This window comes from Rhipicephalus sanguineus, chromosome 6 (genome assembly GCF_013339695.2).
Source record: "Rhipicephalus sanguineus isolate Rsan-2018 chromosome 6, BIME_Rsan_1.4, whole genome shotgun sequence".
Classification (NCBI taxonomy): Eukaryota; Metazoa; Arthropoda; class Arachnida; order Ixodida; family Ixodidae; genus Rhipicephalus; species Rhipicephalus sanguineus.
In genome coordinates, this window is record NC_051181.1 from 39,960,576 (window position 1) to 40,032,664 (window position 72,089).

At 44.7% G+C, this 72,089-nt stretch overlaps 2 protein-coding genes across 2 annotated transcripts; one reads left to right on the top strand and one right to left on the bottom strand.

Annotated features, from left to right (window-relative positions):
* Positions 1-14,797: 14,797 nt before the first annotated feature.
* LOC119395720 (39S ribosomal protein L21, mitochondrial) lies at positions 14,798-20,846 on the bottom strand. Its single transcript, XM_037662730.2, has 2 exons — positions 20,458-20,846; positions 14,798-17,843 (listed from the first exon to the last, which is right to left on the bottom strand). Exons 1-2 carry the CDS (start codon positions 20,827-20,829, stop codon positions 17,577-17,579), a joined length of 639 nt encoding a protein of 212 aa, XP_037518658.1. The 5' UTR covers positions 20,830-20,846; the 3' UTR covers positions 14,798-17,576.
* A 1,702-nt stretch (positions 20,847-22,548) lies between these two features.
* On the top strand, positions 22,549-55,233 carry LOC119395721 (derlin-1). The gene is made up of 8 exons (XM_037662731.2): positions 22,549-22,854; positions 31,263-31,362; positions 35,911-35,975; positions 37,217-37,243; positions 38,219-38,314; positions 39,999-40,051; positions 42,768-42,878; positions 54,148-55,233. The coding sequence occupies exons 1-8, from the start codon at positions 22,702-22,704 to the stop codon at positions 54,332-54,334; spliced, it is 792 nt and encodes a 263-aa protein (XP_037518659.1). The 5' UTR covers positions 22,549-22,701; the 3' UTR covers positions 54,335-55,233.
* The last annotated feature ends 16,856 nt before the right edge of the window (positions 55,234-72,089 follow it).

The following is a 72,089-nucleotide window of genomic DNA, read 5'->3' on the forward strand; positions in this document are numbered from 1 at the left end:
TACGGCGTCTCTCATAATCATATCTTGGTTTTGGGACGTCAAACCCCAGATATTATTATTATTATTATTATTATTATTATTATTATTTACTGCTTATAACCCGCCATGGTGGTCTAGTGGTTATGGTGTTCGACTGCTGACCCGAAGGTGCTCAATCGAAGGCGCATCTTTAAGTGAAGTGTAATGCCCTCTGAGACGAATATTATTGTTCGTCTCGTAGAGCATTGTAGTTCACTTAAAGGGACACAAGAGAAACAATGAATTGGTTCAGATTGATAAAGTGTGCTCGGAGAACTCTTGTGTAGTTTATTTCACCACCATAGGTTTATTATTAGAGGAGAAAACCAAGTTCAAAGTTTCATTTTCAAATTTCGCGCCGAACTTTGTAATTCGTGACGTAAAAGGTTTCAAAGAGCATTTAACGTATTTTGGCGCCACTGGCTCGACGAAATTTCCACAAACTCGTTATGTCAAGTCTCTGGCCCCCTCAGAGGACAATGTACTTCGATTTAACCGATTAGGAACTACGTAGGCCCAAGCAGGCACCGCCAAAAATATGTGACGTCACGGCAAATGGTGCGGGAATTCCAAGGTGGCCTCGCCACCTGTATTTTCTTTTTGCGCGTTTTCTCGCTTATTAAGCGTCTTCTCGCAGCAAGCGTGGTGTTTTTGGTATCGTGGAAGACTACTTTACTAATGCGAGAAAAATCGTTTTGCTCTTTAGTGTCCCTTTAAAACCTTCCATGGTGGTTATGGCGCTCGAATGCTGACCCGAAGATCGCGGGATCGAATTCCGGTCGCGGTGGCCGCATTTTCGATGGAGGCGAAAATGCTTGAGGCCCGTGTACTTAGATTAAGGTGCATGTTAAAGAGACACTAAAGGTAAATATTAAGTCGACGTTGATTGTTCAAATACCGGTCCAGAAACCTCGTAGTGCTACTTTTGTGCCAAGTAAGTGCTTATTTTGAAATAAAATCGCGTTTTAATGGTCCGCATCGCACTTCAAGTCAACCGCCTGAAAGCGGTATTTCCCACGTCACTGTTGCCGTTCCCAACGTTGTCCGCCTTTACTGCGCGGCGGCGTGCACTGGCGGCGTGCACCATTCGGGCACCCGGCAACGTCCCATGCATGCGGCATTTTGTCGAACTTTATGTCAGAGCGACTTTCACGAGCGAAACTACCACTGAGACGCGACCGCGTGAGCAAAGCAGGGCGCCGGGCGAAGCGCAGTTCGGCGAAAACGGAACCTTTGAACCAAGCGCGCCGTTCCCCATGGCAACGCCAAAGAGGTTCTTTTTTCCATGAATCAAACAGAAACAAACAAGCAGCATTTTATTACGTCTCTTGATGCACGGAAGGTTATTTTTTTATTGCAGCTAGTTTGATTACGAGTGATTAATTGTTGTCGGACTCTCTCACGTCATCGGGATCATTTCCTAAGTGTCCCGCTCGTGGCGCTCATCATGTGATACATTTAGCTTAATTTCTCGGTAAGTAGGGCGCTGCTGTTGATAATATTGCCGTTTTAGACGCTGTAATACATTGAGCTTTCACTCTGACATACATTGTTACCGTATTTACTCGAATCTAGGCCGGCCCCGATTCTAAGCCGACCCTCGAAATTCGCAAGGCCAGCAAAAAAAAAACTTACTCCTTGTACTCGAATCTATACTGCAATCTAAGCCGAGCCCCCCCTTTCACGCATCGTTTTTTAGAAAAAAAAAATCGGCTTAGATTCGAATAAATACAGTATTTGCCTTTAGTGTCCCTTTGAAGAACCCCCGGTGGTCGAAATTTCCGTAGCCCTCCACTGTACGGCGTCCCTCATAATCATTTCGTGGTTTTGGGGCGTTTAACTCCAACAAGTAAAAAAAAGAGATTATTGCTTATACGTACGTCATTCGTTTTGTTTAGCATGTTCATTAAAATTCCACATGTATATTCTTTTCGTTGCAGACGCTGATGCGAAGGAAGTAGCGCAGTTCCTGTACTCGAACTACGAGACATGTTCTATCCTTAAGGGCGATTACGAAGGCGACAGTAAGAAAACCACTTTTTTTTATTATGTGCCATATAGTTGAAGTTGCTCAGAGGTGGGGCATAAATATAACCAGTTATAATGTAACAGGCGTGGTTTCGCGCTAGTTTACTACATGCACTACTGCTTGCACAAAGATTTTTTAGACGAAACACGGAAAAGACACTTATAATATATATATATATATATATATATATATATATATATATATATATATATATATATATATATATATATATATATATATATATATATATATATATATATATATATATATATTCAGTTCTTTCACACATATCATATACATGTGCATCGCCTTGATGATAAATTCTGTTAAAAGATTGTGCATGGCTGTGTCTTTCTCGTCCTTCGTCTAAAACATTCTTGCGCAAGAAGTACTAGCGTTTTAACGCGATGCGTGTGCACACTCTTAATCATAGGCGTGCGCAGAGGAGGGGGGGGGGGCAGGGGCGCCCCCCCCCCTGAAGGGGAACCCTGCGCGCGCCCATGCTCTTAATTCTATTTAACCACCACCAGACGGTCGTTTCAGTGAGGTTGCCTAAATTATGAAAAGTCATTTGTACCTTCCCCAAAACCCACTGTAACAAATCTTAGCTGCACGACATTTTTATGTAAAACGCAGTAACATATAAAGTCAGAACAAGCCCTTTCTTCGTATACAGCCAAAAACACGCCAACCTGTAGAGACAAAACTAAGGAATATGATTTTAGAAGCAAGTAAAAGCTACGAAGGTTGGCATATGCGCTGTAAATCATTTTGCATCCTTAGAGAAGTTTAATCCACCCGAAACACCTTTTCGCCAAATAGGAATTTGCAGAAATGAAGGTGTAAGGCTGTTTTGCTTCCCCATGTAGCCTTTTGGTTTGCGTAGCGGTTAATGTTATACCTAAAAGACACCCTTGAGAACTAAGGGTGTTTGGAGTTGCCAAACACTTGGAGCGACATACGACGGAGTGCCGGCTGATAATTCATAATGATAAATAATAAAGTGTTCAATGCTCGGCGATTTCATATTAACTGATCTGTCTGTTTAGGACTACCTACAAGCCCACCATAAATTTACACGAATTCTGGGAATATTTCTTGTTTAGTCATGCAGAAAAGGAACATTCCCACAGGCGCGGAAAGGCAGGTCAAGAGTTCTTGGTTATATTTACCAGACGGTCGGTGAACGGCTATGTATAGTGAGCGCTCTATGTGGTGTTTCACTTTGCTAGATTGTGTGTATGGTTGTGTGCGTATGTGCGGCATTCTATCCTTCAGTCAATAAATTTTTACAGCGAAGGTGTATGTAACTAGGTCATTCGTAACTCCACGAACAGTAACCTAGTCGCAACTGGACGAACAATTACCTACTGAACAGAAAACTGTCATGACCATGAGCAAGGTTTACCTTCAAATGAAAGAAAAAGTGGCCGTGGCTATTAAGACCGAGCTCAAACGGCATGCTGGCAAACTGGACGAATCGGCTGACGCGAGTGCAAACCTGAGATTGATGAGACGTATGAGCGTCGCGCAACTCCGCGAACAGTCACGTAGTCAACAACTACTTGCCCTCAACAGAGGACCCCTATGTGCCACGGAAATTGGGCGAACACCACTGATCACCACCGGTCCGCTAGAAATAAACAGAAAATTTTATACGAATAAATGAATAAATGAAATCAGTTATTTATTCAATTAGCAAATCAATAAGTAAATATATAAACTATACCTTCACGCTGCACTTCTGGCGCACAGAGATCGAGGTTCAAGTGCTTTATGGGAGCATACGATTATGGGAGCATATGGGTTGAGTTGACTGAGAATTGACTGCGAAGAAGCAGATGGCCTTCGACGTCGAGTTGTCTTAGGCGAATGCGTTAAGCACAGCTCTCACTGGAGCATAGAGGACCCTGTGAGAACACCAGATGGACACAATTATTTCGAAGTGCCTTACGGAGTGTTGTTTCGCATAACCCAACCGCAGTTCTAGTAAGTAATGCTACAGAATTCAAAGTTTTCACAACTTTCCCGTCCATTTAAAATATCTTAGCTGCACGAATGATTCGACTTCGTTCAGTGTGGTACTGGGCACTCGACTCTCCGACACACAGAATTTACATTAAAGTTAAAACGTAATTTAAAGGTCATCAGATGCCTGCGAAGGAGTGCTTTCAACAATATATTTCAACAATATTTTATTAAGAGCGATGTATGTATTAAGGCAGAACGCTTAATGTCACACTGTTACAATGCTGTTCGCTATTTCACTTGAGTATATGCGTCAGAGTTGCTATTTTCTTTACTCTTTTACAGGGTGCCTACTTTTTGTCAAGAAAGAACTCAAGGACGACGTGCCTCAAGACTGTGTAGAGAAATTCGGCGAACTCTGTGGCGTCGCTGTTTCCATGTATGACCGAGATTTGTGTTCGGACGACTAGAACAACTTAATATCGTCAATGCGGTCGCGTGTAAGCTAAGTGCGAACGCGCAGAAATTTTCGTTTTCCAAGCTCCGCGCAACGTATTGCCTTTCTATGTAAAAGCTGCTTGTTCATCGAGAATCTTTAGCTTAGAATCGAAGTACCAGTTTCTGCACGCAAAGTTGAGATAAAGCTATACAAACTTAAAAATATATAAAACGCCATACAGTGCAGCTTCGAGTCATACAATGCTTATTTGCACTTTACAGAAAAATATTGTCGCGCGTGTAACCTTTCTTGTGTATCCTCGATGAGAGTGTTCTTGTAGATGTTGCATTCTCATGAATAAAACGTCTTATTGGAAAAGCTCTATCTAGTTCTTGCAAAACTGAGCTAGTGTAAACAAAAAATGATGGCTGATCCCTCCGTCATAGGAATCGGTATAACACGAAAGTGAAACGTGTCGTCAGAGAAGCAGAGTGTCAGAACGGAACGAAAACCGAAAACGAAAAACGAAAAAAACGATATTTTTGACCGGAACGAAAACGTAACCGAAACGTTATTTATTATTTCGTTCCGGAGTGAAACCGAAATTTTTTCAATCGTTTTTCGGTTCACGAGAAAATTTCGCAATCCGGAACAACTGAGGGTACAGTATTAGCGGGGTATAGTATTAGCGCACACCACAGACAGGAAATCCAAAGCAAAGATATGTTGAAATTGTGCGAAAAACGAGACCAGTGGCAACCAGAGATGTTCATATTAACGCAAGCGGACTTCTGCGCGCCTGTCAAGCAGGCCAAAGTGGAGAGGGCATTGTCGGCGCTGAAGTTTGTTACAGCGAAAGCTGTTATGAGATCACAACAGCCGATTTTGTCTCCATAGTTGTCCACAGCCGCCGGTGTACGTGACCGCTATCGCGTGGTATAAGAAAAAATTAAATGAGAAACAAATTTCTAGGATCCGCGCCCTCTGCGTGGCAGTCGGGTCTTCCACCACAGTGTCACGCTGATGCTTATAACTCCATCGCAAAAATACTCTACACAGGCGTCATGTCGGGCAAGGAATCGCGTTAACATATGTAATATAGCGTGGCAGAAGAGCAAAATAACAACCAGTCATCACACAATGCTAATAGCGCAAAGAATGTGTGGTTTAATGCTTCCCACCAGTGTTGCGGAGTTACCACTCCGGAATTGGAATGACTCCGGAATCTTCAACATTTTCGCGACCCCGCAATGGAATGGGGACAACGCTCGGAAGAATGGAATGGGAATGGAATTACGTATTTTTCCGAAAATAGAGGACGTTTTCGTCTACGTGCTGTTTTTCAAGCTTCAAACGTTAGTAAGTCAGAGCCTCGCAAGTTAACACTAAAGTAGTATTTTTAAAATGGCTTAGCTGATTACAAGCACGCTACATTTATAAGCAACGCGCCTACTAGAAACCGAGGCGTAAGTTAGTGTACAAACAAATGCATTATCCCAGCAGATACCGAATGGAGAAACAAATTACCCCTGCGCGTTGGTTCCCATTGATACACCCGAAAGTGGCGAATACTCTATGCACAGCCTGATCTTTATCTCACGGGCAGTTTAGTACCTGACACACGTAAATAACCTTTGCGACAAGAAAGACATTGCATACCTGCGCACAGGCGAACACAGAAAGTTCTCCTCACCCCATCCATGCTTGCGAGGCGCGCTTGACAAGCGTGAGTGCTGACGGGCAGTGCGGCCCAGTGTTCCGTATTCGATGCAAAGGCGCTTTTGTCAGCATAAAAATACGCTATGTCGTCATTTTAGCATTAACAGATTTAAGCTTAAACAATACTGAAACACCACCATTCGTTCAAACATGTTGACCACGCAAATACTATTGGTAGCGGGAGAACTGCCCCTATGGGAATTGGTTGTACTGCACGATATATGTCACCAAGCTACTATTCCTCGACCTTGGCAACGTGTTTTGCGTACTTTTGCAGTTCTTAATGCATTTAATGACATCAGCTTTATGGGCCGTTCATTCTTAACTCGATAAAACTATCAAGATGCCTTTCCTACGTTGAGGAATTACAGGAATGGAATCGGACTGCCAGACCATTCCCTGAGTGCCAATGGGCTAAGTTTTTTTCATTCCGAGGAATTGAAAGGAATGGAAGTGCGGCAAGTTCTAATTCCCCGGAATGGAATTGGAATCGAATGGAGGCGCCCATTCCGCAACATTCCTTCCCACCCACTGCAAAGTGCCCAGCCATAATCCTTCATTATCAGCCACAGCACAAAGTGCAGATAATGCCTTACAGATGTGCAGCTGGTACCGCGATTCTCCGAAGAATGAAGAAAAATGGCATAGTGGGAACTTCGCTACTTCAGAAAAATTGCGACGATTTATGACGTAGTGGGTACGTTGCATGTTTACTTGCATTAGTTGCCCCAAGAGATTACAACGGGCTCTACCAAGTCCGCTCTTCTAGCTTTTGCTGTGACTTGCTGCGTGTTTCACGCAGGCCTGGCGATCTTTTTACCAGAACAGCGGTCTCGCACTTCAGAGAGTACACTCAATGACGTGCCGATTCTGAGATCGTGCTCACTCCCTTGACACAAAGAATTGAGCCAACTAAAAAAATCGTATTTTTCTTGTGATAAAATAAATACTATGACTTTGAAATGAATACTGGTTTGTGCTAGTTGGTAGGGATACGTGGTACAGTTACTTCCGCTCCTCTGAAGAACGTGTTTTACCCTTGTCCCACTTTCTTAAAGGTACACTAAAGAGAAAGAATGAATTGGTTTAGATTGATAAAGTGTGCTCGGAGAACTCTTGTGTTGTTTATTTCACCACCATAGGTTTATTATTAGAGGAGAAAACCAAGTTCAATGTTTCATTTTTAAATTTCGCGCCGAACTTTGTAATTCGTGACGTAAAACATTTCAACGAGCATTTAACGTATTTTGGCGCCACTAGCCCGACGAAATTTCCACAAAATCGTTATGTCAAGTCTCTGGCTCCCTCAGAGGACAATGTACTTCGATTTAACCGGTTCGGAACTACGTGGGCCCAAGCAGGCGCCGTCAAAAATACGTGACGTCACGGCAAATGGTGCGGGAATGCGAAGGTGGCGTCGCCACCTGTATTTTCTTTTTGCGAGTTTTCTCGCTTATTAAGCGTCTTCTCGCAGCAAGCGTGGTGTTTTTGGTATCGTGGAAGACTATTTACAAATGCGAGAAAAATCGTTTTGCTCTTTAGTGTCCCTTTAAGAGGAGCGCAAGTAACTACATCACAAATCCAATGTTTTTTTTTTAAATGATTGCTTTACCTTTTTCATACTTTCTTTTGTTATACAAAGAAAAAAGAACCGTTACGAACCGTTACGGAACGTTTTATTTTTTCGTTCCGGAACAGAAACGAGACGGAACTTTTTGCGGTGAAACGAAACTAAAACCGAAACGAAAGACATTTCGTTCCGACACCCTGCACAGAAGTAGTTGATTGTTTATGGTGCATTGGTACATGAGAGCTTGTATAATTTCTATTGTTGTTTGGCAGATATAGCACCGCTTATAGGCAGATATAGCACCGCTTATAGGCAGATATAGCACCGCTTATAGGCAAGGGGGGCGCTAGCCCCCCCCTGAGAAATGTTAGGGAAGCGGAGCCCCCCCACTCTCGACAGTGGTTATTATCGGCTGCAGACTGGGAAACTAGCAAGTGAGGCAAAGTTTTACTTGAACGCAGCAATAACGTAATTATGTATTAAAATTTGTCCTACGATTCTGCTGTGACGACTGTCTTCCGTGTGCAGGCACGTAGCCAGGATTTTTTTTCGGGGGGGGGGGGGGGGGGGGGGCAAGGCCCCATTGTTCGAAAGAAAGTCTTTCCATGGCAAAAATAAAACAAAAGTTGCCCGGGAATATAGAAGGCCGGACGAATTTCGGGGGGGGGGGGGGGGGGGGAGGCCTTGCCTACGTGCCTGTCCGTGTGTCATCACCACGCACTGTAGGCTACCTGCGCGGTGCGGGCTGCCTATTCCACGCTTGTGCGTCTTGCGCTCGAGCATTGCAGAGGAGGCTATCGCTCAGGAGGGGTTCTATAACATTACAGCAATCTGTCATGATTTTATTTTGTCCTACCTGGCCTGAAATTTAAGTAATCGGTGACGCAAATATGGGCGGGAGCCAGTAAACGTTTTATAGCCCGATCAAACGCTCTCCTTTTTAGGAAATTTAGTTTCTTTCTTTGAAAACGAATAGCATCGCCACTACTCCATATCCATGCTGCTGTTAGTTGATGAGTGTGCAGAAGTGTCCAGTATTTTAGTTGTGCCTAGCCAGGACAGCTAAAATAGATTCCCAGTTGAGTCTCCGATTAGCCTGCTTCTCTTTGCTTAACATATGGCAGCCTGCGGTGATTGCGGCGGCTTGTAACAAGGCAGTGGACTCGAGCACATTAAGAAGCCCAGCTTTCTAGTTTGCCCCGTTACTTGATCTACCTCACCAGGGAGATGATCAGCGTCCACGGTTTTCTGGACTAAGAAGGCTGCCCAACTGCAAAGGATTGTGTCTGTTCCTAATAATGTTTTTTCTCTCCCTACCTCTTTGTCAGCAACGATGAGTTCACCGAGAGTTGTACACGCGCAAAAACAGCTCAACATCGTTATACTGTAACCAGGGGCGTAGCCAAGGGGGGGGGGGGGTTCAACCCCCCCCCCCTGAAATTTTTCAGTTTTGCTTGCGTATATAGGCACGCACACATACAAACGCACGCACGAACATACATAAAGTATGGTTGAACCCCCCCCCCCCCGAAAAAAATTTCTGGCTACGCCCCTGACTACAACTGAAAGTATCTACTATACACATATGAATCCATCTCGCCCGCTGCTATAAGTAGCTGCTGCCAATGTGATTGGCGGGCAGCCTTCTTGAATTACGTTCAGAAAGAGGCACTGTCTGGCTATTCCGAAAAAAATGTGTTATTGTTCAGCACAGTAATGCGCTGCTTATTGTGCACACTTCATTTTAACGCCGCGAGTTTTCGCAAACTTGTGTGACGTCGCGTAACAAGGAGGCGATTTTATGACACATCGACAATTTTTGACGAATAGCGAGGAACCAATGAGAAACAATACGCCGTATTGAAAATAGTTCATTATTATTAATATTTTACGCAGTCATGCGTAAGTGGTAATTACACGGTGGATCACTTACGCGCCATTTGTTGCGTCGTTTTACGAGCAGTTGCTGTGACAGTACCCACAAAATTTCGACCAATCATTAACAGCTAACGACCTATACGGAAGGAAAAAATGCGGGGTAGCTTAACGTTGTAATCGCCCACATTTTTTCAAAGAAGTTTGAGCTTACACAGTTTACGTAGGTGTATTTACTTGGAGGCGCCGCAGGGGACGAGTAAAGGGCCACTTAACCAGCTGAAAGAAGTAAGAGGGCAAGAAATGGCACATAGTATATAAATTCGTAGTCATTCATAATCTTATATACGCAACCAGCTTAGTGTGGTTTCCACAAAAATTTATAAACTGAACTTGGTATTTTTCTTCAGGCTTGATATTATAGGGATCTTATATACTGTAAAAAAATTCGCACTCGGCTTATCTTTAAGACTTCTGCGAAGTACCTTGCTTTGTCAGCCACATGTTTTGTTTAATAGGTGAGAATTTAAGGTACTAGGATCATAGCAGGTGCTTCATACCCACCGTATCTACAACGCCAAACTGACTGGAAAGCTTGCTGATGCAATGCTCAGATGATCAGGTTAAACGCTTGTTTTTATTCCACTACCAATACACTATAGTGCACACGCTTGTTTTTATTCCACTACCAATACACTATAGTGTATTGGTGCGTGTTAAACGTCTCCGTAGCGCTAAAGCGCGGTCAGCCACGTAGCTTTCCTCAGTAAACCTACTAACTGACCTACATGTCATGGAGAAGTGAATAAGGAATGCGGATGAATATTTTAATACGCAGGGCATGCACAAAGTGCTATTTGAACTCATCGTGCAGGAATACGGGCTTTCTTTTTGTTGTGGGGTATCCAGATGAACAAGAAGTAAATACTTAATTCAATCGCGCTACAACAGTGCGTATGGTGGAACAGAAAGAAGCTAAACACGTAAAAATAAAATAACAAGAAAACGTCCTCCATTGCGAAAACGCTGACTGTTGCCGAAGGCGAGCAACCCGTTCGTTGGCAGGATTCTTTCACAAGTAATAGTAACGTTCGGCGCGCTTCGTGCATTCATTCGGGAATGAAGAGCGCACATATTACCAGAAAGCTGCAGTCAACGCATTTTGTTCGCCGGAAATTGGGTCAAATCGCTCTCAACGAAGCGCTGTTGTGTACGTTTGTATACGCGCCGACAACCGCCTATACACACTAGCGCGGCGGCGGTGCTGCCACCTGAAGCCCGATCTCGCGGCGAACAGACATATCTATACTGGTGAAAAACAAAATAGAACTTCAACTGTTTTTTATATTTTCTTTGCTAAGCTCTATAAAAAACAGTTGAAGTTCTATTTTGTTTTTCACCAGTATAGATATGTCTGTTCGCCGCGAGATTTTATATTTTCTTTGCTAAGCTCTATGCGGTCGCGGATAAATACCTCCCCATAGGGCCGACGCAGGACGAGGATTATCCGCAGATCGAGTGCGCGACGGTGGAGGATCTGGACGCGCCCTTCACCGAATCGGAGATAAGGGTGGTGCTGCACAATTTAAATAGCAGATCGGCTCCGGGGCCGGATAAGGTTTCTAACAGACTATTACGGAACTTGGACGATAAGGCAGTGGAACTACTAACTGAGGAGATCAACAGAGTATGGGAGGAAGGAGATGTGCCTGACGAATGGAAAGCGGCCTCGGTGATACTGATTCCAAAACCTGGAAAACCCCTTGATTTGGACAACATGAGACCGATATCGTTAACTTCGTGCATAGGCAAGGTAGCAGAACACGCGATTTTGAACAGGGTTTCCGGGTATATAGAGCGTATGGGCCTCTTTCCACATAATATGATGAGTTTCCGGCACGGGCTATCTACGCAAGATGTTATGCTAATGCTGAAGAAGCAAATCTTTGATAGCGGCACTCGGGACGTAAGGGGGATTCTAGCCCTGGATCTCACTAAGGCGTTTGACACAGTGTTCCATCGATACATACTGCAGGCCACGGCGGGCATGGGCCTGGGAGTCAAATTCCAGGCCTTTGTCAGGTCGTTCCTCATGAACAGAACTGCTACTATTCAAGCGGAGCAGATTCGGTCGAGCGAATACAAATTGGGACCTCGGGGTACCCCCCAGGGTTCAGTTATCTCACCGTTGCTCTTCAACATAGTCATGAAGGGTCTTTCAGACAGGCTGGGTGGCCTCCGGGGCATAGGTCACGCACTTTACGCGGATGACATCACGATTTGGTGCCCAGGGGGTTCCCTAGCGGACATCGAGCAAGCTTTACAAGCGGCCTTGGACGAGACGGAGACCTACCTCGCGGACACGGGTCTCAAGCTGTCTCCGAGTAAGTCGGAGCTGTTACTTTACAGACCGGCAAGGCAAGGAGTTAGAGGTCTAACACCTTTAAACCAGCTCCCCGTGGCATTATATGCGAGTGGACAGAAAATTCCTAGAGTCGACTCAGTCAAAATCCTAGGGCTGCTCATAGACGCGAGGGGCTGTAATGCCAAAACAATTACCCACTTACAGCCAAGACAGAGAATATGCTAAGGTTAATCGCTAGGGTGTCCAACCGCAAGAAGGGGTTAAGTGAGGACAACCTCCTTAGGATGTACCACGCGTTTCTTATGAGCCATATTAATTATGTGGCGTCAGCTCTAATATGGACTAAAACAGAGAAAAGGAAGTTAAATACGCTCATGCGCAAGAGCATCAAGAAAGTCCTAGGCTTGCCTATTTTCACGAGCTCCGACAGGCTAGATCAACTCGGGATGCACAATAACATAGACGAGATCATAGAGGCGCAGGTCACTGCCCAGGTAATTAGGCTATCGTCAACAAAGGCTGGCAGGAGAATCCTTGACCAGGTTGGCATGGCTTCTAGGATCATGGAGGAACGGCGGACAACACTGAGTAGGGAAACGAGGGCGACCTACATGGTGGGGCCCTTCCCGCGAAACGTACATCCGCAGTATAACGAGGGTAGACGTAAAGCCCGTGCACGAGCCATCTTGAGGAGAGTTAAAGATGACATGGACTCCGCCGTCTTTGTCGATGCAGCGCAGTACGGGAGCAGGAGAATGTTCGCGTTGTCGGTTATAGACGGGCGGGGGGAGCTTCGCTCCTCCGCCTCAGTAAGGGCGGCCACCCCGGGTATAGCGGAGCAAATTGCGGTAGCGTTGGCCTTTTCTGACCCAGAGCGTTCCTACATTTACACCGACTCGAGGGCCTCAGTAAGGGCGGCCACCCCGGGTATAGCGGAGCAAATTGCGGCAGCGTTGGCCTTGTCTGACCCAGAACGTTCCTACATTTACACCGACTCGAGGGCCTCAGTAAGGGCGGCCACCCCGGGTATAGCGGAGCAAATTGCGGTAGCGTTGGCCTTGTCTGACCCAGAGCGTTCCTACATTTACACCGACTCGAGGGAGGCAATCAGAGCTTTCGAATCGGGCAACCTCGCTCGAGAGGCGGCCTCCATTCTAGAGAAGAGGGCTTGTCCCGGCTCTCATTTTATCACTTGGTTTCCTGTACACATGGGGAAGAACGTTCTCGAGGGCTTCCCAAACCTCAACGAGCTGGCCCACGATCGTGCGCGAGAACTCACGCGCCGCGGCGGTCTGGAGGCTCCGGAGGGGCAGGAAGAGACTCAGCAGAATGATCCACTTCTGACATTTAATGAGGTAACAAAGCATTACCAACTTGGCAGGAGAGTCTATCCTCTTCCTCACCCGAAGCTCAGCAGAGCTCAGTCAGCTACTCTGAGAATGTTGCAGACGGGGTCTTTCCCGTCGCGGGGCATTCTCAGTAAGATGTACTCGGACGTTGACCCCGGTTGCCCCGACTGCAGTGAAACCTTTTGCTCCATGGCTCACATGCTCTGGCGATGTCCCGCGTTGCCTCAAACCCTTCTCTCCAGCGAAGCCGAATGGGAGGAGGCCATCAGAAGCACGGCACTCCGACAGCAAGCCCAGGCTATCCAGAGGGCCCAGGAAAGGGCGGAGCGTCACGGCGTTCTGTCCTCTACGTGGGCGCGGCCAGCAGTTACAACGGCCTCCCGTTAGGGGGTCGTAACTCCTCAGGATCCAATAAAGTTCGTTGTCTGTCTGTCTGTTTGCTAAGCTCTACTAAGAGCCAGCTGTTTGCACGTGTCACTTCATGCAATGCATAACGTTCGCGTGTGCGCGAAGGCCCGACTTAGGCCTTTTAAAGGGGTCATGAACCACTTTTCCAAGTAATGATCTAATGGCCTCAGTATCGGAGTGTACTGCCTCCCGAATCGATTGCCGCAAAAATTTCTCGAATCCGTCAAGAATCAGCGGAGTTACGGGGGTTTGGCGCACGCTCCCAGCGCTTTCTCTCTTTTCTCGTGCCGGCGAGCGCACTGGAAGCTAGACAGGGAGGGATGGCATGGGGGAAAGAAGTTACGCCAGCGCGCGTCATGAAACGCGATCGCTCTCCCGCTCGCTTGCGCGAGTGCGGCTACCGTGTACTGAGGAATGCGGCGCTATGCGGCGCCGGCAAGTGGCGGCACCCCGCGGCAAGAAGCGCATCTGATCCGAACGCCGCTCTCGATTTACGTCGGCTATCGGCCAATAAGCATGCTATGTCTCTTGCGACGTACAGCGGACAGACGCCCCGCCCACCGACGAGAGTGAGAACCGGCCTCTGTTTGAAAAGAGGGTGCCTGGGGAAACGGCAACTTCGCGCTCCGCTTGTGGCTATTACGCGGCGCGCACGACTGTAATATTTGGCAGAGCAGTTCATAGCCGTGTCAGCTTTCCGCAGGATGTGTTTTTTCAATCAGCCCAAGGGGTGCTTCATGACACCTTTAAAAAATGAGTGAGCCTGAGTCCGGCCCGGCCCGCAGCCTCAAGCCCAGGCCCGCGGCTTCAAGCCCGAGCCCGGCCCAGGCCCGCACTTTCAAGCCCGAGCCCAGCCCGGGCCCGCCGGAAAAAGCTTCGGACGGCCCGGCCCGCGGGCCGGGCCCGGGCAGTGCTCTAGATGACGATGTCAGTGGCCGTGCATCATGATGACAACGATGACAGCAAGATGACAGTTGCATCGCCACTCCAACGCCAATGCTGAAAATATGACAAGTGATTATGCTGGATGAAAAGAACTAGAACTAAACATAGTTGAGTTTATATCACTTTAATCAAACTCAAATATTTACATCATCTACAGCTACAATGCACCATACAAACATGCTAACACAGTCCAATAAGTGGTTTCTGATGCTTTTATGATGCGTCCAGAACTTCATGTGTCTTGCTTGCATAGTATCAATGACACAGTGCACATACACATTCAGTAGTATTAAGATGCCTGCCAGTAAAATGCAAAGGCAGAAAGCTTTTTGAAGTAATAGAACAACATTTTCGAGGCGCAGGAGAGAATTCATCTATACACACAAGATAAGCACAAAACTAAGTGGGAAGGACCATGTAGTGGCACGTTGAAATTATCAATGCAAACACCTACCACAATTATTGTCAAGCATTATTTGGGAGAAAGGGTTTTAGGAGCAGTTTGTATTAGCATAAAGAGGAATGACATTTTCCATGACCGAATTTGGAAAAAATATTCTAGGAATTTAATGTAAGACAAACAATCTTCTAAGATTATAACCAAAAGACAAAATATGCATCAGTAAATTGTTATCTTTTAACTAAGCGTATAGGTTCAGTGAAGTTTATTGTGCTTACTCCCACACTTACTCAAAATAAAAATTGTGTGTCAGAGCTCACTATTAGGAAGCCAGCTAGTTGCATCCGTTGAGAGCAAACATATTGCTTTGATAGCGAAGTGTAATATGAAACACACTGTAACATTACACATGGGTCAGTATAAACAAAGCAGATTAGTATGTTTGGACTATGGTTTATACATTGGTGTACAGTACTCACGGATTGTAACAGGACGATGTAGGACTAAGTAACACACACACACTTTTGTTTCCACCGTCTTCAGTTCAGGTCATATCGGCGTAATTTCAACTCGAACGCACAGATCAGAGCCAACAGTATCTTTAGAGACCAGATTCCTCGCAACACGACGTGGTTATCTCGGGCACTTGCACATACCAGTCGTTATACTAAAAAATTCACCGATGATTACGATACTGCCTAATGCAAATTCTGAGCGCAGCTTTGTGTTGAGGCAAGGCTAACTGTGTTTGAAGTTTTGGCTTTCCGCAAAGTACCGACTACGCCATAAATCATAATTTTTGTGAAGTAGGACAGCACCCATTATGCCTTAATTCATGTAAACTGCGGATAAGTGAGCTACCCGCTACACAACTGTAAGGTACTACGTATGAACACTTTTTTCATGCTTCATGTGGCTGATGACTATGAAGACATATAGCTGAGCACTTTGCAGGGGGTGGGAAGCATTAAACCACACACTCGTTACACAATTAGCATTGTGTGATGACTGGTTGTTATTTTACTCTTCTGCCATGCTATATAACATAGGTTAATGAGATTCCTTGAATGACATGACGCCTGTATAGGGTATTTTCACAAATGAGCTTCAAGCACGAGCGTTGCTCCGTGGTAAAATACTTGACTGCCACGCAGAGGACCCGGGTTCAAATTCTATTCGATCTGGGTATTTTTTTTCTCCTCTTATTTTTTCATGTCTATCAGTTACACCACCGACGGCAAAAGTGCTGGCGATGCCACTCAACGCAGGAACTGGCACCTAAGAGCTGCGCTCTAAAAATTTCATGTCACGTTTGAATCCGTGAGTACTGTACATGTAAAATGAGGCATAATAAAGGCAACATATTACCGTCTCCATTAATTTTCTTGCCATTACAGTGCTGTTGTTGGCCTAAGCACTGTACTATTGGCCTAGGTTTAGTTGTAATTACAACTAAACCTAGGCCAATAGTACAGATTTATTGTTTGTACAGCAGCATGCCTCTCACTAGACCTTCCCACTGCATTAATAATTAAAACATTTGAGAACCTCGTGTTATGGACCAACAGAAAAATATTAGAGGCCCACAGTAACAGGATACTCCTGACTAATTATAGTGACCTGGGTTTCTGTAACATGCACCTAAATTTGTTTGCACAAGCTTGTACTTTACACCTACTGAAATGCCAAGACCAAACCTATGACCTCGGCTGAGCAGCGTCATAGCCACCAAGCTGCTGCCATGACTGGAAAACTTGAACTGTGCTAAAGATTGCTTGCTTACATGCACGAGATGATTTCACGACTTGCTACTCGGAAACAGAGAGAGGCGCACCACCCCAAATAATGATCTGACATCGCCTAGTTCCTGTGTTGGTCTGTTTGTGTATGCACCAAAGCTAAAAACCTCACACAAGAAGGCTGGAAAAACTGCTGGTATTGTAGACGAGAATTTTGCAGTTCACACTCCTGTATAGATGCCTTGTGAAACTCCAAACAAGAAGGCTAACTTTACAATTCAGAGTGAGAGTGGCACACTGGTTTGCAGCAGCCCGATAACTGCACACATTGAGAGAATTTGATTGCCAGTTGATAACTTCCCTCTATTTTAAGAGAATAGAATCAGTAGCATGAAAAATAAAGACACTGCGATTGAAGGGCTTAAGCAAACAGAGAACTTAAATAGGTGATAAGCTGTTGTATGTTTCATTGTCATAGTATATGCTGAATTTGTAGTGTTATCATACTCTTTTTGTTTATTCTCTGTCACCCCGTTTCCCCTTCCCCAAGTACAAGGCAGCCAACAGGAGATATCTGGCTAACCTCCCTGTCTTCCTTTTGCCTTCCTCTCTTTATCTCTCTGATCTTGTTTAGCACCCTGGCATGCACAGGGAAGAAACCTCACTAGCTGTTCTGTATCACCAATGCATTTTATCAAGCGATGCTTCAACACATTCAGTGCACAGGTGCCAGTACAAGGAGGCGTAACTGTTCAGTATGACGAGCGTGAGCGGGAACTGTCCTGGCCGTCTGCTGGTGCGTTGACATCTCGAAGCAGCTGAATGGAATTGATGCGCAGTATGGTCTGCGGGTACCGGTAGAAATGGTGCCTCTCGTAACGGCTCCGCTTAACGTAGACGAAGTTTCGCTTCGTTTGGGAGAGCGACTTCTCTACAACGGTGGCGTCGACACGAACGAGGCTGCGGTCAAGCAGAGGCCGTCCTAGGAGTGTGAAGTCACGAGCACCGACCAACAGCACCTAGAAAGGTGTGAAGTTGTAGCAGTAAATGGGTGTACCGAAAAATGGCGTCTGCAGCTCACAGGTGCCTCCATACTGGACAGTGCAAAATTTCTCTTAAATAAGGGCAAATAAAGTTTTAGAAATATAGAATGACAGCCAGACCGATCAGTGAAATGTATTAATGCTGATTTAACGAGTAGCACCGTAATTCTTTTTACATGCATTTAATTTTGCAGCATTACACCATACAAGTGAAGGCAGTCACTTCAAATTCATTATGTAGTTATAGAGTAGTTAGCAAGAACGCTATCTGGACAGTACAGTGACACATGGCTGAACTCCTACAGAAAAAAAACTGTCTCATGACCGAGAACAAAATTAAACAGCCTTTCAGACATAAATGAAGTGAGAATGACAAACACAGCGCTCATTTGTAATTCTCGCTTCACCCTGTCAGAAGCACTGCTCGATTTCACTCCAATAATGTGCCAACCAGCCCACTCTGGCACACTACTGTTGGATGACTTCATTAGGCACTGTTTTCTGGATTGCCTGCCATTCACTTCTCAATGACACAACAAGCAACATGTACAGGCAGAATGGCTGACTGGGCAAGTTGGTGATTCATGATACTTGAAACTTGGATGCCGTTTCGGAAAACTTATCTGTGGGTATTATATGTCATTGCTTTCCAAATAAACTTTCAGTTGGTAGTGTGCGCTTGTCCCTGTCTTCCTTGAGTCCCTGTGTAGTTACACACTCGTATTTCAAATCTTGTGTACAGGCAACCACAGAGTTATTCGAAATGCGGGACAGATGGCCACTCGCCAGCAGGAAAAACTTGGATGACACTTGAGCTTCACACCTTCGAGAGCAGAATGTGATAGCATAATCGCACGTTGCCTTCTCATTCGCTAGACACGCTTGTTAACCTTTTCTTTGGCAGCATGGAAATGATGGGCTGGGGGCAGTCGGAGACAGCTGACAGTAACTACACACAAGCTTTCCCTCCTATATTTGAGGGGCGAAGCACCTTAGGGTCTCGGCGTGTTGGCGTGCGTCGTCTGCTGTCGTGACGGTCCATTTGCTTGAGCACAAGAGACGGCACCACCACCTCGGCACTCGCCGTGTGGCGAGAGAGAGCGAACGGCGCACATTGACTCTGGAAACGCTTTTTGTGATGAACGCTTAACTACCAGCTTGCAAGGAATGAGAACGTGCCCTCGCCCGCGAGAGACAACGCCAACTCAGGTAGTGTCTGCTAGCGAGTTTCTTGATTGAAAAAACCGACTGCTCGTGCTGCACAACCGTTCAGTGGCCACCCCGTATATAAAGGCACTGGATCTTGACCTGCAATGTAGTGCCGGTGGAAGATTTCTCTTGTGCGTAGTTGAATAAAGATTTGCAGCGTGCACATTAACTAAAAGTGGACTGCGGGTCTCTGTGTCTAATCTTACTTCTGTCTCTCATTGCCCATTAGCAGTGATTTTGATGTGGAAAACACCGGTGCACACTGCATGATTTGCTCCTCCACAGGTTTCACGTTAGTGGAGCTGAACCACCCTTCCCTACATGCTTTGCCCCTCCCAGATTTTTTAATTTTTATCAGTTTTTTCTTTTGTTGTGCTTATACCACGAATTTATACCGATGGCAGTTTTTTTTTTTTTTCAAATGGTGCAATTTGCTTTTCGTGTTCCGAATGCATCATGCATCCAGCATCAGTCGCTTTTGTTGGTTAGTCTCTGTTAGAACTTGGGTATTTGTATCTTGCACAACTTAAAAGCCTCGTAATAAATTACGTACTTTGCGTACAGCGCCTAAATCAGACCGCTCACAATCCGGACTTACGCTACCGGCTCAATGGGTTTGTACAGCATCGTCAAAAGTGTTTCAAGGTCCCTTTAAAGAGCTCCTACACAACCTCCGATCATTTTTGAACATTTCAAATAAACGCGCGCATTGAGTGCGGAATGCCGCCACGATGAACAGTGCCAAACGCGGCAGCGCTACGAGCCGCGGGCGTGCCACAAATTATTTTAGAAGAACTTCTTGCTGGGCGAGTTGGTGCATGTCTCTGACGGGTATCGTTGCGCATTCAATCGGACGAACACAGGAAGGAAAAGACAGTAAACGGAAAGAGCGCAAACTATCAACCGGCTTTATTCATTTGGTCACTGCATATATATGCACCTCCTTTTTTTTTTTTCTTGAAAAATATATTTTTTTTTAATGCGCAACGATACCCATCACAGACGTGCCACAAATTACAAGAAACAATTTCTTCTCTCCGGGTCTTTCACTAATCCCCACTGTTAGAGCATTCGCGTCTGGTCATGTCATCCACATTAGAGCCTGTTTGTCCGCTCGAAGGTACGCGCGCTCACCGCTCTTCCTCCTCGCACGATGAGGAGGAGGCGAAGGAAAGAGCGAAACGAGCGAGGGCCTCTCAGATGCACCATCAAGCGCGTGTAACTCCGCTACTACGGCACCGTTTCGAATAATTCTGACGGCTACGTGTTCGTTGTAGACTCGTTCACGACTGCAACACCACAGCTAAATTTTGACCTCTAGGTGATTTGGGGGCCCTTTAATCACGTCGTTTCAGCAGTAGGGTGTGGTAAATGGCGTTACCTTCTCAAGACGCAGCGAGTCCCCGATGTCCACAGGCATGTCGGCTTGAACGAGCACCAGGTCTTCCGCAGTCACCTTGAACTGCTTGCCGTGAACGTAGACGACCGCGAAGAGGCGACCCGTGGAGTCGTCGGCGATCTGTGCGTTGACGCTGTCCAGCACGCGCCGTGTCTCTTCGGCGGCATCGTCGGACGACGAGACCACGCTGCCTTCGACGACGGACAGCCGCGGTGCGGCCGAGCTAGCCACGGGCTTCAGGCGCGTCGCATCCGAACGCAAACCGCAACTCGCTGACCACGCAGTGCCGGCCCCGAATGAGCGAAAGGTCCGCAGCAGGGACGTGCAAACGCTCCAGCTACTGGACAGCGCCATTTTAATCACGCTTGTTTTACAACCAGGGTTGCCAGGTACTCGGAGAGCTACCCGCCAAATTTCCACCCGTTAATAGCCCAAAAGTAGCCAAACGTAATTAATAAAAAATAGCCCAATATAGCCAAAGAGAGCCAATATAGAAAAAGGTTTCTATTTAATATAATTTATACACAGAGAGTTTTATACATGTCTCCAATTGTGCTGCTGCTTGCAAGATCGCGTGTGTGGTGCAGGTAGTAGAAATAGAAAGGAAATGTCACTTTATTTGCTAGAATTTGTTTTCTTGTTGCTCTTTATTAATTTGTTTTCTTTGAAGTGACGATACAGTGTGAGGATTGTAGTCAAAGGAATGGAGAACCCCATGGAGGAGATGAATGTTTTTAGTAATTGCTCCTTTGGTATTTCACGGCCACTACGTTTTTTTTTATGTAGCGGCCGTGGTTTAAAGCAAATAACTAAAGCTAAATGATGCGGATCACATTCAGAGCATAAGTTGGAATCCATATCAAGCTAAGCTAAAGTAAAGCGGTAAATTATAACCTTTAAAATCAACGGTGATGCGTAAAATCTGGTGATAGTAGGCATAGCACAGAAAAACGTTACGATGCTCCAAGTTACTTCGTGCGTGCTATCATGTACACTTCATATTTAAATCCACAAATTTATTCGCCATGAGAAGGAACAACTTAGCAGCATCGCGAAAACCCGGGAAAGGAAGCTTCGCCTTAAAAGGCAGGGAATAGATTCATTATTACTGACTACCGTAATTGCCTGGTGGAGGCTGCTGATACCTAAAGAATGCAAACACACAGGTAAAGGAAGAGTGAAGTAAAGATAACTGTGTACGTAAACACTTGATTCACAACGAACTTGAGGCACAACCACCACTAAAGAGGAGAAAGGGCACTGGAAAACAAGCGTTTGAAGCGAAGGCAGGTAATAGCCCAAAAGTAGCCAAATAGCCAACGACAAAAAATCCCGCCAAGTCCACAAAAATGTAGCCCAATTTGGCTATTTATAGCCCAACCTGGCAACCCTGTTTACAACGTAAAGAGAGATGAGCGTCTATGACTTTTGCGTGAGGGTGGTAGTGCGTGCCTGCCGATGGCATGTCAAATTATTATATTCAGAACACATAACCTCCGAGATTAACGCACTTCTAAAGGAAAAAAAAAAAAAACGTCTTTAGTTTTTTGTATAACTACAGTGTCATACTATCAAAGTATGAAAAGCTATGTTTATATGTGTATACGGCTGCAAATTTCTTTTTTTTACGTATGAAAACTATGAGCCTTCATTGTCGCGTACTCCGCGGTTCTTTCTTTTTGTTGTCTCTTGTTTTAAGAATTTTTATCTTTATCAATTACTTACGCTTCTAGTTAAGTATATCGAGACGAGAGACCACAATCTATCTGATATGCTACTAAACTCTCAGGGGCTATGCTTTTGTGCATAAAAGTGCCAGAAACCAATGGAGAAATGCAGAAACTGAAACGACGCGTCAATTTCGCCATTTATCTACACCGTAATTTATCCAAACGCCACCTATTCGCCAGTATAACTGCGCTAATTTGTTTGAGTCAACACACAGGTTGTACTACTTGCGATTATCCGATTATTCGATTGGGCGTTTTGCGAAATATTCCTAGTGTTGCATTATCCGATTGGAAATGGACCGACGACCCCTTCGCAACTCATCGCCACGGTCACGATGCCAAGGACATCGACATTTTTTGATGGCCGCACGCGCGGCGCTCCGGGCGCTCGAAAGTACACGTCGTTCTAACACCGGGGCTTCTGAGGAGAAAAAATAGGAGGGGTTGTGCTGAGCGGTGTGTGTGCACTCGAAGCCCCGTCGGTAACGACGCAACAATGACGGAGATCGCCGACTGGTTCCGCAGTTTGCCCGTCTTCACGCGCTACTGGTTCGGCCTGTCCGTGCTCTTCCCCATCCTCGGTCGCTTTCGGCTGGTCAACCCGCAACATCTAGTGCTCAGCTACGACCACTTCGTCAGGGGCTTTCAGGTGAGTAAGCTGCCGACGGCAACCGAACGCTGTGCACCATCCTTTCGCTTACCGCAGGCCTCGAACGAGTCGAGGGACCATCGCGCGACGGTACGTCACAGTGACGCACGAAATATGTCGCGTCATGGCCCGCGCGGTGGTCTGCCGGTCGTTTTATGTCTCAAAGCGCTAAGAACGACGACTCGTAGTCAGCCCACGAGTATGCGGGCCGGACGTCGTAGGCTCAAGTGTGCGAGGAGTACCTTCGCCACCAGCGGAATCTTGAAGACGTAATGGAGTGCATTCTCCGCGTAACTCGCGATCGTACGAGAGGGAGACCTTACTCGTTACTTCCGTCAACATTCGGCGCGCAATGAATACGGTTCTCCTTGAAAGGATCCACTTTTGTTGCGTCCCTGTTTCGATGGTCGTGCGTTGTCTGGCGATCACAGACCCCGAATGGCTTGTAGCCGACGTCATTCGTGCGTAAAAGGAAGAAAAACGCATAACGTGACCGCGTTTCGTCATTCGAATAATTTCTTCCGCTTTCTGGCGACATGAGTAGCCGCAGCAGCCAGCGCAATCGAGGTAGTCGTCGCAGAAAGTCAGTGAGCCGTAATGCGCATTTAGTGAAGCTTTGTTTTTGGTCGATTTTCTGCGAGCAATTTTTGTCGGAGGCAACGAGGGTGTTTACCTACACCCTCGGTTGTTGTAAATGTTGTCTTGTTTTGCTTGCTTTCCGTGTTAAAGCAAATAAGCATCAGTGCTTGTCCTTGGTTAAGACGCTTCGCTACTGTGTGAGCCAAGTGAACGAAACTGAAGCTTTACTCCGAGTGCTTATATAAACAGCAACACTGCGCGTGATAAACAACCATAACGCATGTATATAAACATCTAAGATGCAGCTTGCACATCAGTACCTGTCTTTGCTGTTGCATGAGCACACCACCATGACACATCTATCTGGGTGACAGAATCTAATCTTAAATCCCATACTTACGCTGCTGGCATGCACCAGAAGCAATTGTAACACACCATACTCTTCAAGTTTTGGACGCAACCTTGTGTACCTAAATGGCGTATGAGTGGATGAATACTATAAATTGCTCATCGGTGCTATTGCACTGATGAGCTATTTGAGCTGCATAATGAAAAGTGTATAAATGCTATCACAAATTGTTTTTGCCCAGCTATTCATGTTTAATGTGATGGTAATGAACTGCACCATGGTTCACAACGTGGCATATTTCATTAGGAATGTACCGTCAATAGGATTGAGCAGCTGAATAATTTGTGAATGCATTTTTAATGTAATTAACTTCTCAGTGCCTGACGGACTGTTTAATGATAATAAAGGGATGAATAATATATAAAGTAATCAATTTTGATAAGCTGTGTTTGTACTTGGAGCTTAGCATGTAATTGCAACATGGTTAATAGTCTGTCATAGTTCATTAGGAATATGCCAGTAGGGACATTAGTTGCTGATGAATTGATTACTGGCTCTTGGTTAGCTACTAGGGGTGTGTGAATATTTGAAAACTTGGAATACTGAACTGAATAGTGTCCTAAATGCTTAGAAGGAGGGTAACCGCTCAAGGATTCCTGAACAACCTCTCGGGCTTGGTGAAAAAAATACATCCTACGAACAGCAACCACTGCTATGAGCAGCTCAGCCAAATTTTGCAGTTATGCGTGGCATGTAGCGTTTACAAGTGAAGTGCAAAGTTGCCATTTTCTCAAGCACCCTCTGTTCATACCCTCGCTAGGGTGGCTAGAATGGGGAGGTGTGAAAAGCGGCCGCGGAAACCGGTCCCCAATGTGCGCTGATGCCGCAAGGGGTGCTGTACGCAGGGGCGCGTGGCGTTGAGCAGACGACGTACAGCGCAGCCTTGCTAGCGTCGGACGATTATGGCTCGCGCTATTTTTTGCGTGCTACACTTTGCAGCCTTAATCGTTTTCTTTTTACCTCAGCGATTGCGCTAATAAAGCGTAGACTTCCTCCCCCCATTTGAAAAGCAGGGTTCGTATTGCACGCCGAGTAGCACTGCGCGTGCCAGAGTAATATTGCTAGCGGCATTTCGCGCACGCCACTTTTGAGCAGCAAGTTTTTTTTTTGTTCTTTTTGCGCTTGTGTCCTGCCGTTTTACCACTTGCCATTATGTATCACTGCCACTTATTCAAGTCATTTTTAGTGCTTATTCACATGGTTAAGGTATGTCTTTTTTTTTTTTTTAAAAGTGAATTTTTTTACTTTTGATGTTCTGAAAATGTACGAACATACAGAATTGCGGTTCACAAAAAATTACGCTTCTATTTGGTTCTGTTCGAAAGTTATGGTCCTTTTTTTGTGACTACACTCAAATTGAAAATGACATGCTCGGAAAATTTAATTATTGTTTTTCTCGAAACTTGATTTTCAGTAGGTTTTTGTTGCGAAAAAGCTCATAGCTATTGAACAGATCAATATTTTCCCATGAAACTTTCCATGCTTCTTGCTCAGACATTTACTTGCGCCTGTGCAATGAACTAGAATCATTGAAACGATGAATGACTTTTAATGTTATAATACTTCAATTGAAATGCAACCTTCTGAAACAACACGACTTATGGTGGTTTTAGGCTATAATATACCTAATAATATTGATAGCGCAAGGATTCTAGCTCATCGCACAGCGTACATACACAGCAGGGGCGTAGCAAGAATTTTTTTTTATGGGGGGGGGGGGGGGGTGTTCAACCATGTTCGTGCGTGCGTTTGTATGTGTGCGTGTGTATATACATATGCAAAATTGAAAAATTTGGGGGGGGGGGTGGTTGAACCCCCCAACCCCCGCCCCCTTGGCTACGCCCCTGGTACACAGCTATAATGCTGCGAAGCCATTTTTTTGTATGGTTGGATTGGTATAGTTATGACTATTGCCGTGATGGCCGTGTTATGCGTAATATTGGTAATTACATTATAATTACCTTCCGTTATTTTACTGAACGCACTTGCAGAGCCCTTTTAAACTGTTCGCCCAAAGGCAAACACAAAACAATTAATTTGGGTCAGAACCTAAGATTTCTAAAAAGGTGGAAACATACCTAAAAAATTTCCTGCTCTCGCGCTTGTACCCATTACTATGCACTAGCTGCTGGTCAAAACGTCATGTGTTCGTTTTGTCGGCAGGTTGAAAGATTTATTACTTCAAAGGAAACACATTCGTACACGAAGCAAGTTTATTTGAACTCTGCAATAAAGAGCTATCTACAGAACACAGGTCTTAGCCCACTTGGCTTTCTCTTCTTCCTCCTTATGGTTAACCCCCTTTAAAAATAAATGCACCCGAGTTAAGGAATAAAAGTGTACAACATATCACGTTGTACACGCTGTCGTTCACTTCAGACTACGCAATACCAACTAGCCCAACGTCGTTCCCCTCTACGTGCCTTGTGTAGAAATGCTTCTCGCATTGTGTTGCGTTCCTTGTCAGCTGCCTCTCAGCTCTCGGTATCGCACGACCTTACTTCTAAAATAACTCTTTCCACGCCAGTACTCGGAACAAACATGCCTTTTCTGTCGACGACAGTACCCAGAGTTGCAGCCAGGAACGAAGCAACAACGTGCAGTTTTCTTCTTCAGTTTATATCCTCACACCTCAAAAATCCGTGACCCTTGAGCAATAAGCACCACTTGAACGATGAAAAATACGACGCCGCGTTGCCGAGTGCTAGGCTTTCCTCCGGTAATCTACAACGGCGGCGGCCTATAGCCGTACCGGCCGTACCATGCAGCGCCCCTTGCAGCAGCGCCCCTGGCGGCATTGGCGCGCAGAGGGACCCTCTCTGGCAAGGGAAACACGCTGCGCTCAGCACACCTCCCCATTCTAGCCACCCTACCCTCGCTTCTGTCGAAGCTATAGGCGACTGATAGATTTCGTCAAATTGTAAATTCCTTCTGTTAGCTGAAATAAATCTGGAGCAGTGTTTGGATCAGATGCGCTTCTTGCCATGAGGTGCCAGCACTGTGTTTATTCAGTGTGTGTTTAACATCCTGTTGTTGTTTTTTTTGTTTATCTTTTATGGTGTGGAGGCAACGTCCACAGAACACCAAGGCTATAGGATTTCATTTTATTTATTACACCTTAAATGCCCGAAGACATCGCATAAGGGATTCTGATTATTGTTCCCGCCACTCCTACAGTTTGAGTGCTCATGCAATGTTTAATGTGTTCCACTGCCTCATGATGTTCTTCAACATACGTTGGGGAACATACAAGTGCTTTGGAGGATATTTGTACACATTGTTCGTGCAGCAAGACATTTTAGAAAGAATATTTGTAGCTTCAAATAAAATCGCTGACATTCATTGCATATTATTAATAGCTAGTTATTGTTGTTTCAGTTTCCTACATTCACTACTCACCACATAGATGAGGCACAACCCCATGTTTTTGGCATTTAAAACCAAGAACTGAATCACGAGTTCTGAGAGGGTCATGTTCGCACTGACCAAGGAGGAAGGAAAGCATAAGAGAGGCGGTTATGTCACATTTTTGAAGCTAGATATGAGGGCTTCAGCTCACTTGTGCATGCACCGCAAAGAGCAAGGCAAGTAGACAATCCCGCATTGCGCCAGGCCACCACCACTGTCGGCACTGTCATTCTCCACATGGAAATATAATTTTGCAGTACTGAGAGATGCAACAGCACGGTGCCAAAAGGAGAACAGCGAAACTGCGGCACAAGCATTTTCGGAGGAGCTGTGATGTGCTTCCAAAACAGCCACTTACAACTTACAATGAACTAAGCACTCAACCATGAAGACCAACGCTCACTGTAGGCTCCAAAAAGCATACATTATTCGCGAAATCCAGTGACTGCATAAAAATGCGAATTCGCAACTCTACCCGGCCAGCTCTGTCAACAACAGAGTCATACGGGTGGTGATGCAGGCCATAGACAGCGTCACCAAGGAATTCCAGTAGCCCTTGTGAAAGCACGGGACTTCTGCCACACATTTTCTTACGCAGCTCCAATAGCGGAGACCTCTCCTAAGCTTTCCTTCCTCCATGGCACTGACCAAGCCAACCAAGCTTCCGTTTTGCTGCATTCTAGCTGTAGTCTTTTGGTACTACATAAGCAGAATGAGCTGTTTCCACAAACACTGCATTGTTATCATGTGCAAAGATATGTCGAACACGTGCACACTGACAATGAAACTTCTGGAAGTCTCAATTTTCGGTTCCTTATAGCATAAAGCACATGGTTCCTTGCGAAGAATCTCCTATGACACATCTACTGAATATTGGGGGCAATTTATGTATTAACGAATGTTCGTATTGTGTTTATTGGGGTATTTATAACACAGCGAAACTGCGACGTACACGCACCCTCATACAGGAATTTTACAGGTAGATATTACAGATCACTACCCAATCTTTTTTTATTTTGATTTACCTAGTAGTCTTCCCAAAAGGCAATTACGTGGGACGAAATTTAGTCTGTTCGACTATGTTGAGTTAATAGAGCGCACTGATTTCTCTAGCGTCCTATGCTTTTCTGATGCTGAACTAGCGTTGCGTGAATCTGCCCTCATAATTTTGAATGCGGTAAAAGTTTGCACTAAGGATGTACTTTTTACCAAGCGATATGATGCACCACGTTGCCCATGGGTGTCTGTGGGTCTCTTGGATCCCCTATGCAAGAAAGATAATCTATATCGAAAACAAAAAGGCAACCGTTCAACACCCGACTTAAAGAATGTTACGAGACTACTTCTGCGCAGTTAGACAGTGCCCTAAAGCAAGCGAAAAAAAGATATTTTGAACGGAAAATTGACGCATGCACAAACGTTAAACAGAAATCGAATATCATTAATGACTTCCTAAATCGTGATAACAAGACAGCTACCGTCAAGACTATCGCCATCGAGAACAAAATAGTACAAAATCCCGAACAGATAAGTAACATATTTTGTAATTTTTTTTCGTCTTCGGAAACTAATTTAAGTCCTAGAGTGCCACAGCTGGAAAGGCAACCTCAGTCTTGCTTCTTACGCCCTTGTACAACCGATAAAGTGCTAATGGTTATTACACAACTAAAGAACACAGGAGCTGGCCTAGACAACATACACTCAATACCAAACACGTTACGACTGAAGTTATCTGCCATATAGTCAACTTGATTTTTACCGCGGGAATTTCTCCTAGGCAACTGAAGATGGCTAAAGTAATTCCTATACTAAAGAAAGGTGATCCGACATTGGTAGAAAATTACAAGCCAATTTCTATACTCCCATTTTTCAGCAAAATAGTAGAAAAATTAATCGAAATTCGTATTTCTAGCTACTTCGCAAAATTTAACATACTGTCCTTGTCGCAGTTTGGGTTCCGCTCGGGTCTTTCAACAGAACACGCTGTCATTAGCTTTATTGACTGCATTCGAACAAATTTGGACAGGGGATTAATAGCCATTTCAGTGTTCATTGATTTTAAAAAAGCATTTGACAACATTAACCACTTCATTATATAAGCAGCGCTAAAAGACGTCGACGAAGAATAAACAAGCACACAGGACGAGCACTGACTCGCAACCTGTGTGCTTGTTTATTCTTCGTCTACGTCTTTTAGCGCTGCTTCTATAATGCATATGCACCAACTAGCCCAACATTAACCATGAAGTTTTGTTTCCTGAGTTAGAAAGTTATGGCATTACTGGCCCGTTTTTGGTGCTTCTTAAAGACTACCTTTCAAGCAGGTATCAAAGCGTCTACATCAACGGCGCTTTTTCACAACATAGGCTCATCACCAAAGGTGTACCCCAGGGATCAATTCTCGGCCCGCTCTTATTCTTGACATTTATTAACGATCTTCCGAATTACTTACATAATTGCAAGTGTTTTCTGTACGCCGACGATACGACGATAGTAGCTTCGGCCTCCAACCCCACTGAGCTTTTAGATAAATTAAACTACACTGTGCACAAGCTTGAAGATTGGTGTCTTAAGAATTATATAATTATAAACCCTGTAAAGTCTCAGTTCATAGTTTTTCATTCTCCTCATAAACTAATGACATCTGACTTACACATACGAATAAGCAATGTGCAAATTAAACAAATAAGTTCGGCGAAGTTCCTAGGAGTCATTGTTGATTCCAATCTAAAATTTGACACCCACGTTGATTTGGTGGTTAAAAAAATTGGCTTTGGCATCAGAGCATAAATTAAAATGCGTTCAAGCTTCAGCATTGATACACTTCTCTCACTTTATAACGCCTTCATCCATACACATATCAAATATTGTATTACCACTTGGGGAAATACTTATCGCTCACATATCTCGTTTGGTTAGCATCCAGAAACGCGCGCTGAAAGTTATAACCTTTACAACCCCCCGTTCGTCATCTAAGCCCCTATTTCTAAAATTGAGTGTGCTACCTGTTGTTTGCACATACAAAGCCAGTCTGATGGTCTTGCTGCATAAAGCCATCAACCGCTAAGTTTCTGTTGAGGCCCTTCCAATTCATCAATTCATTAATAAGAATACGACGAGGTTTGCTCTGTCAAATAATTTTCTGTTACCGAAAGTAGCTACGAATTATGGCAAGCAGACTGCTTGCTTCAGCGCAATTTCCATTCGGAACACTTTAAACCCTGATTTAAAAACGTTATCACTAAACTGTTTTCAATCATCTTTGAAAACATACTTGCTCTCGTCACTCTAATTAGCATACCATTCCGTTTTTGCATTGCCTTTATTAATGTTTTGCCGTGTGTTTGTGAACATACCTGCTCTCATGACTAATTATTGTACCATTCTGCTTTTGCATTGCCTGTATTGATGTTTTGCCGAGTGTATTTTGTACTGTTTTTGAACATACCTTCTTTCATCGCATTAATTTCGTCTATTCAATTGGTTATTGTGTTGCCCATATTGAGTTTTTCTATATATGTTTATTATAGTTGTGAACGTATATTAAATTTGTTCCCTGTGCTTACTAAAAAAAATTTTTTTTGTCCAGTTCTGATAGGAGGCCCTCCCACAGTTTTTACTTTTGGGCCTCCTTCTGAAAACTTTGCACCTCGATGTATCTATTGTATGCTGCGATTCTTTTTAATAAACTTGAAACTTGAAAAACATGAAACATGAAACTGCTTTCTAAAAGCGCTATCAGTTCTCATTTTTCTTCTCAAACTGATGTAAATTGAGTCATCACTAAAATACACCTTGTTTTGGAGGACATTTACACACAATAGATAAAAAAAAAGTTAATTTTATAAAGAACATGCAGAGCTCGAAAAAACAATGTTTGAACCCTTGTGTTGTTAATGGCCACCTGTTTAAGCACCATTCGAAATGGAGCATGAGATGTTAAATGCTACTCGTCTTTCAGTGGCACTGTTATGAGCACTGCTAAGCTGACTTGCTCGGTTTGTTTCTTCAGATATGGCGGCCAGTCACGTCAGTGTTCTTCTACCCCATGGGTTTCCACTACCTGGTGAACCTCTACTTCCTCTACACATACTCCATACGCCTGGAGACAGGTGGGCAGTTCCTGTGTTTCATTCCCCTCTCCTCCATTTCAAATAAATGTTGACTGACAACGCGCGTCTATTGCCCACTCTGCTCTGTCATCATATCTTTTACTGAGACCATGGCTGTCTAGAGTTCTTCGGTTGACAAAACCTACATGATAAAAAGAAATAGAATGGATCAGAATGGAGCCCTTAGACTTGAATTAATCAATTTGTAACATGTCACCCTGATGTCTTGTGTCCAGTCTTGTCCAATTCTTTTACTCATTTTCACTTATGTGGTTGCCATAGCAACCCAACGTAGTTTAGCAGTGTGGTTTTCTGGGCCACTTGGTACATGATGAGTAGTGAAGGGTTCCAGCAGGTTGCATACACGAGCACAAGAAAGGAAATGCACAGGACAAGGCTTGTCCTGTGTGTTTCTTGTGCTTGTGTTTGAAGCCTGCTGGAACCCTTCACTACTTAACCCAACGTAGCCCTATAGGGTTGCCTGAAGTCACTAGAATGGAAAAGGTACCGCAATTGTCCAGCCCGCCACCATAACTTGGTCCAGCACGGCTGAAGCTGCAGCGGTGTGGTGTTGATTTTATGTAGAATAATGCTGCGCTTTTGCAGCTCAAATGAAGCATACTATTGTTCTCTAGCAGATTAGACAAGAAATGGCTGCAGTTTTCACTTGCCTACGGACGCGTGCTAACAATGAAAGAAATGCAAACTGTGCGGCACTTGCGTGCTCCACTTCGGCAATCAAGGATTATTTTAACGTAGGTGAGAGCGCAATGAAAATAAATGTGAAATACGCCGCACCGCATTTTTTTTTATCGCCTTGGATGTTCATTATCCAACATGCCAGAATACGTGACGGGCAAGTGTATGGAAAGATATAGAATGCAGCCATACAACCAATGCACAGTGACCCATCTGAGAATTATTTTACTCCATTTTTGCCACAGCTGCACGCATACCGATGCTTTTGGAGCCGCATTTCGGTTTTCCCGGAATTTTCATGAGCCGCTCCTCATTCTTTTTCCTTAAGGCAAACCTTTATAAACACTTACATCATCAGGGCCGCTTTTTCACGAAGCTAATAAGGGACTCAAGCCATCAACCCTAAACAACATACACCTCTTGTCATTCATGAAATTAGGTCAGAATTCGCTTTCAGGAGCTTTAAAAACAGGTATGTCGCACATACCACGTGATATTAAAAAAATTATGTCGTAAACATTCAAGGAGAATTCGCAGCTCAGTGCATGTCGCTTCGCAAAAGTATGAATAAGAGCAACAATATGTACGTAAAAAAACCATCAATCAAAAGTGTGCCTTATAGAAAGTGATTGCAGTGGAAATTTGTAGCAGTCAGTTTCCATGGTGCACTGATCGTTATCTGTGAGCCCAAAGGCATTATTCTTATGCCAACCACCATAAGAGCTGCCTGGCAATGCTATTGGGCATGAACATTCTACGGCAACCTCGTGAAACACTCTGCACTGGTATAGGGATGACGTAAACATGCCCCGAAGCATCATGTACAAAGTACTCAACGAAACGGTTACCTCACAAAGGCGGGTATCATTCAGCGGAAACAAAATTTCTCCCGTTATATTCTGTGCAGTCACACAGCCTGTCACTTGGCATCTTTTTTCCCGCTTTGAATAGCAAAGCGCATTTTGCCCGCATCTAGCCGGTTGCTACATCCAAAAGCACAGCACACGGGCATTCTTCGATGTCTTCATAGGCTTGTTAACCATCAAGCGTCAGAACGATACCATAAAGTTCGTGTGCTCTTTTCTCAAGCTTTAAAAACAATCACCGCCTAAAGCACCCTGTGTTGGCGGCCGGGACGAACAGGCGAGGCGGGTGACCAGGACCATTTATGGTGCGAAATGACCATGAAAAGCTAATTGCGAGCGCACGCCGCCAGGGGGGCGGCAAAGAGAAAACAAACACGATAATTTTCCCATTCTAGTGACTTTAGGGTTGCCATGCCTACAGTCTTCTAGGGTTACACGTACAAAGAACTGTAGTGTCAGTGGAGTTTAACTCAAGAGCTTCGGTTAGATGTCATGTGTGAGCCACTCTGCCAACAGCGACTGCTATTTAGGTATGGACTGTATGATGTCAGAAAATGAGGGGATTATTCATTGCCATCCACTTTGAAATGGCGTGAAACCACAGCACACATTTTTTTCCCATGGTTTGGCACTGAACAGCGCAGCAAGCGTGTTGGCATTAAATGTTGCCCTTAATTCTATCACTCGCATGAAAAAATGCAGTAGAAAAGTGCCAACGCACACATGCAAACGGCAAGTGGCAGCCGAAGACATAGGTTCCCCCATCTGCTCAGAGGTGGGTTTCAGAGTGGGGGAGACTTGCCAGACTAACTGGGCTTTGATGCAGTCGGCCTTTCTATGTATTTTGTGAGTTTCTTCTTGTTCTGTTTATTTTTTTTTTCATGCGACACAAACCTGATAGTGAATATGATGTACCAACTAGCTTGTGAACAAATTCTTCTGAGCTTGTGAGTGAAGTACAATGTGGAAAATTTGGTGGTTTGTTCGCATAGGCTTCATTCTAGCAGCATACTACATGTCTAGAACAAAATTCAGCCGCTGCTAGTTTGGGTTGCAGAGGTATCTGCCGCAATGAAAAAAATAATGCGATGAAATGCAGACAACCAAAGAAAACGATGAAACACAGGTAGTGTATTTCGCCAGCACCCATGTTTCGTACTCTTCTTCATCTGTGTCTTGTCACTCTGTATTTTTGTTTGTTATTTTCATTTACCAGCTCGCCGGGTCTCAGTTTCAATGCTGCTGAGGTATGCAGCTCTAGGAGTGGAGGGGGCCTGGGCCCCCTCCCCCCTTCTCCTGTCACCTTTGATAGCAGCCTTGATGTATTTCAAGTTCCTGCAGTCATTTCCGGCGTTAATGATATATAAAAGCATGGGTTTTCAATGTCAGCGTCTGTTACCTGAAAGAGTAACTTCCAGAGACATGAATTCATTTCTTTACATTCCCAGGCTGTTACAAGATACACGCAAAATATTTTTTTTAACTGTGAAGAGCGTTGACTTCACTGCACAGTGCCATGGAGAGTTCCTAAACCTCTGTAGTGGTCAGTGCACAAGATTTCTCTTTGAAGTTAAAAAAAATAATGTACATCGAGAAGCAGGCTGTGAAAACAAATCTTGGAGGCATCGATGGGGGTTTGTTTGCATCTGCTGGCATCCTCCGCTGATATGCCCATATGTGGTCATCGTCTGAATCGGAAAATTCAGAGAAGATAAGCTGCTCTGTGTCATCACTGCCACACTCGGAGAAGAACTGAAATTGTTCTTTACTGTTCGAGTCCAACAAAACATAGACTGACACACTTCTTTTTTCTTTCTTTTTTTTTTCCGAGCGCAGCTGTTGCCGGTATACGCACGCACAGAAGACGATGCCATTTTTCAATCCCGGTTGCCTGCTTTGCATGCTTTTAGCACGTTTTTTTTTTTCATTTACTTGCACCGTCTTGTCAAGCAAAAAAGAACTCAACAAATGGATCAGGGTAGCATGACTGCGGCATGGTGCTAGCGCTTCTGTGAGTGTGAACAAACCCAGCTCGTCTTCATTGGAAGTGGTATAAACCATGTGGACGAGCTCAGCTTGTCTACAGTAGGAAAAGGGTTGAAGAGCCTCAGGTCGTGAAATTTCCGGAGCCCTCCACTACGGCATGCCTCGTGATCACATTGCGGTTTCGCCACTTAAAAGACCCCAGAAATTATTAATTATAACCTAACTTTAAGGCAGTGTACTACATTATGGCGTTGATTTAACCGTTTTTTACATTTCCAAAGCTGTGCTTATTATAATGCTTGCAATGTTACGCCACTCTTGATACTCCTTGACATGAAACTTCATTTAGCCACAGCAAAGGAGGCCGCGATGAATTACACCTGTCTTAGCGATATGAACGAGGTTTTTTCGACAATTACTGCATTACAGGCTAGTTTTTACACCCTAAAAAAGAAAGAGCGTGTAAAAATGATTTAGTAAGACATGTTTTTGGGCAAGTTGGTCCATTCTTGACACAGAACACTATGCACCTGTCCGTGTGCCTGCCCTGTGTGTCTCTTCTTCGCATTTCCATGTCTTTAGCACTCCTTTGTTCCGTATCAAGTAAAAAGGGTGTTTTTTTTGTCCCACAGTAATAGTAGTCTTCTGGCTTGCTTGCATTTTCTTCTATTACACCACGCTCCCAGCACTTCCAGTTTACGAGAACAGTGTGTGCGTTATCGGTGTGTCATAGCATTCCTGATAGGAAAGTGGTGAGTGCCGAGCTTTCAAAAAAGGAAAGACAAGCAAGCCAGATTATCATTATTCTTGTGGAACAAAAAGACACGCCCTTTTATGCACTGTTTTTTTTTTCTTTCTTTCTTTTAAAGTGTACTGTAGCAGAAACACTGGCTCTATAGGTTTTGTTGCCAGCAGTCTTTTAAATGGTTCCCAGGCTCATCTTATTTTATGCATTGCTACAGCGCATGCTTCCTGTGTATTCTTATTCTTTTTCCAGGTCTCTTTGATGGTCACCCAGCCAATTACCTCTTCATGCTGCTCTTCAACTGGATCTGCATAGTTGTATCCTTCAACGCTGGCTCTTGGTTGAGTCTAGGCTCACTTACTACAGTACTGCTGTAGTGTCTGTATTGGATCTCGTTGCTGCAGCTTTCTGACAGAGCAACAGTTTTCATCAGAGCAACAGTGTGAAAACAGCCCATGGATTGTGTAGTAGCCACAGTGTTGACTATCAGAAAGAACATGAAACAGCAGTGTGTAACAACACCTAGTAAAAAGCATGCAAGAGTCTGTAAATGGCAGTGTTTATAATATCATTAGGCATGCACAACTCATGTAGCTAAATTGCCAGTTGATTTTCATTCAAGCATCTTGGTGAGTTTACATGCCTGTTCCATTCAGAATAAATACTGTAAGTATGTATGCATTAATTTACAGTGTTACTCTGCATATGGAGAAGCACTTGTAACTGAAGATGTGTGAATACTGGCTGTTCAAGTGAAGAGATCAAATGATATTTAAAAAAAAGATAGCCATGTTGATATAAAAGGGAAGCTGCACTGGAGACATGCTGTCAGTGGTGGTGCAGGGGGTGACTCGGCGTAATTTAGTACCTTACGAATGAAAATCTATTAACTTTTAAACTAACATGTTTTGCAGGCTTGTCGTATTTTGATAATTAAAAGCAGCTCTTTGTAAAAGCTGTATCTCCTTTTGTATCCAAAAAATGAAATGGGATTACCCACGAAACTTTGGCATGGAAAGTTGACTGATCTTGAAGCATGCGAAACCAAAACAATGCCCAAGAGCATACCTAAAGCTGCACCCTTCGAGGCGACATCGCTGCTTACGTCACCAAACGGTGAGCAATCTTTGTTCAGCGGCCCAGCCCATCAGCATTGAGTAAGATGGTTGTCTAAAAGTGTGCAAAGCCACAGTGCCGGCAGCCTGTTAATTGTTTCTTCTTTTGCATTTCATTCATCTGTGACAATACCGAGTCCCTCCTGAGGAATTTACACAAGGACTGTGAATTTCTTTATCTCATCAGAAGTGCAGCTTAGCACAAGTTCAATGCCGATAAGGGAAGCTATGCAGCTGTTGCCTCACTGTTTTTATCATCAAATTTGGTGTAGCAGACTGCCTTTCAAAGAACACCATGCTATGTAACACCATGTACTCGCTATACTAGGTGTATCTGCTTCACAGCACAGTTGTAGATCTGCCACCTTCGTCTTGGCAGGTCACTTAGTATAGTAACGCCCCCTTTGGCAAAACGCCTTTGAGACCTTGACTTCCAAATGCAGATTGTCGCCCTCTTGTCAGACCTCATGGTAAGTGCATTTTCTGAGCTTATGTATGTATGTATGTATGTACGTACGTATGTATGTATGTACGCATGTATGTATTATGTATGTATGTCCTGGGGCTTTTTATGCGCAGTGCAATATTAAAAAAAACTTATGTATTGTGGATAGTTGCATGAGTTGGAAGGAAGATAGGTGCATGCAAATGAGCATGGCTATGCACTTATATTTAATGAGTGCAAAAGGAAGTTTTGTTCGCATAAGTGCATGCTATTTCGAAGGAGTAAAGGCCAGCCACTCATCTATGTAGCTTGCCTGTTTTACAAAACTTTTTGTGTGAAAATTGGTGAGAATTAAAGTACTGCAGCTTAAAGGAGCACTGACATGGATTTTAAATATTTTTGGATTGTTGCTCTAAATATTAAACACTGGTGTCGAGAACTCTAAAAAGAGTATCTTGGTGCCTGGGAATGCATTGACTGTGTGTTTAACACCACTACCTTAAAAACGCACGTTTTTGATATCAAGCAGGCAGTTTCACAGGAAACACAGCCTGATGTCACGGGGAGGCGGCAACTCCCAACGTACTAGCAGCAACTCTCTCATCTGCTGTCAGTCGCACGTGGTGCACGTAAACGAGTGAATTGTCGTCTGGCGACTCTGATGGTAATTTCTGCAATTTAGGCTGCATGCAGGATGCAGAGTTCGTAAACCCAGTGAACTGTGTTCACTCGTAATGATGTTTATTGTGGTGGGACTGGATTGCAGATGCCGGGCGACAAAAACTTTAAAACCAAAGTAAATATTTTATTCGTCTTGTATAGTTCCGGTGTATAGCGAGTGTTAACACTGCATACCAAAGAAATGAAAAGTGCCGCTTTTACAATCCCTCAAAATCATGAAATTACTCCTTTGAAAGCACTTCACAATGTATCATTGGGCCAGCCAGCTACCCTGGAACTTTACACTAAAATGTATTTACTCTCCCTCGCTGATTGACAGCTTCTCATGGACCCCATGGTGCTGAGCGTCCTTTACGTCTGGTGTCAGCTCAACAAGGACGTCATTGTCACTTTCTGGTTTGGCACCCAGTTCAAGGTGAGTGCATGGGACCACATTGTTTGTGGAAGGGCAGAGAGGCAATTTAATGGATTTACCAAAACGTCCAAAGGACGAGACAGCAATTGTGCCATCTTGTTGATTTTCGTCCCTGTGTTGGTTTTGCACCATTTATGTTCAGTATGGATTACCAAGTAGCTCAGGCAGCCACCTTGCTAAATATCATTTTGCATGGAACATTGAAAAGAGGGAGGAAAACCAAATTGTAGGAGAACCCGCCATGGTCATCCAGTGGTTATGGTCCTCGACTGCTCACCGGAAGGTCGTGGTATCGAATCCCGGCCGCCGCGGCCGCATTTTCGATGGAGGCAAAAATGCTCGAGGCCCGTGTGCTTAGATTTAGATGCATGTTAAAGAACCCTGGGTCGTAGAAATTTCTGGAGCCTACACTACGGCATCTGTCATTATCATATCGTGGTTTTGGGACGTTAAACCCCAACAATTATTATTAAATTCTAGGTCCAACTTGCGTGCCTGCTATGGCAAGTTGAATGTAGCAAAACGTGGTTCTCTTTTGGTTAAATTCTATCTAACTTAATATTGTTGGATCAATACTGTGCACGTAGCTGGCATAATCAGAGTGGGGTTTGGTGGGTTGAAAACTTTATTAATGGTGGCCAAACTTTATTTCAATCCCGAAATTCACTTTCGCTGTATAATTCAAACCTTTAGTCATCTCGCATGTGCCCGTCATCAGTGGTGACCACTTCGTCTTAATACAGTTAAAACTTGGTCTAATGAAACCCGATTGTACAAAGTTTCAAACCTAAACAAAGAAATTTCCATTCCCCGGCAGGTATTGATGATGTTCAATGTTGCCACCAACCTGAGTTAACAAAACTAACTTTCACCCTAAAGAGACCTGCTATGGTTCTTTATAGCGATAAAGTGATGTCGGGGAGGGAGGACGGTGTGCATTAAGTAAATTGCCATTTTGCAGAAGTAAAGACCGCTGGTGTTGTCATTTTCTTAAATTAGCAGAATCAGTGGCATCCTGCTTCTTCTGAAAAAAAAGTGATAATAATAATAAACGAATGCATGTTTGATTTAGAGCTTGTTTAGAAGCTCCAATGTCATTTTACATTCCTTTTTTACTTTGAGCCCATAAAAAATTGGTGCACATTCAGTTTGGCTAAACGTTACTACCAAATAAATGAGTGATACATTTTAGTGTTTTTGCTGGCTCGTGTTGAGTTCGACCTGCTGGATAATTTTGGTGAATTTTGTCAGCTTTGCATTGTCTAATTAGAAGAACCTGCTATCATCTATGTACTGGTATACTATTTTTGCACTATGGGAAAAACAATACGATGAATTTAGTTGTTCGTGTTAGCTAATAGATCCATCTTGCTGGTCATGTAAACTTTTGATTATGTAGGCTGGACACTGTTGTGTACAGCTTGTTGGTGTGTACTAAAAGGTCAATATAGTGTTGGTTCATGACTACTGTAGCTGTAAAAAAGCGTCAGTTTTACTGCTCTGTACACACACATTTATGATGGACAGTAATTGTGCCAATGGCCATGAACATTTGAAAGAAAAAAAATGTTTTCTGTCACATTCTTTTGCCTGTGTTTGTGCGCCGAGCTGTGCAAAATGTTTTGCTTTAGTCAGTGCTGTACTATCTGATTTATACATGCATTCACGACCAATTGTATTGCAGGCCATCTACCTCCCATGGGTCCTGCTTGCATTCAACATGATTATCAGTGGCGGGTAAGTTAATTAGCCATGTTTTTCCTCCATCTGATCTTAGGCCTTTTGAGTGTGTGAAAGTGGGTATGGAGAGCATGTTCTAGTGGCTTCTCGGGAGGATGTAGACAAAAGCATCATAGTGCGGCCAAAGCGTGGTCTCCATTTGTCCTTTCTGTTTGAATCATTCGTTCACGGTGACTGGCGAAACATGGCAATGAAACCACTGTCGCCTTTCGCCAGATAGCTCACGTGCAAGATAGCACTTGCACTTATCAGCTTACATGAATGCAATCTCTACTAACCCAATAGGTGTACTATTTGCCAGTCCTACAAAAAATGCAGCAAAACAGCACATGACTCCTAAATATCACCTGTTCCATAAACGTGTATATAGTATCATCATGAGCACAATTTTTTTAGGTTCTGCTCAACTTTTTTTCTTGTGTTGTCTCGCTGTTGGTTGGTTTAGGCCTTCGTTTTTCTCAATCACCAAGGGAAGTTTTCACTGATTGTTTCAAAGAGACACTTGTACACGTATGTGCAATGCCGTGAAAGGTTAAATGCCAGTGGATCGCACCCTGCATGGGTGGCCTGAAACACTGGCATTTGTGACGCTCCGCTCTGTGGCCTACTCACTATACTCCTGTTTCACTCACAGGTGGCAGTGCTGCCATGACTGCTCAAAAGTAATCCACTCGCAGAACTCTCGTTTCATGCGTTTTGCACTGGAGTTGTTGTAGGTGTAAAAAAATTAATTTCTGGGTTTTCACCTACCAAGGCCACGATATGGTTATGAAGCACACCGTAGTGGGTGACTCAACTAATTTTGACAACCTGTGGTTCCATAATGTGCACTTAAATCTCATTACTACTGAGGTGCGTTTCACCTCCATCAAATGCAGCCAATCTGCATGATTGCTGGTAAAGTTTTTAGACGTCGGCAATCGTACTGGTACTCATTATTATACAGGGTGCGAACAGGAGTAATTAAGAGACAAAATATGCTGTGTCCTGTGACAGCTGGTAGCCCTTTCTCAATCTTCGTACACTTCTCCGCATGACACCAGAGTACTGTGGCAAAATTGACTCACGAAGCATTCAGCAAGCAATATACCAAGGCCAGACCGTCTTCTTTCGTCAACTGCCATTGTTGGTGCGCGTGGTTTGCCACTTTGTATACAGACATTTGGCTTTATTTTTGTCTGGTAGTGACATAAAAACGGAAATCTTCTACTAGAATTGGCAAAGGCAGCAGATATTTTCAAGCACTGACAAGCAAAAAGTATGAATTAACTGAAGTTATGCAGTGGAGCAGTTTGAAATACATTGGCTGGCCAACCAAGAATTTAAAATTTGTTTGAATTATCAAGAATCTACTGTACTTATGAAACTTGGGAGCTTCCGATTGTACCATGGCCTGCTGCTTCTCGGTCACGCGTGCAAGTTGGCAGTGCATCATGACCGCTGCTCGTAGAAGTCTGTGACATTGTTCATATGGTGTAAATGGATTCATATCTGTAACACCTTCTAAGCGAAAGTAGCTACACATTTTTCCGCATGTATGTCTCTTTTTGATACATGATGCACCATTTTTGTGTTACGAATGGGAGCAGCACCTGCTATGTGTGGCACATAAAATGTGTGGCCATCGTAATCTGGCTAGCTAGATATTAGATGGTGTTAGTCTCATTTCCAGCAATATTTAACTACAGTCAAACCTAATTACAATGAAGTCACATGTGACACGGAATGGATGTGTTATATCTATAAATATGTTATGAACCTGTATTCATTACACTGCAACAATAACAAAGCTATTTTTCATTTACTTAATTACAACTGATAGTTTGTTAGAACCATATTCGTTTTACCAATGTTTGACTGTACATGCATTCATACTGCAAGCACAATTTACCGAAGATCGTACAGGATTAGCAATGAGCACTCAAGAGCAGTGCACCTGGAATGCACAAATGAGACTTTAGAAAGCCTTAGGCTACAATCGTTTCAAGCCTCCAGGACACCGATGTTTATATTCCAAAAAGAGAGAGCTCTTCCTGAACACAAGAGGTATTAAAAAAATGGCTGAAGTAATAAAATTTGGCACCTCTTTGACTAATGAAAAGTCGACTATATCCTTATGAGAGTGTGTTATACCCTCATGAAAGTGTGTTATATCCATATGAAAGTGCCTTATGCCCTTACGAAAATGTGTCATGCCCTTATGGAAGGGCCTTATGCTCGCATGAAAGTTTGATATGCCCTAATCAAAGTGCTTTGCACTCTTAATGAAAGTGCATTATACACTCATACATTCTAAAAAAAAAAATAAAGTGTTTGGGGCGTATTTCTGCTGCACCACAATAATCGTCATCTGGCTTGCTCGCGCTTCCTTTCTTGAATACCCGGCTCTCGTTACTTTCCAATCGAGAATGCTATGTCATGCTGATAATGCACGTGCCGTTCGTGACTGGGAAGTGCCGGGACCGCATTGATAATGCGAGGAAAGTACACGAGGTGGATGACGATTATTGTTGTGTGGCAGAAGTACTCCCGAAATACTCTTTATTTTTTCTTAGTGTGTACCCTTATGCCCTTATAAAAGTGTCTTATGCCCTTATAAAACTTGTTATGCCCTAATGAAAGTGCCTTATGTCCTTATGGAAGTGTGCCCCCTTTGAACTCATTTAAATGTGCATTTCGTGCTTTTCTCCTCTCTCTCGACTGTTTCCTCCAGGGGCCTGTATGAGCTGATTGGCATCCTGGTGGGACACCTCTACTTCTTCCTCATGTTCAAGTACCCGCAGGAGTTTGGTGGCCGCAACCTGCTCCAGGTTCCCTCCATCTTGTGAGTGAGGCAGCTCATCGCTGCTGGTTCTCAGAGCAGCAATCTCACGAAAGAGGGGTCGGCAAAGCCCTTCTACATGCTGGGACTGTGAATATAAAAATTGGTTGAGCTGTGTTGTTAACCCTTTGAGGATCTTTGCCGTACATGTTTGGCGGCAGTTTTCTGTCCCACAAGGTCTTTACCAAATGGGTACGGTTTTGACCCTGTTTGAAATTTCACTCCATAATAATGATGCATGCTCACTGAGAGGTGCTGCGGCCTTCTAGGACTTGCAAGAAGTGTTTCAAATAAACTTGAGTGTGCTACCTTGTTGCGGAGATAAACAGAACCGATTTCTAGCTTCAGCGTGTCGCTCGGTCTCTGGCAACGTTGATGGGCGATGCCCTTTTGTGGTTTTAGTTTTGCCGCATGTTTGCAACGGAGGCGTGTGAAACTTAATTTTTGTCTTTATTGGCACTCCCTTGCAGGGGTGGCGGAAGCTGATTTCCGTCTTTATTGGTGCTGCTCTTAGCTTGTTTGAACAGGGGACCCTTGTTTCAGGGAATAGTACCACATTCCAAAATACTATTGAACATTTTGTAATTCTGAGTGATGCTGACACCAAAATATTGTTCCTATTATTCTTTTTTCACAATTTCTTCTCAACTTAATACATTTTGTACATCTGCAATAAAGTAATTTGACCATCTAGTTGAGCTTTGTAGAAAAAAAATCGACCTTCAAAGGGTTAAACAAGAAGCATACTGCTCTGGCCATGAAGAAGACTTCATAAGCTATTTCCTAAGCCATAAAAAACATAAAATATTAAAAATACATATTACACTGCCTTGATGTTCCTGCAACAACTCATAGTGACGTTGACTTTCACTCTGTCTGAACATACGTAGAAAAAAATTGTTTTATTGCTGAAAATGGACCAAGGTGTACATTGTAGGGGCCAGAAATTGAACTTGGCGAGCTTCAAAATGTTCACCGAGTTGCAGCAACCAAAATACAAACAATATACATTGAAATTCAAAGCATCAGTCTGGTTTAGTGGCAGTGGGTTTCAGCACACAGAATTCGGGGCATCTGTTCGTTTATTTATTTATTTATTTTCTGTCTAGAAAAGCAGGGCTTCGACATCTGATTGTGGCCTCCATTTTATATAGTAGGGTGTATTCTTTATCTCAAAAGCCATCACCATTCATGTTGAAAGACTGGGCGTGGAAACACTGACACAAGAGAGAAGTCAAGACACCACAAACGCTGTCACCATTAATGGGAAACTTGCAAAAACTTGCAATAACTTTTTTATTTTTGTAATGCAGCGCACGCCCACCATACACCTACCATTTTGGGGTTGCAGGCCATCTACAGCATCTTCACGCAAAGAGTTGGACCAGCTTAATAGACATGTTTATGATAAATGCCACATGTCAGTTGTGCAGCATAATAGTGTTCTTTCTATTAGTCACAACGCTTAGCCTAAATTAAATGCCCATGTAGCTCTTTCCTTGCATGGAGCCCTGTGTACATATGTCCGCTACAAAATGTCATTAAGTAGGTAGCCGTTATTATTAGTATTCATCGGCATCAAGTGTCGACCACAGAAAATGGAGGCTGCAATTGTGTTGGTTCCCGCCTACATCTTACAAACTGCATTGATGACCGAGGAATCAGAGCTCACGGGTCTGTAGATCACACAATAAAAATGAAAGTTTATGCAGTAAAAGCTCGTTAATTTGAACTCTAAGGGGACTATAAAATTATTCGAATGAAGTGGAGTTCGAATTAGCGGGCAGACGCTGGAATGAACGACATCACACCACACTGAGCGGGCAGACCCAAAGAAGCCACCTCTGGACTTGTTATCGCGAACTAGGCGCTACTACGTATGTGGCTGGTGAATTCTGAAAATGGGTTCATGGAGCTCTAAGAGTAGACAGAATTAATTGATCAGTCAGTGATACGCCAGAAACAAGCACCGACATGCATTCATGTGAGCATTGAGCCTTGATGTGAAATATATGACACTATTTATTCTCGAAAAGAAGTTTATTTACATGGCAGAGTTCCAGCGCCGTGTCCGAATTCTCATCTCCTGGGAAATGCTGCTGTTCGTTGTTTTGCATCTCTAGTAAATTTGGTTTGGTTTGTTTTAACACGAAAGTGTTTTATGCCGAGGTCCACCAAGACTTCAGTGACGTATTTCCGTCACGGAAATGACGTCGAAAAAATGTACACGATCAGATGGCAAAGAAAAAAAGTTCCGTCAACGGGCATCGAACCCACGACCACTCGGTCCACAGCAACAGATGCCGGGCACGCTATCCACTGCGCCACGGTCACAGACTCTAGAGGTTTTACAAATGCGCCTTTTATATCTATCGCTCTCCCGGTCGGCGGGGTGGTGTTGCCCTCTGGGAGCGGTAAAGTAATTCGTCATTACTGTAGCCTCCGCGATTAACACCTGCAACGCGTTACACGTCCGTCCCATTCGGCGCGTTTTCAATAGAAGTTCAATTTTGTCAATGCCTTAACACACCGCGAGGTGGCGATCTTAGCGCAAGCGTCGTAAAAGCGTCGACCTCGCTCATCGCATCACGCTAATCCAAACCAAAAACAGCTCTGCGACGCGCGCCTGCCTAACCTGACTGGCCCCGAGAAAAATCGCGGCCGGGGGGGCGGCAAGACGCGCTTTGCGTTTCCCTCTAGTCCAACCGTGGTGTTCAATCACATTTTAACATGCCGCGGGATGGCGACCAAGTTCTGTGTCCAATATGCGGCGCTCTTCTGGCTATCACACCTCGTTCTCTGATTACGCTTTCACCGTTAACTACTACAGCTACCACAAGGTTTTGTGTAATCATTTAAGATGGACATTAGTCGTTGGGATGGAGATGTACCACCAATCATCAAAGTGGGTGCATACACGTTAAATGGTGCTATATATAGCTGCCAGATATCAATATGCATTGTGCAAACTCTCTTATATCAATATACAGTAAACATTCAGTTACTTCTGCAAGGGCACGCTTTACTTTCGTGTTATTCCGATTCCTATGATGGAGGGATCAACCATCTTTTTGAAACACATTGTGATCACTTTGGGTTGACTTCTGTGAGGAGCACTGAAAACCAGAGACTCCCAGTTCAAATTAACCATTGGGGATATCGACGCATTCGAATTATCGGGAGTTTTCCCCCCATAGAAATACACAGGGCTTTGTCCGGACCAGGGCGTCAGTTCGAATTAACTGTAAGTTCGAATTAACCGAGTTCAAATTAACTAACTTTTACTGTATGTGGTTCTTTGACTTCTCACGGACTACTAATGTGCAAATGTGGCATATGATGCCTTTGTTGAATCCAAAATGCAGTGCAGATTTTTTGTCTAATTCCAATTAATTGTGCTTAACGAGAGGAGAGCAGGACAGTGTAACATTCATTGTGGCTGCTTGCAGAACCCTCAAGTGTGCATAATGAAGTCCCTTGGTTCCACAAAACTCAGTTTGAGAACCTCTGCACTGGTTAGCTAATGGGCATGCCATTTACTTGGTAGGGGTGGCTGGGCAAGCAGGTGTTGTCTGGCATTGTTGTGGCTAGATGTCCTGCCCCATAGTGCACAGATGTCACTAAAAAGGGTGGCATGAAGTGTAGCGTGTATCAATGCATGCATATTGGGTCTGTATTGCATAAGGATAACGGAAACTGGACGATGGGGCGTGCGATATTGTGCGTATGTAAATTGCATGGTACATTTTCAATGAATAATCACAGTATCGCTCGGCGACGTCATGTGCGTCGCACAAAGTGTGCAAATTGACGCACCATTATGCTGCTACCGGTGTTGCCCAACGAGCTTTGTTGGGAGCATTGCAGGACTTCTAAGAGTAATTGGTGTCTCCTACGCAGCCTTGACGTCAATCAAAAATATAATAAAAATTAAATAAGAGAGGACTTGAAGTGAAGCATATGCCTCTAACAACCATACAATATGGTGATACAGTGAAGAAACCCAACAAAGATAGAGGTACAAAGAATACACACGTAGCACTTTACGTTCAACAAAATGTTTATTTTGCAGGTGGGCAGTGGCCTGTACAAGAAAGCTGTACATGGCGGGGATAACAGTGCAATGCTGCTAGGGGTGTGCGAATAGTGAATTTTAGAACCAAATCGAATACGAATCGAATAGTGATGACACCGAATACGAATACAAGCTGGATACCGTTCGAATAGTTTTCGAATAGTAAGGCAACTATTTTCAACGCAGCCCTAGAATGGTAATGTAACCATTTTCGAAACTGCCCAAGAAGTCCACAGTGTTTTATTTGAAACCACTATTCACAAGCTTTAACAAAGGAACATTACGATCACTTTTAACTGACTAGAAAAATACCACAGCTATGTCAACAGAGGCTAGCTCGTATACAGCAGCAACTAGAGCCTGAGAAATATTTTGCAACTACAAGTTGAAATACAGGAATGAAGGTGGCCCTTTGTGAACAGCCTTTAAACAAAACTGCTATATAAATATTAAACAATAGACACGAGTCAACATCATCAGAAGTGTCATGATGAAGATACAGTCGATCCCGGATATATCGAACTCTAAGGGGATCGTGAAATAGTTCGATGTATCGATAATTCGAAATATAAAATATGCGTATTTAAGGCTTATATTAATGTATTGCAAGTCTCGAAACAGTTTCCGGAATTCGTAACAAGCGCTAACATGACGATTCGCTCACAACTAGTATGCTCAATAAGAAGGTGGCGACTTCTTCTTTTGCAAGTTACTGCACTTTATTTCGCATGAAAATAGTCCGTAAACTTGTCTTGCTTCTTGCGCGCCATCAACTTCATCAAGTCATCCTAAATATAACTGAAGCTTTCCAAATAAGCAAATTCAGCACCTTCGGCCACAACAGCGGTGGCTGATGCTGAACGGTGATGCAAGCTCTGGAGCGCGGTAAGAGGTTGTTTGGCGGTGGCGTTGACATCTTCATAACCGTACGGGTCCGCTTCCGCAGCACCGGCAACGTCAGCCTTGATAGCAGCATCGATGCAGTCGGAAACAGCGACGTTGTCATCTGCACCGATGAAGTCGCTTGCTGTACTCCCGTCCGAGAGCGCGCCCGGAAATGCTAAGTCGCAAAATTCACTGAGGCACCGTACGCCGTTGTCAGAAGTCTGATGCACCAAAGTCGTCACCTGGAGCCAAAGCCCGCAAGGAAACAGTTCATGACGGTGCTTTGCTTGACGTCGTTCCAAGCACCAGTCAACATTTTATCGCTACGAGCGGGTCAATGTTTAGTTCGACTCCCGAATGAGGATTTGTCAAGAACGAAGCGAGAAGTACAAGAGTCCTCAAGCCGCAAGAGACAACGCAGCGACGCAGCCCACAAACTAACAACGAAGGAACAAGTTGCGACCGTCGGCACCTTGGCGATGGCGATGCCACTTGTAGCTTTGTAGCAAGCAGCTGCTGCTTTGGCGCGAAAAGCAAAAAAGCGTAGCCTCCGAGATGTGTTTTATAACCGAAAACGCCAAAAATACGTCGTGAGGTTGCGGATCTCAAAGGCCATGCTTTTCAGGCCCGCATGCAATCGTGCGTGAACAGAGAAGGGAATGCGAACATTGCGACGAGGCAGCCGAGTATCTCCGCAGTCATCTCATTTTGGTGCCTTCGGCAATCGGCCCCTTTGAAAAACACTATGCACGTGCATTACAATCTACAGATCGCGCATCAAACAAGTCGGTGCGCTCGCAAGCGCTGCGCAAGCAACCAGATCAACGTAATGCAACGACACCACCTTTTCGTCACCTGCGCGCGAAGATTGATCGGAACTGACAGAACGCGGCCGAAAATGACCAACACTTGTTAGGTAAAATGCACTCCCTGGAGTTTGGCGCGGCGCAGCGTTCGATATATCGGATGTTTCGCTGTGCAGGAGTTCGGTGTACGTATGCACTGGCCCTATACTTTTACATGGGAAATTCGAGGGTATTTCTCAACTGTTCGATATAGCCAATAATTCGATATATCCGAGTTTAATATATCCGGGATCGACTGTAGTGGATTGACGACTTTGTCACTTCGGCGACACTGGAATTTAACCCGTTTTGTGACAGCGGGACGCATATGTCCCACTTTTTCGCCTGCAGGAAAAATTTTCTCCCACATCACCCGTTGCAATTAGTGCAACGATAAGTCACTCATATCTTACCCAAGTCTTTGTATTCTCGAGGAAAAATCTTTTACCACACTTTCGAAGGGCAGGAGTATGTTACAATGACATTGAATTTCGATTACTTTTTCATGATAGCTTCTGAATTTTCTTCTTCTTCAGATAGAAAGAACCTACCATCAAAATACCAGATAATTCCCTCTTTTTCTGGATTTTTAGAGAGGTGGTTTTAGCTTCCAGTCACCTCGTGTTTTTGTACATTTGCGGAATAACCTGACCGATAAATGCATCGAAACAATCCCCTGCGATATTGCCACGCTCATTCCTCAGCGTAATTGCGGATATTGGTGCGTTTAAATATTTTTCTTGGTATCATATACCTATGTAATAATATGGAGAGCTGGGCGAGTTGGTTTGAGGACATTATTGGAAACATTTCGGCGCGCACACAATAGACAAAAACGAAAGGCGAGAAGACAAACGGGCGCGAACTCACAACTCAGTTTATTGAAGGAAGTACATGAAATATATATCATATACCTCTTGAAAAGTAGGCGCATATTCAGGGACAACAGCTGTACTCTACAATTTCGAAAGCCAAAGCAAGGACAGGCAAATGGACAAAAAGATTGGTTGGTGCATGTTGTGAAGTAAGCTTTACAGGAACAGACCACAGCACTATGACGGCTCACAAGAGGCCCAGGTGCAGGTGGGGTTCTACTGCTGAATGAGATCCCAACTTTCCTCAGCACACCTTCAGAAGTGATACTCTGTGCCACTTGCTTAGACCGTTTCATCCCAAATACCTGTTGATGCAATCTCGAGATGGTGCCTTCATGAGACAGTGGGGACAGTGTTTTCCCACTTTTAGGGGCGAAGCGCCTCAGGGTGTGGGCCTGTCCCTCCTTTGTAGTATGTAGTAGTAGGTAGCCAAGCATCATCATCATCATCATCAGCCTGTCTACGCCCACTGCAGGGTAAAGGCCTCTCCCATGTTCCGCCAATCAACCCGGTCCTGTGCTTCCTGCTGCCACGTTATACCTAGAAACTTCTTAATCTCATCTACCCACCTAATTTTCTTTTTCTGTCTCCCCCTCACAGCGTTTGCCATCCCTTGGCAAACTCTTGCCATCTCTTGCTATCTCTTAGCCACGCATAGTGGGATGTATCTACTCCATGTGATAAAGATGACGAAGACGACTGATGACCATGAAGAATAAGTGCGTTCCAGTATAGTGGAATGTACCCATTACACGTGATAACGATGACGATGACGCTGATGACCATGAAGTATAAGCGTGTTCCAGACCACACATTCTCTTTCTGCCATGAATGAAAACGATCGTGAACGCGCTCTTGCCCTCGAAAGGCAAAACGATAACGCTTACAACAAACGTTTCCCTGAGCTTAAGGTCATATATGAGGACCCCCGCGTTTGTGTGTCAGGTTTTTGTATGATGATCGAGTGGGCAAAATTTACGGGGATTGGCGGTTTACCAGATTACCTTCGGAGCTTCGCCCACTCATCATATTCACTTCGTGGATATGGCGTGATTTTCGAACACACTCTCATGAGTCAGTGGGACATATATGTCCCACTTTTTTTTCAGTAAACTACTGGCTTAATTTTGATCAAATTTGTTTGATACTATTTCTTTGTAACTTATATGAATATACCACGGCCGGTTTTTATATGATCGTGTCAAAAATAAGGCAACTCACAAAGGGTTAAGCAATACTTGGGGACGCTTGAGCTTCGCCTTCAAAAGTAGAATGCGATAGCGTAATCGGGCCCCGTGTGCATCACCTTCTCGTTGCTAGCCTGGCTTCGGTTTCTTGGTAGGGGTGTGCGAATATCCGAGTTCGAATTCCAAATAATTCGATTAGACTTTCGAATAGCTAGTATTCGAAGTTTCGAATAATTTGACAGGAGGAATATCTAAAACGCGACAAAGGCCAATGGTGTACACTTGGTCAGGGTGGGCTGGCTAAAACTAAGCTAACGTCATTACAATAGGAATTTCTTTAAAGCTTTCACCGATATCCTGGTTCAAAAGCGAGCGCATGTTTATTTTACAGGAGATTATGTCAGTCCGCATGTACGGAAAAAAAAAATGGCCGCGTATCTGCGTGCTTCGCTGCAAATGTCGTCTAAAGACGATAGAAGAGGCGCTGCGTGAGATATGGGCGCCATCTGGCAATACGTCGGGAAACCCGAGTGCTGTGTTGCGGGCTGGTAGTCCCGGCGCAGCGGCAGACGAAGACCGGCGGTGACAAACGCGACCGGTGGGGACGCCGGCCAGCCCGAACACGCTGTTTGGCGCGATGCGCCTAAGGAGAAGAAACGTTCGCACTCAACGAGTACTCTCCACAAACTCTCTTACTTACACGTCGCTTGGCTAACACAGGAATGCCAGAGCGGCGCCCCCTGTCATTTGTACAATGCAATACTGACCGAAACCGAAACCAACATGAGCTTGTGCAGAGGGCACGGAAGGAAGACAAGTTTCAGTGCAGTCGCATTTTCAGCGCACCTTAAGAAACTAGGGTTGTAACATTGTAGGGCGAGTAGGGCCAGAAGGACCGTCACGACGAAAACCTGCCTCCTCAGTCGTATTCGCCTGGAACGTTGGTGTGGCTTCGCGTTCCCTCCTCCGCTCCTGGCATTTCCACAAAGCTACTGCCTAAGTACGAAGGCCCCTACCGCGTCCTACGTCAAGCATCCCCAGTTAACTATATGATTGAGCCTGTTCAATCATCTACGGACCGCCGTCGTCGCGGCCGCGAGGACTGTTCACGTCGATCGACTGAAGCCGCATTATGACCCACCAGTTTACCTGTTCCTTAGGTCGCCAGGATGGCTCCTTTCCGCGGGGGAGTGATTTGTAACATGGTAGGGCGCAGACAAGAACGCCTGCGAAAAGAAGACGACGAAGACGGTTGTTGTTGGCGCTTCGCGCTTGCTCGGCTGGACCGCTGATCGCTTCAGCTGTGGCAATCTTTTAATAAACGCGGTTACTGTCTCAACGTTAAACACATATACCATCAAGGTCTTTAAAATTGCGTATCTATGTATTTTCTGTTAAAGGAGCACACGCCTAATACTTACCTAGTGATGTTGCGCCTCAGATATGCGTAATGTTTGCTTTTTGATCAACAGGTAACAAGTATGAACCTAGTGAGCCGTTCACGATGGCTGGCCCTTGGGCAAGTGGTTCAACTTTGGCCGAGTGGCTGAATCGGGGACGTGCCGACAAACAGAAAGACAGACCAAAATTCCTGCATTTAAGTTCCCCAAGAAAGACTATCGTCTTTAAAAACACGAGAGAAAACTGTCAAGCCCTTCAGAACTTCGATTTCGGAAATAAAGGCACGGACTTCTTGCTAGTTTGGTCGCGTATGCCTCAAGCGCCGTAAAGCGCCCCGGCTACTTTGGCCCGCAAAGCCCTCGGTGATTGGCTTCACGTGTGAAAATTTGTTCACGCTGTGCAGTCACCACTGCCGCACCGCACCATTCGTCAGAAACCTCCTATCATTCCGGTGTGCGCAGTTAAAACACTGCTGTGAACAGGCACATGAAGGTTCTTGGGCCCAGAGCCCTCATGACGATGAAGCACAACATTACCATTGTAGTACAATTTGTAGTTTTTTCGGTTGCAGTCACTCACCCGAGTTATGTGCTTGAGGACATGAGCAGATTTCATTTCTTTGTCCTTTCTTTCAGTTTTCAATAAAATCTGTTTTATTCGATATTCGATATTTTTGGCCACTGTTCGGCACTATTCACTTCGAGATGATATTTCACTATTCGCACACCCCTAGTTCTCGGTGCATGCCTCAACAGTCCCGTAAGGAAACGAACGACTGTGCGCTAAGATTGGCCATTTCAAACTATCCTAGAATGCCTTCTGCAAGTACGGTTGTTAAGTGCCCACTACGCCATAATTATTCCTTTTACGAATCAGCAAAGGGCCCACTACGCGTCTGTAAGGCAACACGCGAAGCTATGCAACTGCTCTCCTTGTTGATGCTTTTGCAGCTGATGATGATTAAATATGTCTGAGCACTTTGTAACGGATGGTCCTTTAAAACACCCACTCGTTATGCAATTCACATATTTTGCCACCTGGCGTGATTCTACACTTCTGCCACGCAATATTACATGTGTTAAGGAGACTCCTCCCACTACATGACATTCATGTAGTGTTTTTTTCCAAATCAGTTTCAAGCAATAGCATGCTCTGTGGTAGAACACTTGCTTGCCATGCAGACGGTCTGAGTTCAATGCTCACTGGCACCCAAGATTATTATTATTTATTTTATTTGTATCTTAGATGATGTTTGCTCACAGCCAACGACGCTGACACTGGAAGTTCTGCGAAACAAGCTCTTTAACGCTATCGCGTTAATAATGACCTCCTCATCCTGTGATCGAAATAGCATCAATAGTCCCGTAATACCTTGGGCTGCATGCATCTAGGTAATTTGATAATTAAAACAAGAAACGTTACCCCTATCTGTTAAAACATTTCGTTCCTTTGAGGTTTTTTTTGTTGGTGCTTATTATTAAAAAAATATTAGATAAATGTTCAATATTTCTACTACGCACTACTTGATTCGAGTACTGAATCGATTAGAACGCTATTCGATTTGCTATTCGAAATTTTCGAATATTCGCACACCACTAACTCTGTTCTGTCATTCGAATGAGCTAAGTGCTAAGCTGGAATGCCTTAATAATGAGCTGAGCAGAACTGTGTTCCTTGTTATACTGGCCAGTTTGTTATGTTGCACCGGTAAGTGAAGTAGTGCCGAAACGTGTATTTGTTTTCTGACCATGCTTGGATCTTAACTTTTATAGATTGCAGCGGGCACCAACTGTTGAAGCTAGCTAGCAAAATTAACATTTTGCCACGGATGCACGGGCCTCACCAGCTTGATGGTGTAATTGCAACACACGTTGCTACAATTTGCAATGAGGTTTCACTGGTCAATAGTGCCAATAAATAATGCGCCAAATTCAGGATTCTGCTTAGGCATTTCAGGTTACTTCGGCAATGAAGAACACCGCTCTTCTTTTCGTCATTGTGCAGGTACCACTACTTCCCCGACCGTGTTGGCGGTGTGAGCGGCTTTGGCCAGGCTCCGGCACCAAGGAGAGCGGCAGACGCCGGCAACAACGATCCCAATGCAGGAGGCGGCTGGCACAACTGGGGCAGGGCCAAGTGCTCGGGAACTAGGGCGACGACACTTCGCAGTGGGACTCGGCCACTTACCTGAGGAGGGGTGGGCGGGCAAGAACTTTAAGTTGGTCACGCAAGCGCAGTGGCAGTCGCGTGGTGCAAAGCCTAGTGCATGGCCCTGCACACCATTCCTCCCTCGTCGTTGTGTGACCCCTTTTCTTCTCCGACTTATGTGGCCCAACTACGACTTATGGTGGCCCCATTTCCTTTTTCGTGCTGGGCACGAGTGAGTGATAAATTTAGCTTTAACCATAAAACACAAGGGAAAGAGGTGAGATGTTTAAAAAACGAAAAGACAGCACAAGCAAGAACTCGGACCAGTATTCTGTGAAGCGTGCCGCACAAGGGATATCCGTAATTGTTGCCAAGCCTCTGATACTATAAATTATTCTTTCTGCAGTGTACTGGTTGGTTTTTTTATGCATTTGAAGTTGGGACCTTGTCTAAAACACTCTTCGAGAGTGGCATCGGATAACTTTTCACATAGTACATACATGGGATCAACAACTCTGATCATGCTCTCAGGCCAGGAGTGGAATGTAATATTAAGGAATGCATCGTTTTATGCATGTTCTTTTTTTTTTTTACATCAGTCCTATCACACACATGTGTAGGTCTTGCAAGTGCCAAAGGATGTGCTTTCGTCTTGGCGGGTGCTCATCTTAATAGCACTTGAAAACCTGCTCAAAAGCTGGCCATGCTTTTCTTTGCTCATCATGAACTGGCTCTGACATGCTTGATTGATGAAATGTGTTCTGGTTGAGCTTGCTGTCGTTCCATTTTTTTCCCATTGTGACATCCACTTTTGCGGGTTGCAGCAGCTGTGTCCTGCTTGTTTGCTTTGAGGCTCAGCTTTTACTTGTTTGATCTGAGAGTGTGAGCAGGTCTTTGTTGGGATTTGGATTAAGAATAAAACTGTTCTTTTATTTCTTGGCAGAGGAGTGTGTATGTGTGGTGAATTATGTGATCCTGTACAGCCCGAGTGGACGAAGCTTGAGGCCATTCCCTTTGAACAAATCTGGCTCTGTGCTCCTCCAGCATGTAATTCATTAAAGCAGTTGCAAATTTGAGTAGTACTGCGCACGTAGAGTTGGTAACACCATTGTGAATGTAACAACACGTTGCGAAAAGTACAAACGCAGTACTGAAACTCATTAATATCTTTTCATTGCCCACTTCTTAAAAAAGCATTCATGGTTGAAGCTTCTGAGCACTATGCAAGCTGATCAGTGATGCAAGGGGTTTTGTCACACAGAGCCTACTCTAGACACCTTGAGTGTAAAGTGTTTCCTCTAGGGACACGATGACCATACACTGAATCAGTTTCAATGGATAAATTATTCTTTTGTTTCATTTGAAAACTCTATTGCCATTAATATCATTATCATAGGTTCGTTATCGGTGCAGAAAATGAAGCTCAAAGTTTTATATTTGAATCTCGTATCCTAACTTCCGCTTCCGAATGTTAGTGTGACTTCATGGATTTCATTCTTTTTTCATATTCGTGGCTACATTGGCTCAATAAGGCTTCCTCAACTTTACTAGATTATTTCCGGCTTCCTTAGAACACAATAGAATTTTTACCAGTAAAGAATCATGTAGGCCTTGCCAGAGCCTGCCGAATCTGTGACGTCATAGTGAGCTTGTGCGGGAACCTCAACGTGGTGTCGCCATCTGGGTTTTTTTTTTTTCATGTGTTTATTTTCTGCCAAGTGTTGTCTCGCAGCAAGAGCGGAGCTTTTGGCTTTGTGAAACTGCAGTTTACTAGCATGAGAGAAGTTGTTTTAAATTGCAAAATGGTCTAACTCTAAGGAATCCCCTTGCTTGGCATACTTATGCTACAATGCAGTTTGGTAGCAGGGGAAGGGGGGGCGTGTTTGGGGGGATAAAAGCCCCCTCTCCCACCCCCATTTGCGATAAAATGTCAAGTGCACCCAAGCGTTTGGACAGTTGGTGTTGGATTTAAATATAGAAATTAATGTTATACGAATCTGGGGTAAGTGTTGGCGTCAAGATGTTCTGGGGAGAGAGGATCAAGGTATGCTGACAAGGTCCCGTCCTCTTCACAAGAAAAACTTTCAAGAGGTGGGCTGTGAAGTGTAAAAAAAAAGTGGTGGGTTTTCGAATAAAGATAAATATGAATATTAAAGTGAGTAGGTGGTTGTGAGTCACTTTCAGAGTAACTGGGGTTTTGTAGAGTAAAGATGGGGTAGCGGGGGGTCACTTTCAGGAGTACTAGGATCTGTTCTGCAAGGAAGCAAGATCTGGTGAGCAGTTGGAAAAATGTTTACAGGGTTGGTTGAAAAAAATATGTTGATTAACTGCAAGGTTTGGAGATGTAGCCTCATGGTGCCACAAGTACCATGACAATCTTGTGTTGTTGCACAAATGAAGAAAGAAAAATAAAAATAAAATGAAGAAGGGAACAAAGGGTCATAGTAATACTATTCTACACTACAACAGATGTGTCGTACCATAGTCCTATACTTTTGTTGTACACGCATTCATTGGCTGGCTTTATGGCTGGCTTGGCTGATTGCAAAAAAGCCACTGTTTACGAGTGTTGTAAGACATTAACAGGATACCCATGTAATTTGACCATGGGATACCTGTGCTGGCAACACTGACATGCACCTGCATGATAATTTTATGAACTGCAAAACCATTGCATATAGCCACGTCAACTTTTTCTATTTGTGCCGATCGACAACATTGTCGCTTGTGGCAATCCACGTGATCTGAAGGAAAACAGGCTTTCATTAGTTGAGAGATGTAAAGTCTAAAGTCCAGGAAAGAATTGAAAATACAAACAGGTTTTGTGTTTTTCTTTTGGCACTGTGAAAGTGACAAAGACTTTAGAAATTTCCCAACGTATGGTGCTATCACACATTCTTGTCACCGTCTTTTGTGGAACAAATGACGATACGAGGGAGCACAGTTTAGAGTATCTTCAGTGAACTGACGTGGCATATTTGACCATGAACATTGTTTCAGTAATACTAATGTGCCTCACGCTATTGTTGGTGACCTCCGTGATGATGTACTTAGACCTTTTCATCTGAAGCGCAGCCAGAAATTTTTTTCGGGGAGGGTTCAACCATCCTTTTTGTATGTTCGTGTGTGCGTTTGTATCTGTGCATGTATATATGCACATGCAAAATCGAAAAATTTCGGGGGGGGGGGGGTTCAACCCCCCTCCTGGCTACGCCCCTGATTTTCATGGGGGAGAGGGAGCATCTTCTTTCTGCACTGTTGCATGGTTGTACAGTCGGCATCAGAGGTTTAGAGACTGCTAGCTCTGCATAAACTAAATTCCGGTTGGGGTGGAGCACAGTTGGCAGGCATTCTCAAATCATGAATATTAGTTTGCCACTATCTCTCAAGAGAAAGATATATAACAGCGGCATCTTGCAGGTTCTTACCTACGGAGCAGAAACCTGAAGGCTTACAAAGAAGGTTCAACTTAGATTTAGGATGACGCAGCGAGCAATGGCAGGGGCGTAGCCAGAAATTTTTTTCGGGGGGGGTTCAACCATACTTTGTGTGTTCGTGCGTGCGTTTGTATGTGTGCGTGTATATATGCGCAAGCAAAATTGAAAATTTTTCGGGGGGGGGGGGTTTGAACCCCCCCAACCCCCCCCTTGGCTACGCCCTGAGCAATGGAAGGAAAATGATAGGTGTAACCTGAAGGGACGAGAAGAGAGCAGAGTGGTTCAGGGAACAAACGGGCGTTATGGACATCTTAGTCGACATCAAGAAGAAGAAATGGACATGGGCGTGTAGTCAAGGTAGCTGCTAGTCAACGCGCTAGGGGGAGACAGGAAGTTAGGTGGGCAGATGAGATTAACCCTTTGTATCCCACGGGCAATCCAGTTGCGGAAGTAAATATTTTTTGCGTATATGCAATTACAACACACATGAAACTGGGAATGAGCCGAAAACCTGGAAAATTAAAGCTTTAGTTCTAGAAGAAAGCAACTGTACGCGGAACCTCATTAATGCGTACCTGCCGGGAACGCCGCATAACTACGCACTAAACGGTAGTACGCATTAACCATCAAGTAAAAATCTGCATCTCCTCGCGTACGCCATCGCCGCCAGCAAAGATATAAATACAGCGCCACAGCAAATATTGCCTAAAGCACCCACTGCAAAGCCTTTTATTTCTTTTTGCCAAAGTGGAGAAAAGATTCTGGTACTCTCGCAGACCGTCCGTTAAGGAGCATTTCGGAATTATATGATATGTATACAGGATCCGTATACGCAGTGACTGACATAGGGACAGAACGGACAGTGTAGGCTTTCCGCGATATATGTGTGTGCGTCTGTACCGCGATCTGCTACTAAAACGAAAACTGACACAGTTCCAGTGAAACGGGGTACGGCTGCGTGGAGCATATATCGTCTCCTGGCTAGTTGCGTGCAGCGCCTTCTCGGCTCACGCCGTCACTGCCGGGCCGCTTGGTGTACCGCACGCGCGCATTTGTCGTGGGAGTGTTCTGCGTACCCGCTTCGCTCCAGAACGTGCACAGATGCGGCGAGTAGCTTGTTCGGTTAACGCGGCGATGACGAACTTTCTGCAAGCGATGCGCACTCGGCGACGCTCTGGCCGTCCTGGCAGCGGACGGCGTTTGGGTGGTCGCCCAATAAAAGCGTGCAGTATATGGTTACAACAGCGCTACCCTTGCTGTACCGTACGCGTGCGTTTAGCGTGATTTGCGTCAATGCAAAGAGGTTTCTCGTCGCCCGCGACCAGCAACGCTCAACTCCGCAACAGCGAGCTGATCGTTTGTAGCGGCGCGCACTTGAACACGGCCCCGCACAACGAGGCAGCAGCGATCGGCGGCCCAGCGCGTTCAGGTCGCCTAATAAAAGCGTGCAGTAGGCTTAAAGCAATGCTGCGCCGCACGCGTTCCCGAGCAGATATCTGAAGATACTTATTGTGAAAAGAATGTTGTCGGCGATAAGTAATGCTGGCGCGTTCGTCGGTGGCCGCCGCCTCACTTTCGTTATTTCCCGATGCTTAAGGCGCCGCCGCAATCGCGCGCAAGTCGGAATCAGTGATCGACCGATCTACGCACATCTCGAAAAGACGGAAAATCTTTGGCTGCACATTGTGGCGTCGGGAAGTTCAGCGTCGCAGTAAAATTTTTATGGCACAAAAAGTTATCGCGGTACGCAGGGTACGCACTAACCGGTGGTCGTAGGACGAAGCACTACGGCTTAAGCGGCCAGCAAATGCATTAGGCTCTATGAGACTTGGTCGGGGATTCGTCGCCACTACGTTTTAACCGTTAGTAGGCTTAAAGCGGGTACGTATTAACGAGTGACTGCACATATGTGGACGCTGGGAACGCTAAACTCGGTCCATCATCCTTCTTCACCGTACTTGAGAAGTTTCCTTGCCGACGACTCCGTTTCAACGCAATAACCATTATCATCATCACTTACCTAATCAACGCCTTCATTATTAATATCATCATCATCATAAAATTTCACGTGGCCGCTTGCTAATGGCTCTGATTCATCACTTTCATCATCATCGACGCATCAATCTTGTTCAACGCTTTCATCATCATCATCATTATCGCCATTCAAGGCCCATTTGCGTGTCCACAGCTCTACTGCAACGTGTAATTGTCATCATCTTTTATGCTCGTTGATCATATCATTATCAATGCGTTCATGGTTAAGTTCAAACTGAATGCTTTCGTCATCAGCAGTAGTATTGTTCAAGAGGCATTTGCTTGTTGATGGCTCTGCTTCAACGCGTCAATGATCGGTGCTCTCCAAATCGGAACATTCACTTCCGCTAGTGAGCTTGAAAATTGTGGCATGTGTGTCTCCGTCATCTAATGCACGTCCCAAATAAAGCAAATAAATCTTAAATAGCTTCTAAAAGGCTTATTTAGCTATATGACAGATGTTTTGTGCAGAGCCACACGGCTACGAAGCGGGCCCTACCAGCCCTACTACCATTCGGCGTTCCATCAGCTTCTTACACGAACTCGATATGCTTGGTGTCCACAAATGTGGACGCTGCAGCGACAACTCAACTCACAAAACCTTGGTTGCTCACAGTGCAACAAAAGTCACACAAGAACTAGATAAACCTTTCCTTTTCTTGAATAGAGCCCTAGAATTTCAAAACTCCTACGAATTTAGAGTGAGCTTATAAAAAAAATGTAGCCATACACCTCTACACGCGACTTGAGAAAAACGCCATTGTTCTGTGCGCACTTATCGCTGTTTGTTCACAGAAGTTGACATATTTTAAAAGTGCTTCTTGCTGGGCGAGTTGGTGCATGTCTGTGGTGGGAATCGTTGCGCATTCAATCGGACGAACACAGGAAGGAAAGGACAGAGTAAACGGAAAGGGCGCAAACTATCAACTACATGGTCATGTGTTTCCTCCTCTTTTCTTCCCCCTTTCTTTCGGTTTATTTGGGACGTGTGAAGAAAAAAAAGTGCTATATATGCAGCGACCAAATGAATAAAGCCAGTTGATAGTTTGCGCTCTTTCCGTTTACTCTGTCCTTACCTTCCTGTGTTCGTCCGATTGAACGCGCAACGATTCCCACCACAGACAAGTTGACATATATAGATGTTTTTATGAAATGTGGAAGTAATGCCAACACTTCTCATCGATTTTTAAGGCAATGCATTGGCTAGCCTGATTCCACTTCACTGATATGTTTTGTCCACATATCTGGACGCTGGTATATACAAAGGGTTTAAGAAGTTTGCGGGTATAACATGGCTGCAGCAAGCACAAGACCGGGTTGATTGGCGGATCATAGCCTTTGCCCTGCAGTGGGCGTGGTCAGGCTGATAATGATGATGGTGATTCGGTCGAACTGCACAGTGCATGTTAGCGCATTTTAGATTAAGCAAGACTGCTTGCTGAAGCAGTGGGAAAAATGAGCTTTGTTTTCTGTCTCGTGGTCCCGAAGCATTTGACGCTGACCCTACAAAGGTAGACGTCACTGCCTCGGCAGTGCATTTTTGGAGGTCACGCATGTTTGCAACAGCCCTGAAGGGGCTATGAGGGCACCCAGGAAGCCCCTGTTGAAAAGGTGGACATATTGCAGACCACACGACCCATATCTGTACTGAGTTTCTAGCTGGTTTTTAAATGGCAATACCGATCTGCTTGCTTGGTCTTCCGATAGCTGTTGGCATAACGGCGGTTTTTCGCAAGGCTAGTAGCTGTACCAAATGCTTCTTTATACGAAACGGCCGGTTAGAAGGAGATGTATACACTTGCGCTGTGTGAGAGACAGAGCAGCAGCGGTATGCTCAAAACACTTTTCGCGGCGCCCATCGAAAAACGAATCATGCAAAGAAATGCACATGCGTGGCGATCTGCCACAACTCTCAAAGCGCGCAAGATTTGTACGTAGCCGTACAAATCTTGCGTAGCCGTACACGTAGCCGTACAAATTGTGGCCTCCGAGATTAGCTCCGGCAACGCGCTACGCCATATTGTAAGAAACTCTATGGCGCTACGCATTGCCGGAGCTAATCTCGGAAGCCACAATTTGGGTCATTTCTAGGCATGACTGGTCATAGCCTCAATGACGTGGTTTAACGTGAACTGTTGTCAAAGTGCGGCGATTGAAGCTATGACCACCCAGTGATATGTTCCGCACTGCGCCGAGGAATGCCCGTATACCCGTGGCGGGACACGAAAATTCCCTATTTCGGCCATTTCCCCCGCACACTAAAAAAAATTACAGCATATCCACAGGTGAACGATGAAGAGCTTGGGCGAAGCTCCTGAAGCAATCATGGTTACACCGTGAAATGTTCAGTGGTTTCGCCCAGTAGTAATCAAAGCGATAGCCGCTTTGATTATTTTTCCTTTTTCTTCTTTTTTTTATTTTTATTTTTTTATTATTTTAACTTTTGTATTTTTTATTTATTTTTATGTCTTATTTTTTATTTCATTTTATTTTATTTTCTATCTCTATGGGACAGCGCCATCTATTGAATGATACGGGAGACGCGACGGCGGGGACACGCCGGATGGAGCGACGACCGACCAGGTGATGCTATGAGGAGCTCCGCTCCTAAAAAAAAGTAACGCAACACATTTCCCTGCACAAATATATGTGTGTGGGTGTGTCCGTGACGTCTTTACGGTTGTTCAAGTCGTTTTTGGACACCTGCGTTCGCGTGCAGCATAAAAGTCTGGACAATTCGTAACCCATATACCCATATGTTGTAAATACATCTGGCATATGTGGGTTTCAAGGCTAACATCCGGGGCCAACGAGAAACGGATCAATATAATTTTCAGAAATGAATCTCAAGCTTTTGCATGCTGCACGCGCCAGAAACGATTGCGAAGCCGATATCGCACTGCTGTATGTTTCTGGACGCCATGGAAGAATTTAACCTTTAAATGCCCCGCAATATCTCGAAGATTCCGTTCATTTTTCGTCAAATATGACGGCCACCATGCACCCAGAATAAAGAACCACTTTTCACTGCTATCCCAACTGAAAATGGCCGACGGCAGACGTTGGCAATGAAGTGGGCAGCGCTCGGCAACCGCGGTATTGTTGGCCGACCAATGGCGGCGCAAAGCGGGGTTATGAGTTGGCCGAAGACATTCAGCCAATGGTCAGCATATGATAGAGAAAGAGACGGCACCCAATGCTCGGGCGACCAAACGTGGTCCTCCGTAGGGCCCTGCTTTGCTAACTACTACGTTGGCCAGGTTCTATATGAGCCAGCGACAAGCCGACATTGCATTATATCTGTGGGCGCAAATTTTTAGGGGCTATGTCCGTCCGTTTGGCGTCCGTGCGCACGGCACAGCACCGTGTAAAATCGAAACATCAGAATTAACAATGGTCTAATATCACTCATAATTGTGACGAAACAATATGAAACACCTACAAGCACAAACCCTTTATACTAGTCGGCGACTTCAACGTAGACATCATGGGCCTCAGGACCTAGCTTTGTCGTCGACTCTTTATGCCGCTTTATGTCAACATTATGTCACTTTATTCACTCAATTTTCATTATATGGGGCAATGCTCGGGTAACGTACGGTTACTCACCTATACGATACCGAGAGCTTCGCCCATTCGTCATGATTCACTTCGTAGAGATGCGTGGATTTTTTTTCCCTACAACACGCACATTATTTCTCGGTCAGCGAAAATTTATTGTCTGAGCGTTCAGCGTCAGCTGCCACTAGCAGGGGCGTAGCCAGAAATTTTTTTCGGGGGGGGGGGGGGGGGGTTCAACCATACTTCATGTATGTTCGTGCGTGCGTTTGTATGTGTGCGTGTATATAGACGCAAGCAAAACTGAAAAATTTCGGGGGGGTTGAACCCCCCCAACCCCCCCCCCCTTGGCTACGCCCCTGGCCACTAGATTGCGCTAGATTATTCGCACACGATTATTTAAGGGGGCCATGACACGGTCGCCCAAAGATTTGTGGTTTTCAGCGAAAACTAGAAGTAGCGGGTCTAGTATGCCTATACGGATTTCAAAAGTGGGCCTTAAAAGACTATTTCAGTGCAAAACGAGACCTATAAGCAAGTCGCCGGCTGTAAGCCCCCCCCCCCCCCCCCCCCACCGCCGGCGACCGCCATTTTGCTACGGCGCGTGTGACGTCATGTGCAGCACGGAACAGAGCCGTCGCCCTCTACCAAAGTTTCAGCCGCTGCAAATCGTTTAATTTCAGTGCCAAGCTGAAGAAAGCTAAAATATCTCGATATATCACGTGCATCTGACCACGGAACAATATCGTTCGCCGCAATGCAGACGCTTGCACAGCTAGCTGCTTGTTACGTCACGGATCACGAGTGCACCAGTGTTGCGTGACTCTCGGGCCGCTCGCGTATTTATAAAAATATTCGATTATAAATTGAGTGCTCGACCAACTCTGTCATTGAGTGCTCGACCAGCTCGGGCCATGGCCGGCGAGGTCGGCCATGCACGTTGGGTCAGCATAGAGCCGAGGTCGTTTTTTCAGTTGGGTGTGAGCCAGGCCCGTAGCCGGGGGGGGGGGAGGGGGGGGGGCTAGGGGCCCGGCCCCCCTCCCCGAAATTTTGTTGAAGTACGTAGTGTTTCTGCCAAAAAATGAAAATAGGTGTTTTTCTCAAATAGTCAAGGTTTTAAGCAAGTGCCCCCCCCCCCCCCCCCCCCCATAAAAATTCCTGGCTGCGGGCCTGGTGTGAGCACTATGACACCGAGTACGTGCATTTAACGCTTACAGCATTCCTATGCTGCATTATATAGAGCTATAGTGACTATATAGTACACTATTACAGCCACGGTGGAAGATTGGAGCTCGTACACAGGCAAAAAAAAAAAGAAAAAGAAAGGAAAAAGGCACCTTCGTACTAGGGTTGCAAAAGCCTGAAGCAAGAGCGGCGCTGGGCGACCTTATTTGTTTCTCTTTATTTTTATCTATATCTTTAATGCTTCCTCTGTTTTCTTCTTTTTTTTCTCATCTCTCTGTTTTTGTGTTTTGTACGTGTCTCTGTTTATTTCTATTTTTTCTTTCTCGCTCTTAAATTTCTATCTCTCTCTTTCTTGGCCAATTCTCTCTGTCTCTATTTCATGGTTCCTCTTTCTTTATACATCTTTCTCTCTCTTACTTCCTTTTTCTGTCTCCCCTTTCTTTCTCTCTATTCCTTGCTTCTTTCTTTGATTCTCTCTCTATCTTTCTTCCTCTCTTTCTTTATATGCTATGTTTTACTGTGTCCCCTCCAGTGGCGTAAATCCAGAAGAATTACTAAGGGTATGGTGGCTAGAGGGGGAAGTGTGACGGGCGCTGTACCCCGCCGTGGTAGAGCGATCGCGGAACGCAATGCGGCCGCCGCAAGGGGCGCTGGTGTAGTAGTAGGTGCTCGGCTCGCCGCGCTTGCTTTGGCTCGTCTGGATCGTTCGTTCTCTCTGTGCTGTGCCGTCACCTTGTTTTTGCCTTCGCTGTCGTCGTTTGTTTACCGCCACTGTACCCACGTGTTCTGCGATGCCGTTCGCGCAAGTAATTTCGTCCCTGGCTGTAAAGGCGGGTTGTCGTGCTCGGAGAAGCTCAAATCCCCGAAATCTCGCGAGCTCGAAATAAAAGCGGACTGACAAAGAGCTGACAGGGGACAGCGTTGTTTGCGAGCGGCACTTCGACGTGAGTTTCATCGGAAGGACATACCAACACATTATAAATTGTAACAATGATTGTTCGCGGGCCAGTTGGTACATCTTGAACATGAAACAGCGCGCTTAGACAGGACAGAAAGTTACAAGAAGCAGACAGACTGTGTGCTTCTTGTAACTTTCTGCTTCTAAGCGCGCTGTTTCATGTACTGTAGGTTGTTGAGATACCCCGCGTTTGTCAGAAGACGCTGTGCCTACGGTGTTTCTGGACGCACCAAAGTACATTACCAAAAAAAAAAAAAGAAAAGCAGACAGGAGTTTCCAAAATAAGGGAGCGCCAAAAACTTGAAGTTGAGGAGGGTCAAGTAATTTGACCTCTTAACGTATAGGGGAGTATGTGATAACAAATGTCTGACATAATTATGGGATGACAAATGTGTGATAAATAAACATGTCCTTGCATTATTTAGTATGCCTAAAGCTTTCAGAAATCATTGGTCCCGTGACAGAACTAGCTAAAATAATACATAAAATGGTAGCAAAGACTCCAGCCAGTTTTCCATTTCGCGCTCAATTTTCTCAGAAAAGGAGCTTGAAATGCTTTGAACATTTCGCGCTCAAGAGCACTTTTTTCTCAAGGAAAAGTAGCCGGAAAATGTAAATGCTTTGAACATTTCGCGCTCAAGAGAACCAGGGGGTAGCCAGAAATTTTTTCGGGGGGGGTTCAACCATACATTATGTATGTTCGTGCTGCGTTTGTATGTGTGCGTGTATATATACCCAAGCAAAATTGAAAAATTTCGGGTGGGGTTTGAACCCCCCAAACCCCCCCCCCCTTGGCCGCCCCTGAAGAGAACCCCCTACAATACAGAGAAATGGAGGGGGGGAAGTAGGTGCGGACTAAGAGAGAAAAAAAAAAACGCGCTATGCACTGCAGCCAATATTCGCTAAACGATTGTAAACAGTTTACACTTGAAAGAGGAAAGAACAAAAGTCAGCTGAGCATGCAGCCGAGCAAGTGGTTTATTAAACTGAAGCAGACTATAAATATGGTAAAAGCAGCGCAAAAGGAATATGATAATAAGAATGACACAGAACCAGCGCTGAACAGTTCAGCGCCTGTCCTGTGTCGTTCTTCTCGTGTTGTCGTCTTTTTGCGCTGCTTTTACATGAAAATCAGCCAACTAGCCAAGTTTTTGCAACCTTAGCAGATTAAACATGTCGAAGCAAACCGATTTAAGAAACTTAAATATGAAAGCCTGGAATGCCAGTTCCGTCTGGTTTAAAAGCATTCTTGGTTTTCTTTTTTTTCCTCTTGCTTAAACCGCTAACAACTTGCAACCTGCTTCTTAGCGAAACAAACACGAGCGCCTTCAAAGCACGCCGGGGTATAAGCGATTATTAGAAACAAGTGAAACACGTTTAGCGGCCATACGCAAAGCAGGCAAATGCCGCCGCAAGCACCTACCGCAAGCGCCACCTGGTGTGACCGCCATCTTTCATTGGGAATCTACAGCCCTCCGCTCTCGCCCGTCACACTTCCCCCTCTAGCCACCATACTAAGCAATTTTTTTACAAAATGTTAATTTTTATTGTATCAAAATAAACCCCTTTCAAGTGAAATTTGAAAAAAAAAAAGAACTTTAGCTTCTAAGCGCAACTGTAGCATATTTCCAGCTCCCTCTTTCTCTATCTTTGATCTTTGAAACTCCCCCTTCCCTTTCCCCCGTGTAGGGTAGCATACCAGTTTTCCAAGACTGAATAACATCCCTGCTTTTACTCCCTCTCCTGTTCCTTCCTTCCTTCCGGCCATTTCTTTCGGTTTGAACCATGAAAGACAAACGCTAGCACTTATTTTGTGATGACGCGTAAAGCTACAGTTTTTAATTCTCCCTTCTCAATTTGCCATCATGTAAATTAACCTGTGAGAAAAGGCCTCCCACGATTTACCAAAGGAAACTTTCTTTGTAAAGCAATTTTTTGTTCACCCGCAATTGTTATTAAAATAACACAATCATAGTCCAGCAATCGCATTTATACTTCATTGTGAATGGCTTCCAACAAATCGTCGACATAAATAACGGTAGATGATCGGGGATCCTTTATTATCCATTTCAAACTTCAGCGTAATAAACATTTGAGGCATGTCTGAAGCTTTGGCTTAAATCTCTCTCTGGGGGGGGGGGGGACCCCTTGAATGTGTCCCCCTTGAGATTTGTCTTTCAAACATCATATACTTGAATTGCTCGACAGTTAAATATAGCGCATTGAGTTTTTTCAATGGCTGTTCATATTGGTTTGCGTCACCGTGTGTGAGCGAGCTGGGACCCCAGGCTAGATTTCAAAATTTTATTCCGAAGCATGATTTTATCCTTACATAAATAAAAATAAAATCTACATTTATAGAAACAAAATGGCGCCATGGCAAAATGTGTGTCCTTCCTTGAGATTCTTCCGGATTTACGCCACGGGTCTAATGTAAAACCGTAACATATCCAGAAATCTCGTGCTCTACAGTACTTTGTGAAACGACAAGTAGCTCACTTTTGTACTTCGTTTCTGTTTACGGAAGGGTTTCACATTTCAGAGTTGGTTTTACGGAAAGTGCGCTATCCTTAATTCAAATATGACGTTCAAGAAATTAAAATATGGCGTCTAAAAGATAAATCTCAAGAGGGGGGGGGGGACACTTGCAAGGGGTGTCCCCCCAACCTATACACAAGGGGGGTCAGGAACCCCCCCCCCCCCCATGATTTACGCCACTGCTCCCCTACTCCTTTGCCTCCCCCTCACCTCAAGGCTATGCTAAGTTCTCTGCCAGCGTGCCTGGATAGCCGAGTGGTTAGGACGCCCGCCATCAGATTGTGGGTACGCGGGTTCGAATCCCGCCTAGCCAAAACTGTCTCTACTTCTTTCTCTCTCTCTCTGTATACTCGTTCTCTCACCCATTAGAGTTATTCCATCCCGCGGCTGAAAAATCCGCGCATGTGTTTGGGAGCGAAGCAGACGATGAGGCGAGGATTGAGAGGAGTAGAGGACGAGAGAGCGCGTGCAGATTCATGGTGATGATAGTTTCTGTTCGCACTACCCGGCGCAGCGCCTCTTAAAACGTGTGGTGTAAGAGGAGGTCGTGGGTTTATCGCAGAATTTGCCGTTCACCTGTCGAACGTTCCATATGCTGGGTGGCCAGTTGGTGTGCGGTTTGAAAACCTGATGATTCGTACTGCAATGTTTTTTAAGACGTTAAAAGGGCTTCTCAACAATTATGGAATCCATGCGGCCCTACGTAATTAATTAGGAAAACTTCTTGGTCCCGTATTTCTACGAGTCAAGAAAAAGGCATCGCTATCGCTACTATGGCGCGCGGTGCAGGAGCCGTTCCCACACAGAAGTGGCTCCTGCACCGCACGGAAGTGACGTCACCTCTTTAAAGTTAACTTAAAACAACTCAAATAGACAGATTATTACTTTATAATGTGTTAACCTACAAAAATATTAAACAAAACGTGTTTGACGATTTATTTAATGTATATTTGTTACTGACATATCGCAACCACCTTAAATCCAGGGGGCGCTGCGAAAGGTTACAGTCATGGTTACAGTAACAGCAGGCAAACATATATCAGCCGCGAGAAAATTGATGTGCGGCAGAGTTTGATGTTCTGCGGATTTTTGCGTTGCTGTTGGAAGTACTGCATTTCCTAGTTTGCGATGTCAAAACGTGGTGTTGTCAAGGGTGAAAGTGTCCTTGCAACCGAGTACCCCATTGTGCTTGTCGCGAAGGGTAAGGTTGACGATGAAATAAATGTTGCACAGTTCGTGTGAATGTCCGGACGCACAAAAAATCCCCGTGCGGCTGCGAAGTGTTTTTACTAAGCCTGTGGTCTCCGATGGCCAATGCTCCTGCACTGCAGGTTTTTCGCAAAGTGCGAACACGTAGCGGCCGTTCATCCGTTGCTAGGTCAATCATGCTGTGCTGTCACCGGCCGTGTTATTCAGCAATGCAGACAAACTGTGCGGCACTGTTTTGTAGGTAGGTGGGCTAACGCAGTCAGCTGTTGCCATGGGCATCGTTTATCAAGTGCTATCGCCTGAGTACAGTGTACTAAAGCATCATGCACACTTCAGTATTTTGAAGCGACTTAGTCTGCCGATTACTTCGTGAGGCGCGCGGTGACGTACCAACGGTAACTGAGAGATAAGATTTCGTTTTGCATATTCGGCGTTGCTACAAGAAGCGAAGAGAAACAGTGACTGCTAGCTGCTAAAAAATGATGGCAGGAAACCTGTCCTTCATTATTTGTTATGGTTATCATCTACCAGTCATGCCTTGCACTCGGAACACACACGCAATGCGACAGCGCCAGCCGGAGCAATATTCTAGCGCTACTGTGACGCGCCGAAAGCACAGATTCGCCCAGCAATATTTGAAAGCATGCTGAAGTTCACTGCTCCGAAGCCACGCTTTACGCAGTTCGCGTTTCTTTTCATCGCGATATAGTACGTCACCACGAGCCGTTCGCGAAATCTAGGCGCCCAGTGACTCAGTTCTGAGACCACGTCCTGTCATCGGAGCCTTGATAAGCCGTGCAAATCAACATTCCTGACGCGGATGCCGGAGAAACCGATGCAGCCAGCTGCATCTGATCATCAAACATCTAATATCAAAGGGCCTGCAGACAGGACCACCAGCAGCGCAGCAGCAGCAAGTCCGGCTGACGGGAGGCCGATGGGGGGGCATACTCGCTTGCCGACTCGGCGAATTCACGGCATATTCAAACGGCGCGCCTAACCGGAAAACGCATGACGTCACTTCCGTGCGGTGCAGGAGTCGTTTCTGTGTGGGAGCGGCTCGTGCACCGCGCGGCGCAGCAGTCTCTGCCTTTTTTATTTGAGGCGCGTTTCATTTTCCATGGTTTCATCGGTAGCCACTCGTTTCAGGTAGTTTCAGCCTCCGAGTCTAATTTTTGCGCGGATAACAGCTTCACACCTGACATGGCGAAGGCTCGGACGCCGGAAGAAAAGGAGGCGTTTTTTACTTATGTGAGATACTGTGCAGTCATGTGCTGAAGTGAAAGAGATGAGGCAAAAGTACAGAACGCCAAGGAAGAAAAGCGGTAAGTTCGCGCATCGGGGGCACACCTTGTTACTTACCGTGACTTTCTTGTGCCTGTTAAAGCTAGCTGTCCGCGGTCTCTCAGCGTACTTGGTACAAGCACACACGCACGGAAAGGAATTGAAGTGTGTACCCCGTGTAGGCATTCGCTTCACTGCTGTGTCAAGTGCAGTGAATTTGGCCGCCGTCTCTTGCAAGTTATGTAGAGGCCACCCCAGTCCAAAGAAACAAATCAATTGATCAAATCGGCTGTACAATTGTTAGCAACGGGACACAAATTGAATGTTGCGGTTCGAAATGGTCGCGCCAATCGGTGCAAAATTTTTCATTTTGCCCCCCAATGGAACGCTGCAGTCCAGTGGTTGTACTGCTAATACTGGAAGCCCGTTGGAAATTGAATGTGGTTATAAGTCCAGTTGTTATATTGAGCATTTGAATCTGACGTTGTTATGGGGACCACTTTGAGGTAGGAACATTCTAATAGCTCCTCATTGCGTGCCCAACTGGTATTGCCAGTTCGAGCTTCATCCTCATTGCGTATCAGATTCTGAGATGCATGTGCGGTCATTTGACCATATGATTAATCGAGAGTTCGTGTTGATATATATAAGCGGGGGCTAGTTAAGGAGCAAAAATAGTGGCTGGTTCTAATCAGTATTAGTCAGTTTCAATTCGAAGTCAAAGAAATTAGCAAGGCTGTAAAACTGAGAAGTAGTTTAAAAGAATTTTTTGTCATAGCGTGTGTCCTCAGATAGGGATATCTTTGTGCTTTGGCATAGTCAGTGGAAAGCAGCATTAATTTCAATGCGTTGTATGTCTGTATAAAAATTACCTATTGTTGTGAAAACTTGGGCATTGCTTATTAGGCCAGAATGACCAGCCATGGTGAGTGCGATTATATTTAACAAAACAAGGATGATCTTGGGAAGTCGTTTTTAAAAATTTTGCATGCGTAGGTGTGTAATATTCTTTAATGTCAGTCATGCAGTCGGATTACATGGTTTCAGACATTGGGTTCATGACGAAAACAGTGCGCCACGTTAATTCACTAAGTGAAGCACCTTTCCATCAGTGCGGCTCTTTCATTCCAAGTTCTGAATGGTTCTGTCGCTAGCAGGCTGTTTTGGACAAAGCCTTCTGCTGCCAACGTTACTTCGGTTTTGGCTGCTTGCATCTTACTTGTTTGCCTTGCCACCATTAGCTCACTTTTTCGCAAACATGTGTGCTTTTGTCGGTGACCATGCTTTGCCTGAAATGTAGAGTTTAACAGAACAAAATTTTGTTATGTACAAAGTGTATGGAAGACAAAAGCCTTTTTTTTGGTATTTCACCGCACATAGAAAGAGATGGAGGAAGTAGTACAAAAAACCGCAGCGGCACTGTTATTTGTCTCACCGCTTTGTCTTTTGTATCTGAGTGCTGTTTCCCTTGCAAGTACTGTGTGCACACTAGCCCAAGTCTTTGCTGTATCTCCTTGAGCAGCGTTCTGTACCATCTGAATTACAGGCCTTGACACAGGAATGTATTGGCACGATATACGAAACTCTGACCAAGG

Coding starts and splice junctions, on each gene's coding strand:
- LOC119395720 (XM_037662730.2), bottom strand. CDS start 20,829: ATGGCGCTGTCCAGTAGCTGGAGCGTTTGCACGTCCCTGCTGCGGACC. Junction 17,844..20,457: donor ACTCGCTGCGTCTTGAGAAG/GTAACGCCATTT, acceptor ACACCTTTCTAG/GTGCTGTTGGTCGGTGCTCG.
- LOC119395721 (XM_037662731.2), top strand. CDS start 22,702: ATGACGGAGATCGCCGACTGGTTCCGCAGTTTGCCCGTCTTCACGCGC. Junction 35,976..37,216: donor TCAACTGGATCTGCATAGTT/GTATCCTTCAAC, acceptor TTCCAAATGCAG/ATTGTCGCCCTCTTGTCAGA. Junction 38,315..39,998: donor GGTTTGGCACCCAGTTCAAG/GTGAGTGCATGG, acceptor ATTGTATTGCAG/GCCATCTACCTCCCATGGGT.